Here is a 72,089-nt window from a genome sequence, read left to right on the forward strand (position 1 = left end):
TAACAAAATGGAGGCAGATTTGAATGCCAGTTTGCGCTTAGTTGTGGAGGATTATTCTCCACCGGACTCACCGACAGTAACATCACATGCAGCATTTTTTATTGAGGAGCCTGATGATGAGGACGAGGACGAGTAGCTACATTTTCCGGAAGAAATCACCCCGTATTTATACGAACCTCTGCCTGCCGCAAACCAAGAGAGGGACCAAGATGACGCGGCTGATGGTCAAGTTCACCCGCGAGAGCATCTCGATGTGTCAATTTGGAAACAATTATTTTCAAAATCTAGTAATTTACCTTAACTTTCATAACAATAACCAGCATTCATCTGCTTTAGTTATTAAAAATGGTCTATTCTTATTTGTTTACAATATTGTTGAATGATAGTTTTTCCACATACTGTCCTTCAGGTTTTCCTGTGGCTTCTGCAAGAATATGGCCACTGGTCCAGAAAAACTTTGTTGTAGGGAGGCTAGGCAGGTTTGTTACAGAAGTGGAGGATCACATACAGTACTCTATGTACTATTTATTTGTGTGTACATGTGTGTGTGTGTGTGTGTGTGTGTGTGTGTGTGTGTGTGTGTGTGTGTGTATATATATATATATATATATGTGTGTGTGTGTATGTATATATATACACACACACACACACACACACACACACACACACACACACACACACACACACACACACACACATATATATACATATACATATACACACACGATACAATAGCAATATATATATATATATATATATATATATATATATATATATATATATATATATATATATATATATATATATATATATACACACACACACATAGTGAGGATAGATTCAACTTGCTACAAATCAGAAAGAGGAAAACCCCAAAACATTATAATTGATGTTATATTATATATTTATCACTGCAACAAACCTTTTTCATTACCGTTTTAAAGGTTATGGACAAATGTTCTGAAGCTCACCCCCAACCTGAATGCATGACTCAACACCCTGGGTTCGAAGCAGTCTGTCTCAATCCATGGGTTCTGCAAGTTGAGTATGCATCAATGCTCCAGTACTATGGCGATTATGACCAAGACGAATTTACAGAGGAGGAGTAAGTAATATATTGAATTATATTGAATACCTGAGCTACTAATATTATTCTGCACAAGTCATGTCAGTAATGTACACTTTACATCTCAATTTGTTTATCGTAACTGGTTTACAAGTTTACTACTATTCCACTTTCAGACGATACCGTCACACTGCCTACAGGACATTTGTGAGGTGGTGCTGGGGCCAGAGGTGTCAAGTAACGAAGTACAAATACTTCGTTACCTTACTTAAGTAGAAATTTTGAGTATCTATACTTTACTGGAGTAATTATTTTTCAGCCTACTTTTTACTTCTACTCCTTACATTTTCAAGCAATTATCTGTACTTTCTACTCCTTACATTTTAAAAATAGCCTCGTTACTCCTATTCCATTTCGGCATGTTTTCATTCCGGCTTGTCATAAAATAAAATAAACTATCCAGATAAATCGCGCCATCCGGACAGAGTGAATTTGATTGTGGTTGGATGAGAAGGATAAACACAAACCATTCCGACACCCTATTGGGTTGTAGGCTATCAATCACGCCTGCACCTGCACAAATCACACACCATGTTGCCAGATAGGGCGGGTTCTCGCCGACGAGCACGTACTTTCAGCCAATCAGCGATCAGCAGGCAGACGTGCTCAGCCCATAGGGCTCAGCCTCATTCATGACTTTAGCCGGGTTTTTAGCGCGATGACTCGTAGCTGTATATTCCAGTGAATCAGTGATCGCTATGCCAGTGGTATAAATACACAGTAAGTTGTATCTACAGTAAAGAGTGGGAGAGTGACTCAACTCTCAAACGTGAATTACACCTGTGACTCGAAGACTCTTTATAAATATAACCGTGACTCATGTCCATCATCATACACACACTTAGGACATCTGCAACTAGCAACCCCGACAGATGCTGAAAGATGTTCAAATCAACGACTAATCCGTTTTGACTGTGCTAAATGTGCATGTGCCATGTACTTCACGAAAGACATACTGTAGTTTTGTCAAAGCAAAGTGCAACACAAGGGTAAGCGCATTGTTGTTATGTATTTGTTGACGGATTATTGTACAGTATAAATGAATTACGCATTTTGACATTGGTGTGTGCATTAACGTGTGAAATGCCTGTTTATTACATAGCTTTTTCCAATCTCTATATTGGGCACTTTTTGCGCGTAAATTGGCTTCTTACTGTTGACATTGAAAATCTTGTGTTTTTCTAAGGGATTGCGGTTTTGACAGTTTCTACCTGGACATATAGTCATATTTGAACCGTTTTACTTTTTTTTTTTTTTAATCATCAATGTTATGCTTTAAGGAGATAAAATGGTAACTTACTTATCAACATTGATTGGTATGGCAATAAAATAATATCACATTATTTTGGCAGTTAAAGTTTTGGTTTTTTTTCTTGGAGTGACTAGTTGCCTATAAGTATTGTAAGAGGTGCAAACTTGTTATCAATAACCAGGCATGTTATCAATAACCATTTTTAAAAAAATATATAAATGTACATTTGGTGAGGTTTTTGGGCTGGAAATTGTTGACCCAATCTGGCCACACTGATCACACATTCAAAAAATGGTTATTGATAACATGCCTCTGAATTTTGACTTTTTGCACCTTTACAATATTTATAGGCAACTAGTCATCAAATCTTCCACTCCATGAAACACGTTAATGCTCAGTAGTACACAATATGGTTCTTTAATGTATTTGCATTGTCCTAAAATGCGTTCATTTTCAATGGGAATATATGCGGCTGAAACGCGTTGCCAAGTGCATCTAAAAGTGTTCAACATTAACTTTTTAATATAACATTATAGTCATTATGGCCTTCAGAAAAATGTTTTTTTGAGGAGGTGGGGTATGCACTGTGGCGCGGCCTAATCTTTTGTCCTTAAAGGGATACTTCACCCAAAAATGAAAATTCTGTCATCATTTACTCACCCTCAAGTTGTTCCAAACCTGTATGAGTTTTTGTTCTGAAGATATTTTGAAGAATGTTTGTAACCAAGCAGATAGAGCAACCATTGACTGCCATAGTAGGGGGAAAATGCTATGGCAGTCAATGGTTGCATATAATCTGCTTGTTACAAAAATTCTTCAATCTTCAGAACAAAGAAACTCATACAGGTTTGGAACAATTTGAGTAAATTATGACAGAATTTTCATTTTTGGGTGAACTATCCCTTAAATGGCATTTTTTCCCCTTACATTACTTTTACTTTTATACTTTAAGTAGTTTTGAAACCAGTTACTTTTACACTTTTACTTGAGTAAAAAGCTTGAGTTGATACTTCAACTTCTACAGAAGTCTTTTTAAACCCCAGTATCTATACTTCTACCTGAGTAATGAATGCGAATACTTTTGACACCTCTGGCTGGGGCTACCTGGGGAAGAGTGTCCGTGTTGTTATCCCTTCATGTATTGTAGAGAAAATAAGAAATACATTTCCTTCTGAACATTACCAAGGATTCCAACTGCCTCGGTTACATGCATCATAGTGTTTCAGTTGTTTGTAATAAATGATGTCAAGACTTGATTTGTACCATTTCATTCTCATTTTACTCTTTTTGCAAAACTATACACCTCATGCAGGATTATTAGGCACGTTATTTCTGATCGTATTTTTTCCCCCAGCACATTTTACCAATTCCAAAACATAATCTTAACAAGTACTATTCATTTTGTATTTAATCATTTATAAATTATATATAATTGTTCATGAAGGCTGGAAAGAAAAACACCTTGTATACAGGTGTGCAGAATTATTAGGCATATTAGAGATTTAACTCGGACTGAAAGGTCAAAAAATATAAAATGCCCATGCGAAGGATACAATACTAATGCAATACTAGATCTTACTGTTGAGGCATGACCATTGGACAGTGAAATTGGGCATGTATCTTCATGTATTTTACAACACTTCAGCTTGTGATTCTTATAAACAATGTCTAGTGTTGCATTAGTATTGTATCCTTCTCATGTGCATTTCATATTTGACCTTTCAGTCCAAGTTAAATCTCTTTTGGCTAATTTTATCTGTAAAAAAAAAAAAAAAACATACTTTCATGCATACTTGCCCTCTTTCACAGACTCTCACATTCTGTTTCTCTCTCATACATTAAATGTTCACTTGAAACAACCAAAGGATGCTGTGCAAAGCGGGACCAACGTCTTGCTGCAGCTTCCTGCAGGTCGGGCCTTTCAAAGGCAGCACACAGATTGTCAGGGACCTTCAGTTCACTCATGTGTTCCTGGTATGGGCCAGGGTTGTGAACAACATCTTCAAAAAGTATCTTCAGCAGAGTGTCCACATAGTCTAAAATTATAAGATTATGTTTGATGTAACAGAGCAAAAATGATTTTACAATAACATCCTGGTAAAACGAGCAGCAAAATAAGAGTATGGATGGACAATATCAAAAGTGTTGAAAAAGTAAGTGGTCAATGCCCAGCCATCTTTAATTAAGAGAATTGAAACACTGGGTCATTAGATGTGAATTTGTGCAGATTATCATTTTAAAGTGTAACAACATATACATTTTTGATTCAGTTGTCCAACTTACTGTATGTAGGTGCTGTTTTCCTGCTGGAAATGCTGTATTCGCCCTTCTTGAACTTTGGCCATCTCACTTGAACCACCACGTCACCACTCTCGTTGTGTGCTGGTTCCCGATCTGCATTCTCATTGTAGTGAAGAGCAGCAAGGAGTAATCTACAGGTTACAAAAAGGGGATATATTTTAGAGAAAGTTTAAGATGCAATATCAACAACTTTACATACGGATTAGCCTGTTAGACAGAATGCAAAGAGAATGCCATTACTGAAAAATTGCATTCTCTGTTCATTCTGTCTCACAATCTTGAAGCCATTTTTTTTATTGCAAGAAAAGACTTTTAAACTAAAATGGAAGACCAGTTGTCTTACCTGCTCAACATTCCTAAGAATGGAAATACCACATTCTTTGGTGCAAATTTCAGGATCAGGCTATGAAAGCCTTCAATTGAAGATGTCTGGTGGTGAGGGCTCAATTTTGCAATGTCCTTCAAGAGACGACCTTGCAGCATGAGGTCACAAAATTTCTCACAAGCTTTAGTGCCTGAATGAGATGGGGGTGGTAAAAAAATGAATGAAATACACAGATAATTTTGCTCATAATATCAAAAATACACAAGTAGAATATAACTTTGCCTTTACTCCTCCGTTTCGGCTTTGGCGTAGAGAATGTAGCTTGTACACCGATGCTGGTCATAGTTTTGGCGGGACACTGGTTTCCAACATCTTGTGTAAGTGGCTATCAAACGAATAAAACACACAGAGGCGTTTCAGAACATCCAACTAAAACGTTACACGATTCTTTCTAGTTAGGAAGTTAATTCGTTTTACTAACCTTCACATTCATTGACGTTCCGACTGTGTACACCGATGGGACAGCAGTGTCTGTCAAATGCAGTATTTGGACTAAACCCATTTTATATCGCATCAAATTCTTAAAACATTCTTCTGTGAAATGCCGTGCACACAGACGCGAATTCGTCGTTATTCCTGCTTCCTCGAAATGCAGGAATTCGAGCCAGCGGGCACGCAGAGTAGGTTGTTTAGGGAAAGGAAAGAGGACCTGAGGAGCGCAACCAAAAATGCATCTAACCACCATATTGCCAATTGCTAATTGCTGCGATCAGCATGACAGGTGTCTGAGAGGCAGCGCAGAAACGCCCTGCGCGATAACCCCGCCCTTGCGCCATAGCACATGGCCGGGAGAGAAGCGAAGTCGTTTCCAGGGGGGAGGGGAGGTTAATGTATTTGATTAAAGATTATAAGGGTAAATTAATTTTTTTAAATTAATGAACTGCACAGATAAATCATTTGTAGTAAACACTACAATATTACATATAAAAATACGAACTGTAAAATTTGATTTCATGCCGTCTTGAATGTTATTGAGCATACGTTACTGTTTGAGTAGGCAATGCCCCTTTTCTATTACAGTTTTAACTTATTAAATAATGAAAAATGTCATGCACTCAACATTTTGATTTGCAAAATTGTAAGGGGTTTAGAACACAGTTGGAGTCATTTTATTGATTATTATACTTATATTATACATGCAAGGGGTTAAAAACATTTTGACCGGTATCTATACAGTCAAATGGGAAATACTGTACACAGTCAAAATGGGAAACATGTTACACATTTATTAGTATATTTTTTTTTAATAAAAACGGTGTATAGTTGTAGCCTGTATCCATGAAGTAAACTACTGTTTTTGTGTCCATTCATTGACATTAAGCATGATCAAATGCTATGTTTTAAAATGTTGATCATTGTACATCATGATATGCATATTATATGATCATATGACAAAATCCATGTGAATACAGCTTATATTTGACAATCTCAGTGAAATACAGCGCCATCGGAGATCCTGATAGATGGCGCTAATGCTGTGTGAGAGAGTACAAGCTGCCAATACAGAAGAAGAGCCGGTGAGGCGAGCAGTTCACGGTATTTCTCATATTTACACACCATCACACACACACTTTATACAGTTTGATGAAGCGACAGCCTCATTTCTGTATTGTTCTCAACTTGAGCGTCTTTTCTGCCGTCTTCCTCCAGAAATACTAATTTAGTGCAGCAGTGAGAGGAACATGTTGAGTTCATTCCGACCTGAGCGAGTGTGTGTGTGTTTGTTTGTGTACGTGTTTGTGTGATTTTTTTTCGATGTTTTCGAGTGAGAACTGTTACTCAATGTCAAGTCAAAAGTCAAAGTTTGAGATCTGTGAGGGGAATGGATGGAAATCCATCTCAAGTGTTGCTGCTCACGTTTTATTTCTCCTCTTTTCACATCTTTGACTGATCAGACATCTTACATTACATTGTTAAAATATACTAAAACAGATAGCGTACTGCTAAATACACTATATTGAGCCTATAATGAGCCACGTGAGACATTTAAAATCTAGATGTAAATGTATATAGATAAATATAATAAAGTTTGATACAGAAAACATTACATATTTGTGCTGCTCCTTTATTTTTTAAAGGTTTGTTTTTAAAATCATCCATTTGGATCTAATTTCATTACTGCAGTGAATGTACTTATTATAAAATCAAACTAGATTCATATGGGCATATTATCCTGCTGTAGTTATTTATCTGAGCGTCATTGGTGTTTGTTTTTGTATTATTGGTGTTTTATCCATGTCGTATTGTGAGATATTACAGTATTGTCTTTCAGTAGAGCAGTTTAATAGTATTTTGTCATATATCCTGGTGTTTGTAAGAGCAAACAGTCAGAATAAAGTGAGATGATCTGCTGATGATCCTGAATGTCTTGTTGAATGAGTGTTGATAGTCTGAGGCTCATCAATATTAACAGAGCTGCTGAAAAGACTTTATTTCATCTCAATAGTTCCTGTTTTCACCTCATTTGTTATGATGTCTTCGGATCACCTGTAAAATGGCACTTAAAGCTCTTTTCATTGCTGTCAACAGATAACTGCATTTTTTCTTTTTTGCTTTCAATTTTTCTTACCATTATATATTTGGAATTTAAATTAAGTTATTAATTATTTTCTGTATTTCTGCCTATTGTATTATATTGTATTGTTTTTATTGAACTGAATTATGAACTGAATTGAGAGTAATCTATGAGAATATTACCAAATAAATGATACCATTATATCTGGCTCAGGGCTAGGGATGGGCGATACCAATCATTTTCTTTTCGTTCTGATACCAAGTACTTTCAAGACCAGTATCGATACTTTAAATATTTTAATTTGAATGATTTTATAATGCATTTTGAAAGCCATCGTAATTAATATTAAATAAACAGCAATAGACATTACTCCTTTTTTTGTTACATTTATTTAAAAGGACTGAACATTATTAATCAAATAAACATTTAACAATTTATATAACAAAAATATAATGTCACACAAATTGTAAATTTGTTTCAATGATTGTAAAATAATGTTTCTACATTTTTTTTCCCCAAAAAGGTTTTTGTGATGGAACAAGAGCATGATGAAAATGTTCCTCTTGAACCGGTTTCTGATCAACTCTCTTGCTTTTGAAAAAAGAAAAAGTGTGATTTGCACTGAAATCATCTAAAATATAATATATAAGGCTGTGTTACAGGCATAAAGAATTTATGTTAGTAAATCTTTCCCAGGTTAAACTATAATTTATTTAATAAACTAATTTTAAAAGTAAATTATCAAAAATTAGCCCAATATAAAAAGATATAGGCTAATGAAAAAATTTAAAATCCTACTGTTTAAATTAAAATGTCCAGTAAGTTATTATAATAAGTATATTCTTCATGAAATACTGTATTTAATCTTCATATCAGAAACAATCTGTATTGTATAGGTCTAAAGCATATATAAATAAACGTGACTAGACTATTTTAATCAAATAATTACATTTATGTAATCATCACTTGGTACCTATCATGAGGGTCGTGACTGTTTTACCTTCTCTGCTCGGCTCAGCTGTACTACTTCATGCTCTTTAGGGTGTTTAACTTTTAGATGCTTTGTCATGTTTGTGGTATTGCCACAATGGCGACTTGTTTGTTGAAAGATGTCACATGAAGCTTCATCGTTGTTAACTGGAGTGCAATAAGTCAAGTCATGACCGCAGCAATGCACTCGATTCTGTGCTGAGTGTGCTGAGAGAATGTGGCGCTTACCTCTGTGCCACTGACATGAATACATGATAAGCACAGACACAGCGGAAGAAGAAATAGTTCCCATTGACGTTCATATTTAAGTAAGTTTATATACTATACGGCCTACTACTATTATAAACATATTCTAAAATCACTTGTTTAAAATAAATCCCAGGTAGAATCGATATTTCAATGTGAGAATCGATACTTTCGATACAATGACAGTATCGGAAGTATCGATACTCTAGGATCGATCCGCCCATCCCTACTCAGGGCAGGGTGACTGGAATGAAATATGTACCTGCTTATGCATCCCTGTTTCAGGCCGGGATGGAAATGCTCAAATATGGTGAAGCCTTTGTCTCATGGCATTGATTATGTATGTATATGTTAGAGGCTGGACTCTTGAGTTACTTTTGCAAAAGCGCTCGTCTTTGTTAGATAATAATTTTTCTTGGATATTACAATTTTTTTCTCTCATCAAAACCTCAAGACTTCAAGAGTGCAAACTAACGTTTCAAAATATTTGAATGGAGTAGAATAATGTTATGGTTATGAGTTGAATGAGTAAGGCAGACATGCTCAGATGTGTCATTTAGTAAAAAAAACTAACTCGACTGAAATATTTTTGAATTTTGACAGATTAGCTTTTCCCATGGCAATCACATCATCAGTGAAGCTCCTCCCACATCAGTTGATCAATAAATGCTGGAATATTCCCATTAGGCTACAAGTGTGACGAGCACCAAAGCATCAGGAAGAGCTGAAATCTGCAAAGCCTGAGGACAGTGAGAACAGAACCTGCAGAATGAAACACACTAAAGATCCTGAAGAACAAAGAGGTTGGTGTTTATTCTTCATTCATTCATGATGCTGAAGGACATTCATGTTAGAAAGATTCAAACACAAGCACATCTAGAGAAGCAGTTTAACTATCAAATGGGTACAAAAGTTTCATTTTTGGTTTTTTACGAATGTTCAGTAAATGGAGGCTTGAGAAAAGTTACAAAGACTGTGAACTGAATTGTGGAGTTAGATTGTTAAACTGTTTTTCACCAATTCTGTGTTCAGAATTTTTTAGGCGCCTCAACACTATATATAACTACAGCCGCTGTATTAGCATCAGTAGTTCACCCGCTCACTCGCGAGTTACTGTTATTACCGTTAGTTACTACACCCTACATTTTGCTAGCTAAACAGCTTGGTCTCCTTATTTAAAGGGTTAGTTCACCCAATGAAAATTAAGCCGTCTGCCGGAAACTTGTTATTTTAGTTTGTAAAGTTTTAAATTAGTGCTGGGCGGTATGACCAAAAATGTTTATCACAGTATTTTCCAAAATTATAACGGTTTCGTGGTATATGACGGTATAGGTTGGTAACCTTGAGCATTTAAAAAATCTAACCCTGTATAACAACAAACTGACAAAACGAGGGAGAAACGCGGAAGAACATTTAAAAGGTCGAAGGATATTTGCAATGCATTTAAGAGCACTACAGTCTCTGAACAAATGACACACTGTCAGTTTAACACAGAAAGAATAAAGCAGTTACATTTTTTCCCATAAGTGGTTAACGTAGGGAATAATAGTGAATGAGGCTTTAGGGGGTGATTGGACTTACCATGGGCTGTGATGCGATCTCAGCTGTGCTCTCACTACAGTGCAACAGTGAAACGTGACTCCTCTCAAACACTGACACGCTGCGCCGTGCTCCGAATCTGGGATTCACTGATCATCCTCTATTACATTTGAGAGACGGCATCTTTCCCGCGTGTGGGCGTGGTTTCAGCACAGACAGCGGACACGTCCCCAGCATTTGAGAGCAGGGTATACTGCTTATTTTTTTAAATATTTTGATAACTTATTTATTACTTAAATTTGTCTGGGTGGTTAATAATTATCTGTGGTGTGACAAACTCAGAACACATATTTTAATATTGCTTTACAGGGACTTTAATGAAAAACACGACAAAAAAAAACAGTAAACTAACAAACTCGCTTAAATATGGGCTTTTACATTTCGCTTTGAAACTGAATCTTTTGCTGTCGTCTTGTCAGTCAGCTCCTGACTCTCGTGATGAATGAGATCTGACTCCTGCTGCTGGTCATTGAGCAGACATGTTCAGTTTTTAATTGTAGTGTCTGTTAAAAAAATTTCCTTCATTTCAGACCTGATGGAAGAGAACGAGGAGAGTGAAGAACTGAGTGAAGTGGAGGAGGAACATCATGTCAAACCTGGAGAAAAACCTTTGAGTCGCTCAAAAACTAAAAATACATTTTTAAAGAAAAGAAGAGCCAAGAAATCCACAACCTGCACTCAGTGTGGAAAGAGTTTCACAAACAAACAATGTCTTCAGCGTCACATGAGAGTTCACACTGGAGAGAAGCCGTACTCATGTGATCAGTGCGGAAAGAGTTTCACAAACAAGCAATGTCTTCGGCGTCACATGAGAGTTCACACTGGAGAGAAGCCGTACTCATGTGATCAGTGCGGAAAGAGTTTCACAAGGAAACAACGTCTAGAGATTCACATGAGGATCCACACTGGAGAGAAGCTGTTGACATGTGATCATTGCAGGAAGAGTTTCACAAACAAACGTAATCTTGAGATTCACAGGATAGTTCATACTGGAGAGAAGCCGTTCACATGTGATCAGTGCGGGAAGAGCTTCACACAAAGACCAAATCTTTGGCGACACATGAGGATCCACACTGGAGAGAAACCACACACATGTGATCAGTGTGAGAAGAGTTTTGCACAATCAGCACACCTTAAAGTTCACATGAGGATCCACACGGGAGAGAAGCTGTTCACATGTGATCAGTGCGGCAAAACATTTCTTAGGTCATCAAACCTGAAGACACACCTGATAGTTCATACGAAAGAGAAGCCACATTCATGTTCTGTGTGTGGAAAGAGTTTTTCGCTGCTGTATAGTCTACAACTACATCAGAAAATACACACTGGTGTGAGAGAGTACATGTGCTTTGAGTGTGGGAAGACTTTTACTTTAGCAAACAGTTTAAAACTCCACCAGAGAATTCACACTGGAGAAAAACCTTACAAGTGTTCATACTGTGACAAGAGATTCAATCAGTCGTCATATCTGAAAACACATGAGAGCATCCACACTGGAGAAAAACCTTACAAGTGTTCACACTGTGACAAGAGATTCAATCAGTCGTCATATCTAAAAACACACGAGAGGATCCACACTGGAGAGAAGCCGCACACGTGTGATCAGTGCGGAAAGAGTTTCTCTACTAAAAGTTACCTGAAGATACACATGAAGATCCATGCAGTGGAGAAACCACATCACCACAATCCATGCGGGGAGAGTTTCGCTCAGTTGTCTCCTTTATTCACTCGTACAAAGAACAATCACGGTCTGAAATCACAGTGAGTAGTTAATCTTTATTTGTTGAGAAACAGTCTTTTCTTTGTAAGTTAGTTTCTTATCAGTCACGATGAACGACAGGAGATTTTGTTGGTTGATCTCTTTTAATGTCTGCTGGAAATTAAACTTGTTTGTTTTGGGCAGAACTATCAGAAAGCCTCTGGAAGGAGAGGACGGAGAGAACGCCAGTGATCCAGAACCTGCAAAATGAAACCTCATGAGACTGAAGAACAAAGGGGTTGGTGTTTATTCTTCATTCTTTATTCATTAATCATGAGACTGAACAACATGCTGATGCTGACAAGATTTACATTGTTTCAGGTCAAGAATTAAAGTACATAGAACCCAAATATTTTTTTTTTCTTCTAGAACTGTATTTTGGACCAGCTGCAGTTTATTTATTAAGCGAGCAGGGCAACCACCCAGTAGAGCATTACAATAATCTAGCCTTGAGGTCATGAACGCATGAACTAATTGTTCAGCATTTTGCATTGAGAGCATGTGCCGTAATTTAGATATATTTTTAAGATGGTAGAATGCAGTTTTACAGATGCTAGAAAAGTGGCTTTCAAATGAGAGATTGTTATCAAAGGGCACACCCAAGTTCCTCACTGACCACGAGGACTTGACAGAGCAGCCATCAAGTGTTTGACAGTATTCTAGGTAGGCACGAAACGATTACCGATTTCACCATAAACCATGATAAAATTTTGCGACGGTTAGTAATATAGTTTAAAATTAAATTATCATTAAAACCGTGTGTGATTTTCAAGATTTTGAAAACTCGCAGTAAATCTTGGCCAGTCAGTGCCACGCCCGTTTCACACGTACTCCGTTTGCAGTGCGTATGCGGTGCATATTTTTTTCCGTACCCATGTTAACGGATTACCGCTTTCACACTGCACGCGGATGCTGTCCGTCAGTCCGTTCCAGGTGCGGTGCGTCTGCAGCAGTCTGGCGATCGTTTCCGTAACGAGTCTATTTTTTGCTATGCTGCACTGCAGAATTAAAGTGACAGAACATTGTTCGCTTTAAAATAAACATGTACTGACGCGAAAATCTAGTAATTTTACCACAGATGCATATAATTTAAAATATACTCTGTTTCAAAGTCAACACATGGCTTTTTTTTCTCGGGTAAAGCAAGGAAACGACCCCTTACCTGGCAATTAGGTTAAAAAAATTGAAATAATGGAGAGCACATACGTTCCTGGAGGGGGAAAAACAAAGGTCTTTATGACCTGCTTTTAAAAAGGTTTAAAAACGAAAGAAAAGACAAGAGTCGGCTGTTTTTGTATATAGCCTATTGTAAGTTTCTAATTTAAAATGTTTATAGGCTATACGTTATATTTAAATGTTTTGCCACTTGTGTGAGATAAATCTAGGCTATAAATATAAATAATTAATTGAATAAAACGTTGTTTAAATGTACTACTACGTTAAAACGTGACATCTATGAAAGTGTAAACAAAGAGAATTGCAATTCTGACAAGCCATGTTCAGTAACAACTTTTGGATTTGAAAAAAAAAAAATGAATAAATGCTGTGTTTGTGGTATAGGCTACAACCGCGGATCAGTTGCGCGCTGCAAACGCAGCATATATGAAAGCACAACAGCACGTGCTGCTCCTGCGGGCGTCAGTCTGACGCAGGGGCAGTGCGCAACGCTGTTTTTGAATGAGAAGAAATGGCAGAAGGCAGTGACAGCGCCGGCGGGAGATTGTTCAGCCTTATAAAAGGACCACATCTGAGGTGTGGTCATATTTTGGCTTTTACAAAAGTCCTGAGGGAAACTTAATCGAAGATGGTCATCCTGTCTGAAGATCATGCCGCAGTAATAGGGGGAAACACTTCAAAACTACGAACACAAGGCAAGTGGATTTTGACCTCAATACCAAAACTACGTCTGGGAAATAATAACGTGAAGCGAGCGAACAAATTCAGACAAGACTAGGGTGACATTTAAGGGATAAAAATCAGGGCTTGACATTAACAGCCGCCATTTGTGGGTGTAACATTATTTCAGCTGCACACTAGCCACTTTGGCGGTTGAACTTATTATCAGTGTTGTGCCAGTTCACAGCTTTTCTGAACTAGTTCAAGTTCAGTTCATACATGCTCAAAGTGAACAGTTCACGTTCAAAGTTCACAATTTTAATTCTGAACTAGTTCAAAGTTCAGTTCATTTTACTTTTTTCGTGAGATATTCAAATAAATACTTTTTTTCACACTACGAGCTAGAAATCACTATACGTTCCTTGAAGCTGCTCATTGTAGACATTTGCTCATGACACTGCAATTGTGGGTTTCTTACCAGGTGATGAAACTTGCAGCAGTACAGACAAGGTAGACCAGTTCTATACTTAGTGCAATGAAATCTACCAGCATTTAATTAAAAAAAGAAAATATAATATGAAATATGTATATATTATTTGATATATATGATATTATATATACATATGTGTGTGTATGAAATGAGCAAAACTCTTGAATGAAGGTAATGAAGGCAAAACTCAAAGGCACAAAAAACTTCCACTAGCCATTTTTTTTAAAATTGCAGCGCTTTCTCTCACTCTCGTCTTTGGTCTGTCTCTCTCTCTCTCTCTCTCTCTCTCTCTCTCGCTCCTCTAGCCCTCCGCGCTCTCGTCGTTGCCTGCTACGCGGCGTTGCTATGCCTACCCCGCTCTGCTGCAATTCATCACGGTTAACGTTGTGCGGAAGCCAGTATGCTATTCAACTATTCTCAGCCGGACACTACGTTGCCCGCAATGCATTGCGCACACAATGTCAAAACCATTTCTGTCTGGTGATACATGATTTAAGCGGCACCAGCGAGAATACAGGAGGGAGGAACTTTCTCTCGTTGCGTTTCAAAAGAGAAAACAGATGTCACTCAGTTTTCAATGGAAAACAAATTCCAACGTTCATTTACAGTGATGTCTGCCGTTCATGACACATAATGTGAACTAATTCACGTTCAAGTTCTTTATTAAAAAATGTGTTGCGTTCAGTTCAACGTTCACGAAAAAATGAGCGTGTTCAATGAACGCGTTCTTTTGAACTCGTTCACGCACAACACTGCTTATTATAGTCTTCTCAAAAGCCATCCGTTATAATCGCGTTGCGCATTATAACCACTCACACGTGTTTCTATTGAGTTTATGAATGCAATGTCTAATAATCAGAGGCGTTCAGATTAGCCAGAGTTTTTCACGTTTTTCAAACTTCAATAGCATTTGAAGAGAATGACAGTCATAAAACTGACTATAAAGTGTTCATCTAGGTGTCAGGTATGATGCACACCTTTTGATATTTAATAAAATAAACTGGCAAATCATATGGAAATATGGATATGCATTATTTCACTAGGATACTGTTTGGGCTCTTACACAAAATATGCTAGATTTAAATGTATCATATCTGAAAGAACACTGTAAATATATTCCCAAGCAATATTCTCATCAGAGATAATATTAGAGATTTAATTTACACCAAATTATTATTAGTTATGCGTTGCTATTGACGACGGCCATTATAAGGAAGTAAATCCCACAGAATAGAATCTAGCTAAAAAAAGTGCATAGAGCAAAGTGCATATAAAATATAAAACTTGTTGAAATGTTTTAAGTGTGTGCATCTGTTCTTTTTGAACACTTTCATCTCATTTGAAGAAAACCGTGATAATATTGATAACCGTGATAATTTGGGTCACTATAATCGTGATGTGAAATTTCCATAGCGTTTCATCCCTAATTCTAGGTTACTACTTGTGGAGCTTTTTTGTCCAATAATTAAAAATTCTGCTTTTTTTGAATTAAGTTGCAGGAAATTATTAGTCATCCAATTTTTTATATCAGCTATGCATTACGTTAATCTTGTGAATTTGTAAATTTCGTCAATCTTGTGAATTTGTAAATTTCGTCAGAGTGTGAAGAAATATAGAGCTGAGTATCGTCAGCATAACAATGAAAACTAACGCCATGCTTCCTAATGATATGTCCCAGTGGTAGCATGTACAGGGTGAAAAGCAATGGTCCTAGCGCTGAGCCCTGCGGTACTCCATACTGAACTTTTGATTCGGTCTGACATCTCTTCGTTTACTGCTACAAACTGATAACGGTCAGATAAGTATGATTTAAACCATGCCAATGCAATTCCAGTAATGCCAACATAATTTTCGAGTCTATTCAAAAGAATGGTGTGGGCAATAGTGTTGAATGGCGTGCTTAGATCGAGTAACACTCAGGGCAGTCGCGGATAAGACATTTCCCTTGTGGTTATTATGGGTGGCACAATAGCGTGATATGCGGTATTACCTCCATTTTTTTTTTTTTTTTAACAAACCTAATTTATCCTGATTTTACTGCATTTTCCCATTTAAAAAATAAAAGAAATCAAAGAATTCTAAAGTATCACATGAAAACAACGTGAGGGCCTATGTGAAAATACAGATCATTTTGGGTATGGTCGTTGACGTGGAGGTTGTCCGTCACTTCAGTAGGTCTCCAAGAGTCTTTTTCTTTTCTGCAGGTGGCTCCACCACTTGCCCTTCGTCTCCAACCACTCCCACCATCTCTTCGTTGAGTGCGGCTGTCGTCTCTAACCACTCCCACCATCTCTTCGTTGAGTGCGGCTGTCGTCTCTGTGTCATTGATTTGATCGACCCTATATCGATCTACTAATTAGCCTACCAAAATACAACCCCAAATCAGAAAAAGTTGGGACAGTATGGAAAACGCAAAAAAAAAGAAAAAAAAAGAAGTGATTTCTAAATTGACTTTGACTTGTATTTCATTGCAGACAATATGAACATGTTTTGTCTGGTCAACTTCATGTCATTTGTAAATATGCATCCTTTCCTGTCATTCAGACCTGCAACACATTTAAAAAAAAGTTGGGACAGTAAAGCATTTACCACTTTGTAATGTTGCCATTCCTTTTCACAACACTTAAAAGACGTTTAGGGACTGAAGACACCAAGTGATGAAGTGTTTCAGGTGTAATTTTGTCCAATTCTTCCTGCAAACAAGTCTTAAGGTGGGCAACAGTACGGGGTCTTCGTTGTCGCATTTTGCGCTTCAAAATCCGCCACACATTCTCTATTGGAGACAGGTCGGGACTGCAGGCAGGCCAGTCAAGTACCGGTACCCTCTTTCTCCACAGCCAGGACTTTGTAATGTGTGCAGAATGTGGTTTTGCATTGTCTTGTTGAAATATGCATGGACGTCCCTGGAAAAGATGTCTTCTTGAAGGCAGCATATTATGCTCCTAAATCTCTATGTACTTTTCAGCATTAATGGTGCCTTCACAGAAGTGCAAGTTACCTTTGCCAAGGGCACTGACTGACAGACCCTGGCTTTTGGACTTGTTGCTGGTAACAGTCTGGATGATCCTCCTTCTTCTTTGGTCCGGAGCACACGGCGTCCATTCCTCCCAAAAAATACCTCAAATACTGATTCATCTGACCACAGTACACGTTTCCACTGTGTGATGGTCCATCCCAGATGCCTCCGAGCCCAGAGAAGTCGACGGCGCTTCTGGACACTGTTAACATAGGGCTTCCTTTTGGCACAGTACAGTTTTAACTGGCATTTGTGGATGTAACTACGTATTGTGGTACTTGACAAAGGTTTGCCAAAGTAGTCCTGAGCCAATGTGGTGATATCGCTTATAGATGAATGACGATTCTTGATGCAGTGCCGCCTGAGGGATCGGAGATCACGGTTGTTCAGCTTAGGCTTGCGCCCTTGTCCTTTACGCACTGAAATTCCTCCAGATTCCTTGAATCTTTTAATTATGTTATGCACTGTTGAATGTGAAATATCCAAATCTCTTCCTATCTTTCTTTGAGGAACATTGTTTTTAAACATTTCAATAATTTTCTCTCGTATTTGTTGGCAAACTGGCGATCCTCGGCCCATCTTTGCTCCTAAAGGATTAGACCTTTCTTGGATGCTGCTTTTGTACCAAATCATAAATCACAATCACCTGTTGACATCACCTGTTTCAAATCAATCATCATTATTTAACCATTTTACCTCATTACTAGCCCTAAATTGCTCCTGTCCCAACTTTTTTTGAAATGTGTTGCAGGTCTGAATGACAGGAAAGGATGCATATTTACAAATGACATGAAGTTGACCAGACAAAACATGAGATATTTTGTGTTCATATTGTCTGCAATGAAATACAAGTCAAAGTAAATTTAGAAATCACTTTTTTTTTTTTTTTTTTCATTTTCCATACTGTCCCAACTTTTTCTGATTTGGGGTTGTAAATTATAGGCTATACATTTTTAATTAGGCTATTTATTAGTTTCAATATATTTTTACTAAACTAAAATTACATTTAAATTATCCCGACTGCAAAATAATTCATATTCTTTAAATGTGCACAGACAGATATGGACATTTAAATTGAGCTGAAATTAGCCTAAATATGTTTTTTCTTCAATGTATCTTACCTTTTGAAATAATTTGTTTCAAAATGTTTATTTTAAACGTAAAATATATTTAATCCAGCAACAGACAAGTATGTGACAGTTTATTGTTTAATTTAACTGGCGATGTGACATTAGGTTTTGGGACGAGCGCCTGCCATTGTTTCAGTAAGCCTGTTCAGAATAAATGAAACACCGGATACAAACCGTTTGCGGGAAAATGACAGTCGTAACACTCTTGTATCATTATTAATTTATATAACATTAAATGCACAGTGACGAATTGTAAAACAAGAAGGCCACAGCCACAAAAAAAACCTGAACACTGTGGTTGCCGCGGTTTCTGTGGTTGCTTTCCTTCCTCTGCGGTTGCTTTCCTTCCTCTGCGGTTGGCTTGTCAATAGCGCGGTATTACAATATTGCGGTTATATTACGACAGCCCTAGTAACACTAATAGAGATACAACCATGATCGGATGATAAGAGTAAATCATTTGTAATGAGAGCAGTCTCAGTACTATGGTACGGTCTAAATCCTGACTGTAAATCCTCACAGATACCATTTCTTTCTAAAAGGAGCATAATTGTGAGGACACTGCCTTTTCTAGTATTTTGACAGGAAAGGTAGATTCGGTTTTTAGGTAATAGGCTTAAAAACAGCCTAGAGTTTCATAGTGATTTATAACACAAATCATCTTCATAACATTAAAACAGATCATAATCGTGTACAGCAGTTGTCGAGCAGATTTGATGGGATTCAAATGACTATTGAACTCTCCTGTGATCTTGACTTTGAGCTTCACTTTTCTCTTCACATTTGTTTCTCGTTTTGAAATCTCACATGATTTTGTTTCTTTTAGACTTGATGGACGTGAACAAGAAATGAAAAACAGAAGCCAAAAAAATCTGTCACTGCCCTCAAATAATGATTCACATGTGAATCAAGGCTGAAGATTCACATGAGGATCCACAGCGGTGAGAGACCTTACACACAGGATCAATGCGGGAAGAGTTTCATCCTCCGTTCTGAAAACACATCTGCCTTCATTCTGAAGAAGACACACAGGAAAAAAACTTTCAAGGCATCGTTCAGGAGCTGGAGACCATAACACTTTTAACAGAGACATGTGTGATATTCAAATGAGAATTGTTTTCAGCCACCATATTTATCATTGATCATTCGTATGATGGGATTGGCGGCATATGTTGCCTTCGTGTCTCACTCTGCTATGTTTTTGTTTATGCTCGTAAAACTGAATCCAGTCACATTTTAGTGTGTATTTGTGGTTCAAGTACGACAAAAGTCCTAAGGTCTTGGCCCACTCCATCAGTTTATACAGTGAAGACCATGCAGTGTGATTTTACATTTGATTAATGTATTCAGCTTCTTTTAGGCTATTTACCTGAATACTACTGTTAGTTTAGTTTTTTTTCTTTAGTCTACATGCTAACAGTATGAACACTGTGCTAAGATCACAATACTGTACAGATTATTATTATCATGTATCAGGGAACAGCAAAGCTGGTATTGGTCATCTAGGAGTAGCCTATTGATACTTACCAATATCAGAAACTAATAAATATGACCATCAGGCATAAGTCACACTCGTTAATATCTGTTAGCGGTTTCACATCCCGACTGATTTGATAGTTAGCAAATGTTTAAAAACACGATTTGCGGTGCTTAATTCTTTAAAGGTCCCATGTCGTGGATGTTTTAAATGATTTTTTAATGTTTCCTGAGGTTTACTTATATTGTTTTTACATCATAAAATGTCATAATTTAGAAATAAAAGGCATTTTTCTCTATACTGATATTAGACCTCTGGCTTCAATGCTCTGTTTCAAGGGGCATGTCTGCTGTGAGACTTCAGTGAAAACGCATCTTTGCATTTGAAATGAGTATTAGATTATATAGCGGAGGGGGCGTAGTTTAGCGAGGTCTGCAAGCGCTGCCAGAGAGAGACAGAGACTCGGAGAGCTGCAGAAATATTGCTGAGAAAGTTATATTGTACTGAGTTGTTGAGAGCGCTGTGAGCGCGAGTTTATTTTGTTTTGATCTGAGAGTTCTGAATAAACACGAGTCCCAGCCACGCGACCTGTCTTCTTCCTCCTTCTTCTACCAGCTGTAACATGTGGAACCCCTCTAAACCCACTAAACTATGTTTTTTTTTTTTTTTTACTATTACAGCTGTCAGTGATGCGCGGCTTGGTCCAAAATGAAAAATGTGCAAAAATGTGGCCTGCGGTCACCCGCGGTTACGAGTCATCCAAAAATATTTTTAATGATATTCGGGTCGCGGTCGGTCGGGTCGTCAATAAATCCTTATTTACCTTTTGAATGTTGAGCGTTATTAACTTTTGAATAAATGCTGACGCGGGACAAAATGCCCGAATTCCCAACTCGTTGAACTGAGCAATGCCATTGTACCATTTTAATAGGCTACTTTTAAATGCATATAGCTCAGTAAAGTCATTTTTATGTATTTTCTGAGAGGGGGCGGGATTTTTGTTGGGAAAGTCGGGGGAGAGATGCACACTTCGATTAGACTGGATAAACACATGCAGCATCTTAATTGTTAAGAAAATGAAACAAAATATATAAATCAAGCCTTTATTACTTAACACTTGGCTATATCATACAGCATTCAGAAAAAGAACAGTTTGCACTCCTAAGGGCTTTCACACTGTACTGGCCTCACTAAACGTATGTGTATTTAGCTATCCAGTGCGTATAAACAGCCTGGTGAGGTGAACAAAGAAAAGAGATGATGCTTTATCCCGAGGTCCTTTTTCTCCTCTCCTTTATTTTACACACAGCAGAGCAAAAAACAAGCTGTAAAACTGTAAACACAAATAAAAGTACCTATTAACTCAAATTGCCTTCTTCAATCATTTCCAAAACCAAATGCAACACATACATCGTTTTCTACTAAGCATGAGCTGCCATTACACGGGACACAGAGGAATCTACACTTAAATTTTCTTACTACACACCTTGAGAAAACGACTAATATAAAACGCCTTCTATTACACACCGTGTTACTCACCAGCATTGCCCCCGAGGGGAAACACATCTGAATGTAGTTTGAAGAAACTTGACAACAGAATTTACACAGCACTGAGTACAACTCGCTATGGAAAAGACGTGAAAACTCACTGAACGCTAATCTCGTTCCAAACGAGAATACAACAGGAAATAGAAACTGTACACCAAACCTGCCATTACCACAAGTGTCCGGTAGAGGGCGTTAACGTACTGCAAATAATTAAAGAAACACAAAATGCATGAATGGATGCTCATTAAGACCAACACACTCCCTGCCTGGTATCTTAAGGATACCACATCTGTTACCTTTTAAATGCACACACTTTACTTAAACACAAGTAACGTCCTGTTTAGGGGAGAAAAGTAAGACAAGTTCAGTTACAGGTCTTTTAAACACTTTAGGAGTGCCGTGACGAATCACTCTGATATCTACAGTCCTGACAACATTATCTCTGCTGGGAAAAGTTTTGATGACCACTGCCATTGGCCAGTGGTTCCTTGGCACTGCATTGTCTTTCATCAAGATGAAGTCTCCTTCTCGCAAGTTAGGCTTTTTGTCCTGCCACTTGGCACGACTTTGCAGGGTGCTCAGGTATTCACGTTGCCATTTGTGCCAAAATGTCTCTGCAAGATGTTGTACCAGCTTCCATTGGTGACGGATGATCTCTGCCTTGCCAAAGTCAGGCGGAGGCGATGATGGGGCTCCTGTCTTTTGTGTCAGAAGCATGGAGGGGGTAAGTATGAGAGGGTTCTCGGGGTCAGTTGACACGGGCAGCAGGGGTCTCGCATTCATAATTGCACACACCTCTGCCATGAGTGTGACGAGGACCTCGTGTGTCAATGAAGAGAAGCGTTGCTGCAGGAACATGGAGTCTAGGATGCGACGGGCCACTCCGATAAGTCGCTCCCAGGCACCTCCCATATGGGAGGCGTGCGGGGGGTTGAAAATCCATGTGCATTGTTGGTCTTGTAGGTAACGTTGCATGTCTGCGTCATCTTCCAGATTCAATTCTTTTGCAGCACCAGTAAAGTTAGTGCCTCTGTCAGACCTAATCTGTGTGGCAGGGCCTCTGATGGAGAAAAATCTCCGTAGAGCATTTATGAAACTAGATGCACTCAGTGTCTCTATCACTTCAATGTGTACAGCACGCACACACAGACAGGTGAACATTACCGCCCACCTTTTGCTGTTTGCTTGTCCTCCTCTCGTCCGACGGCTGATTACCTGAGACATATCCAGCTGCAGCCCCGCAGCCCACCAGTTTCAGAACACCACCCACAGAACGGAAGTGAGAGGCAACGAGATAAGCATGGCAGAAAGCACGGTGAGTCGTCTCAAATGTTTTTGCCATCGTATGGTTAATAATTATTTAATTAAGTTAAACATTTATATGCTAGATATTTATTTTGTGATTGTCTTTATCATCTTACTGAAGCTTGAATTTGTTGTCAAGCTTTAACAGGTTTTCTGTGGGTGGTTTATTTTCGGATCGCGTATTGTATTGTATGTGCTTTGCGGTAGAAGTTAGTTTGAAGACATTAATTATCCATGAATATAAACCGTTTCTTCCACTTTCCTTTGTTATATACTTTGTTTGTGACTTAATGTTACCTTATAGTTGAGCTTTTTTTAATCCCATTTGTCAACGTTGAGATAATTGTGTGGTGATTTCATCTCTTGTAGAGACACATTACGATTCAGAGAGGTAACGCATTACCTGAGCTGCAGCAGTGCAACAAGTGTTGCAGCAATTACCATTGCCCTTTTTGCTCAGTCAGTGTGTTTAAGCCAGCCAGACTGATAAAATTACAAAGTCACATTGAAAGCCACGTCAACAAGGCAGTTGTCTATGGAGGTATGTATGGTATGTATGTATGTCTGTCTGTCTGTCTGTCTGTCTGTCTGTCTGTCTGTCTGTCTGTCTGTCTGTCTGTCTATCTATCTATCTAAATATTATTATAATAATTTATTTTTTTAGGCTTCACTATATACAGATGTGGACTTGGCTGTAGAACAGCAATGCATCACCACTGCCCATACTGTACTACAACAGTCTTAAGAATAAGAGATTTTGAAATTCATGTAAAGATTTGCACACAAAGACAACTTCCAACTTTGGCCACAACACCATCTACATCGACTGCAGCACTGACAACAGCACTGACAACACCATCTACATCCACTGCAGCACTGACAACACCATCTACATCCACTGCAGCACTGACAACACCATCTACATCCACTGCAGCACTGACAACACCATCTACATCCACTGCAGCACTGACAAACCCATCTACATCCACTGCAGCACTGACAACAGCACTAACAACACCATCTACATCCACTGCAGTGCTGACCACACCAGCAGTCTCCTCAGAAAGGGTTTGTGTGCGGCCTGTGATCAAAAAAAGATGCCCAATTTGCAACATCCTCATTAATAAAAAAAACTTAAAAAAACACATTGACCGCAAACACACAGAACAGCCAATACAGGATATTAATGCCACATTCCATCTTGCAAGCCAGTGCATTGACAGAACAAATGGCATATTTACAGTCCTTAAAGTTTCCAAGGGTCACAGTGTTCCTCTTCATATTCAGCTCAAGACATGGGGAGAACACCATAAGGTCATCTGTGAATCACATGAATGTCAAGTCAATATGGAAGTTGCACAGAGGAGTGCCCTGTCATCATACCAGTGCAAACACATCCGCTCCGTAACTTACTGCACATCCACTGCTGAACCAGTGTCCCTGGAAGAGGATATTTTAACCGAGATGGTGAAAGCAAAGTGGTTTAGTAATGAAAAGAAGATGATATGCCTTGACACGGCAGCAGCATGCCAACAGCAATTGCGTCCCACTTTCTGTGCAAACTTCGATTGGCACCCCTGAAACAAAGAAGTTCATTTCAGTTTTTGAACCCAGTGTCTCCTATTACAGCCAGTTAGAACGTGTAATGGTTGTGTATGACTCAAAATTAAACACATGGCATTGTCCCTGTGCCAAATTGCGGCGTTCATGTGTGCACAAATATTTTGCAAAATGGCACCTTTTTCAGACACAACGTGAGCTGTTTCGAACAGTCTTCAGCAGAGAAGAATCACCACACAATGCGCCACATCCACAGTCTGAGGAGAAGGATTTAAGAGAAGACAGTCCTGTTTATCCTCCAAAAGATCTGGGGCTAAATAATATGGTATGTTACATTCTTCAGCCCAAGAAGATACCCGTTGATCTACCAGATGATGTGCGTGTACCATCACCCGACAAAGATTACCCAAGAAACCTTTGTCCAGATGAAAGTGTCTGTCAGAGTTGTCCAGGTGTTGTCCCCCTCAGTGATCCCATCCTAATAACAAAAAAGGCTAAAATACTCACAAACTGGTCCATTATTGAAGGAATGATTTGGTGACATCTAATTGAATGTGATATCCAGCTAAATTATCCTCTGATGTAGTACTTGTTTAAATTTTAGATGTTGCCACCTACTGTAAGCAGTGCCCACTTTGTGGAATGTTCTACCGCTACCAGGAGTGGAAAGACCACCTACATAACTTCAATGACCACATCATCCTTGCCATACCCTTATGCCTAACCTTGAGAAGCCTTCTCCAGGTAACTTTTAACTTAACACTGATGTTTGAATTTATTTATGTTACTTAAAACAGATTTTGTTTATTCCAGGTCCATACTGCTGTAAGCAGAGCAGTGGAGTTTTTACAAGATTTGACCCGTTTGAAGTTTCCACCAGCAGACACGGTGCTACATGCCTATTTACACTTTGAGGCCCTGACAGATCATGAGTACAAGTATTCATGTGTTACCTGTTGTGATAATCCCCCAGTGGTGGTAATGGATCTACACAAAAAGGGTGTTTTCCAGTTTTCTAGTATGTTTATTGTAAATACGTTCACTTCCAAGTTTATTGTATTTATTTTCATGTTATTGCCATATAGTGAAATACACCTTTTTGTTTTCTTCCAGCAAATGACATAGAGGAACCTCCAGAAAACTTTCAAGGGCACGTCAATCTGGAAACATTCTGGCAGGCATTGTCCAGGGAGATGATATGCCGTTGCAAGTATGTGCAAAATTAGTTTATGCACTATATTGCAAAGAAATTAAAAGATTCACAACTTATGTTTTTAATTCTGTTGTTGTAGGTGGTGCTCAAAATCCATTTGCAGTTAAACCTACGTATCATTTCTGGGGTCCTTGGATTGGCAGGAACACGCGTTGTTCAGACAGTGTGCTAAACACAGAATATGAAAAACGTCATTCTTCAAAGTCTGCCTCAGAGACTGCAGAAATTACAGTGACAGAGGAGAGGCTGAAGGAAGAACTTCAAAAGCAAAAGGTTTGTTTGTAAAACTTTTAGTTGGGTTAAGTACTACTTTTTTCCTTCAATATACACTATATTCAATAATATTTTTGTAGGTCAATGTTATTCGGAAACTATGCAAAGAATGTGGTTTGGACTCCACTGGGTCTCGGAGTGACCTCCTCCTGAAATGAAATCAAGGCAAACCTATGATAAAATCTTTGAAAAAATCTGGGGTGCCTCTGGTGAGATTAATTTCTAATACTGTTTTGCTTGGTATTACAATTATAACCTTTGATATTACTGCCAATACATGAATGTTTAAAAGTTTTTTTTTATTTTTTAAATCTTGATTGTCTTTTTTTGTTTTCTATTAGGAGGCTGGGGAGTCATCATGTGCCCATGTGGCATAGTTTACAGTTTAAAATGCAATCTTCGAGCAGAAAGCCCTCGAGATTTTGCTGACCTTCTGTTCTCATGGAAGCATCTGCCGAACATCATTATTTATGACTTTGCTTGTGGTTTAGCAACACATGCCAATCTAAGGGCACCTGAAAGCATTCCTATTCGTCCATATGAAGGACGCTTGGCTGAACCCACTGAGGAAAATATTAACCTAGCCAAATCTGGAAATCTGAAAGTGTCCTTGCATTGGCTGGAGGAAAAAAAGAGTGAGCGATCCTCAAGGACACCCACTGACAGGGTCTTCTGATCATTATGTATTATCTGACCGTTTTCATGAGGGCAATTCCAAAGACAGAAGAGATGTTCTGAGGAAAATCACTATAGTGCCTCAACTAGCTGGCAAAATAAATAGCCAGGTTGCCGAGCAACTGTTCTCAAAGATGAGGAAAAATAACTACTTTTTGAACATGTCTCAGCCATCAACACATCTGTTTCAAATGAGGACCATAATACACCATTATAACGAAAACAAGAACAACAAAGTGAGGACTAGATTAATGAAGACCTTTGGATCCAATTTGGTGACAAATATGCATGGACAGGCTGTGTTGGGTAAATTAAAATATCTTTATATTAAACACTTTTTGTTTTTAAAGTAGTTAAAATGCTTAAGCCACCAACCAGAGTGTGTGTTTAAAGGAAATCTGAGGTTTGGGTCTAGCTCTTGTTGGCTGTTTTTATTGTTATAGAAAATTCCGACATCCCCACTGAGGAGCCAGTCACAGACATTGACATTGAGATGGAGGACACAACCCCAACATCCATTGTGGTCCCTACCAGTAGTAAGTGTTTATATATCCTGTATTACGTCTTAATATATCCTGTTGCAATTTATTGTATGTAATTATCCATTTTTACTATTACAGTAGAAAATGAAGTGGTGTGTAACATCAAACACCTGTCTGCCAGTAGAGTGTGTTGGGATTGTCTGCCCAGTCATAAGCAATCAGCAATGGTATGTGAATGACAGTTTTATTTGATGTTGTAATGGCAATCACAAATCAAACCAAATCCTTTTTTTATATATTTCTTCTCGATTTATTCTCTTTTTCTTTAAGCTTGAATGGGCTTTGGGGACAGGTGACAAGGATGAGACAATTGCTAAAGTTGGAAACTTGGTTCTCGAAAGGAAAGATTTCCGGACTCTAGGTCTAAATGAGCTGTTGGAGGCAACAGTGAGTTGACTTACAATAACATACAATAACAAGAAGAAATGTCTGTGAAAGTTTACAGTTTTCTTTTAAAAAAAATTGCAGATTGCAAACAGCTGTCTCGAGGTAATTGCATTGGTGGCTAAGGAACAAGTAAGTTTTTCTAAAGCTGCAAATAGACATAGTTGTCTAGCTTGTGTACAGTCTTTGTCACGATTCATGAATGCATTGCTTTCTTTTTGTCTCGTGTCTCTGTTATTTGTGTTTGTGTATGTGTTGCGTGGATCTGTTGGTGTGGCCGGAGCAATCATGCTCATTCACTTCATCATCGGCGCCAGCTGCAACTCATCATCATCTTGTTTAAATACTCACCGTTTTCTCCTCTCCTTTGTCAGATCGTTGTCGATGTTTTGTGCTGTCTGGTGTCTGATCCTGTGTTCCTGTTCCCGTGCTGTGATCGTGTGGTGTATGTTCCTGGGATTCCCGTTCGTGTTTGCCGTTTATCGTTCACGCTGGATATCACCGTCATCATCACCTTCACTTCACTCTGCACCAGCTCAGACTCACGGTGTTGATCATCTGGTCCCTGCGTTACCTGCTAGTGTTGTTGTTGTTTGTCTTGTTACGGCAGCGTCACATTAAAGAGTTTTTACCTGCACTTGCTTCCTCGATCTCTCTCATGACAGTCTTACATTGGTATGTTATGTTGTAGGGAATGGATGTGTGGACCGCTAACGCCTATGTTGTGGTGACCTGGCTACCTCCACATAATTTGGACCCCTCCTTGTCATTTCCAGTGAGTCCACAAAGTTACATAACATTCACAGCAGTGACCAATTTTATTTTAATCCAACTGAATGGATTTTTTTATATATTATCTATAGGATTGCATTGCATTGAAAGATTGCATTGTCTTCCCTGCTTGGAAGCCAGGCCACTGGATGCTGTGTGTAAGTTATTTGTAATCTGGTTATTTAATGTAACTTTGCAGTGAAAATTGCCTGCATTTGTCTTATCACAATTCAGAAATACCATTTCATGATTCATAACTACTAACATACTACTTTTTGCAGGTCATGAAGCCAAAAGATAGGCACATGTATTTCTTCGACTCAACCAATCCATATGAGTTGGGTGATGAGAAATATGTAAAAGTTTTCAGGTTGCAAACATAAATATAGTGAAAATGTTGAAGGTTCTCAGTTCAGGTTTGCTGTTCATGGTTCGCTGTTCAATGTTTCTGTTCAAGTTTTGCCATTCAGAGTGTGCCGTTCAAGATATTAAGAAGCTTGCTTAATGGTTACTTGCATGATGTTCTGATTTTGCATGCTTTGACAGTTTTTACAAGAGAGACCCAAATACTGTTAGCTGATGTGTTTGTGCATGGATTCAGAGCTTCAAACTGTATGTACCGCGCAATGCGCTTTATTTGCATATTAACAAATCTGTTTTTATTATGTGTATTTTTGTTGCAGTAAGATGACAGCCAAAATTGCTCCTGGCACATGGGTGCTAATGAAAAACAAGGTTGGTTATAAAGAAGTATACTAAAGTTGGGACAAGTGTCAACCCCTTAGAATTAATAATCTCATGCTTCTCTTTTTCTTTCTTTTTTTTCCCAAAGCATATCCCCCAACAGATTGATGGTGTGGACTGTGGAGTCTTCATGTTGATGGTGAGACAACTTATGTTTTGATATAAATAAACCAATGATTGGTGTGATTTTTAGTTGTTAAAGGATTTTATTTTTACATTTACTGAGAGAATTTTCTTAATTCTTGTTGTTTTCCAGTATGCTCTACATCTCGTCTTGGGAGCCCCCTTTGATTTTAAATCTGTAAGTAATTACCAGCTCAAGTATTTGACCTTTATGATGTTGTAGTAGTTAATATTTCAAGATCCCTCTGTTTTTGTCTTCCAGTGCGACTTCCCAAACATACGGAGATGGTGGACCCTTGTTCTTCTGGAGAACTTTGGGGTTTTCTCTGAAAGGTAGATACTGGACATTTCCTCCAGCCCACCATTACATTTGCACCTCTTCTGACCAATTTTAAATTAAACATGATATGTATATTACAGTGCAGAATCCCCACAAGATTCCCTTCAAAGTGGAGGACAAGCTACTGTAACCAGGTCTTAAAATCAAGTCTCGGCATAATAATCCCTTTCATAAAGTTAATCGAGTCTTGAGATAAATGTTATAAGCTAATTAATCAAAGTAGATTTTCTATGTATTAAGAGGAAAAAAACGTCATCTACAATAAGTGATCAAATGCATAAGAAGATAGAAAAAGAGCGATTTTCCCCTGGAAAAACTGTTCGCACTACAATTCCCATGCTCCTTTTTGTGAGGAGCTGACCAATCACTGAACTCCAAGCTTCAGGTGATCGAGCTCCGCCTTGACTTCCTGTTAGTTACTTCCTGACTGAAAGACCGCATGGCTGTTTCGTTGCCTAGTTGAATTCTGAAAAATTGCCATCCATAGGGTAAGAAACATAAATATCCCCTCCAACGGGATTTCATTCATTAAATGAGGATGTTAAACATATGATGACGGCTATGTTGTCATGTTTACACTTTATAGAGAGCGCGATCGGCGGACGGCTGCCGCTGATCAGACAGCCAATATAGAGAGACCCACTCATTGACTCAACGGTGAGTGAGGAAAAAACTCTGAGACCTGTTAGGTTACCTGTGAAGGAATTAATTATGCTGGAAATGGTAACAGTTGATAAGCTGCCGTTTAGAAAGGTTGTTAACGGCTGTAATAGCTGCTCAATGCTGTATCACAATATTAATGCTGCTAATGTGAGCCTAGCTATCCCGCTAGCTTTGGTGTTCAGTGCTATATGCGCTCTTATCCTTGCAAAAATGGATTTATTTCCTGTTGGGTTCGCAAAGGATGCTGTTTATATATTAATATGTTTACTATGTGTGTAAAAAGGAAAAAGTGTTAAAGTATATGTATGTGAATTTCTTGTCAGTGATTTAAGAGGTCAAATTTTTAGTGCACTCCCTCAATGTTACCGGTGCATAAAGGGATGATAAAGCACGCTTAGTCTTACTAGTACCTCCTAGATCTCTGTGAATGTTTTTGCATTATTTGTTTTGCACAAATTGCAGCTCTTATTTGTATTGAATTTATATTGTGAGTTGTTACTAACTTGAATAGCAATAACTATTAATACTTGAAATTGAGTTTGTTTAAAATGAATGAATATGGATGTAAAAGCGCTTTAGGATATATTTATAGTTCACTACTATAAACATTTGGATTTGATACATGATATATTATTATCGTGTGACTGAACCTTCTTGAGAACATGATTTGAACCAGTTGATATAAAGTGGAATGTTATTGATTGGTGATAATTCATGAGACAGAATATGAATGTAATGAGCTTTTGGATTTCCTCTGGCCAATCCATAGGTCAGGTTTTTTTGCCAGATTCATTCCAGCACATGGACCGGAAGTCATGCCAGACCTGGAGTTGAAGCCTTCCGGTTGAATTGGGATTGGACGTTCGTAGTCTGAAACCCCGAAGGATTCCCAGCATACGTTGGGTGGCGAGCCACGGACCCACGAGCATAAGTCTATGCGCAGTCTCACTTTCCCTCCTTCACGGATTGTGTGGTAGGATCCACGAGCATTGGCATACTGATACTGTTGCGACACTGATTCAACCAAAGAAAAAAAAGGGCCCCAACGAGCAATAAGACTGTTTTTGGAACTGGGTTTTTATTTCTTTTGTTTTAAGGGAAACTTATGCCGGCTTTATTATTTTTCTTATTTCTTTATGTGCATTCTCTGAACCAAATTGTTACACTGGTTGTTATTGTTCCTTTTTGTTAAACAAAGAATGATCGCAATAACACAAATTACTGGTTTCTGTCTTTATTGATGTCAAACCCCTGGCTCTTAAAGATTTAGCATCTTCTGTTACTGGTCCAGATACTATTGAAGATAACTGATTAACTAATTACCTGTTACTATATCGTGTAGAGGGTTACAGTTTTGGCGAGCCAGCCAGGAGCCAGTTGGTTGAATATCAATATTGAACACGTGTCCAATATGGACTTTGTACAGAAGTGTGGCGTTAAAATCCCAAACGCAGTCATTGTTAGTGGGCTAACACAAACAGGAGACCAAGATGAACAGGTTATTGACTTCCTTAAAGAATATGGGTCTATCAAAAGAACCGTTTTAGTTGATGAGGATGAATCTGAATTTTACCAAAACCTGATCGTTGAGTACACGCACGGCGCAGCTCTAGAAACACTAAGTGGAATACTGCCATACGAATTTGCCTTGCAAGATAATCCCTCTGTTGTTTACAGCATCAGAGCTTTGAGCAGTGCGTACCAAGCTAAAGTGAGTGGTAATATTACCAAAACTTACCTGTCCGAACTTAAGGCCTTAGCTGAACTTAGCGGTGCTGAGTATGGATGTGTGCTTAAGAGAGCGATGTCACAGATTAGTAAAGATATTGAAGCAATGAGCTCTGTATCAGAGGAAGTTCCCCTTACCCATGCTGAAACCCCCACTGAGACCCAGCAGACCTTTACCTCCACTGAACAGCACCCCCCTGTCTCATCCTCAAACACCGCTCACAGAAATTATGGCCTTCCTTCCCCTGGCACCATCCCAACCAACAGTGTGGGTACAACCCCTTCACTTTCAGCAAATGAAATGAATCCACCAGAAGTTCAAAAGGTTGTGGTTGAACACATTGTAAGGAGCGAAGCAATCAACCCTTGCTTTCAGCCCCAATTAAGGCTCCGCTCCTTCTCTGGAAAGACTCCCAGGCCCAATAATGAGACTGATTATGACACCTGGCGCTCCCATATTGAACTGCTGCTAAATGATCCTAACATACTTCCCCTTCAGATCACCAGGAAGATTGTAGAGAGCTTGCTTCCACCTGCAGCTGACGTGGTCAAAGGACTACGGCCCAATTCACCCCCTGTAGCTTTCCTGCAGCTACTTGATTCGGCTTTTGGCGTGGTTGAGGATGGGGAAGAACTTTTTGCACGTTTCTTAAACACGTTCCAGAATCCAGGGGAGAGTGCTTCCGCTTACCTTCATCGGCTGCAGGTAGCATTAAACCTTGTAGTAAAAAGGGGTGGGGTTGCACCAGGAGAAGTTGACAGACACCTTCTAAAGCAGTTCTGTAGAGGGTGTTGGGACAGTGTTCTGCTCTCTACTCTGCAGCTTGAACAGGCGAGAAGTCACCCGCCTTCATTTGCAGAGCTCCTGCTGATGTTGCGCACAGAGGAAGACAGGCAGCAAGCAAAAGCCAGCCGCATGAGGAAACATATAGGTGCCACAAAACGAGTCCAAGTTCAGTCTCAGAGTGCATGTGCGTGCGCAGACCCAAAGGAGAAACCACAGGTTTGTCCCAGTGCCATTGAAACCCTTGTGAAGCAGGTTGCCACCCTGCAGAGCCAACTGACCTCTTTCATGGCAGAGAAAAAGAAGGATAGAAAAGGTACCGCACAGAAACCCCAGAGCCGAACACCAGACAAACCAAATGCAAATATGCAAACCCAGATAAGAACAAAGCAGATGAACAAACCCCGGCCCTGGTACTGTTTTAAGTGTGGAGAGGATGGGCATATCTCCTCCACGTGTACCGAAGCTCCCAATCCTGCTTTGGTGGCTGAAAAACGGAAACAGTTAGAGAAGAGACTAAGTGAGTGGGAGATGCAAGCTAACCCCAGCTTACAGTTAAACGACTAACGGCTCCTGTGGTGGGACAGACAGGGGCTGAGGCAAATCAATGTCCCCCAGCTTTAACCCTCATAGTCAACTCGCAAGCATGCACCAGCATTGAACAATCAGACAATAGCCCCTCATTCAAGTTTCCTAAAGGACTCATCGGTACGAAAAGTACGGCTTTTGTGGATATAAAAGATCAGGAAGTTACCTGTTTGCTCGACACAGGCTCACAAGTAACGACTATTCCACAGTCATTTTACGAACGACATCTCTCAGGACAGGAGATCAAACCACTCCATAACCTCTTAGAGGTAGAAGGGGCAGCAGGACAGTCTGTCCCCTACTTGGGGTACATTGAATTAGCTGTAACTTTCCCGAAAGAGTTTGTTGGAGCACCAATTGAAGTGAACACACTTGCATTAGTGGTCCCAAATCTTAACACCATTACAGAACCCCTTGTGCTTATAGGCACCAACACCCTTGATGTCCTTTACAGCATCTGTTCTGAATCTGGGGTTAAACATCAGCCTATCCCACACGGCTATCGAGCAGTCCTTAAAGTACTCGAAGTTAGACACAACCAAACAACCCATCCTGAGCCCCAAGGTGTTGTGAAATTACTGGGGAAGAATGCTCAAATTGTTCCAGCTGGCCAAACCGTCGTGCTTGAGGGAGTTTCCCCTGTTAGTGGATTCCAGAATGAGAAATCTGTTCTGATCGAACACCCAAACTTACCCTCCTTGCCAGGTGGCTTGCTTGTAAAGGCCAGCCTGGTTGATCTTCCCCTCCGGCGACCCTATAAGTTACCAGTCATAATTTGTAATGAATCTGATCATGATGTTGTCATTCCCCCAAGAAGCACAATAGCCCAAATGCATACTTACCAGACCATCTTGTTAAAGCAGCACAATGCAGAGTCAGCTGAACCATCCGAAAAGACAGCGGAAGCAGAGCCCTCCCAAAAGTCCACTCTGAGCTTTAACTTCGGTGAGTCCCCTATCCCGCCTGTGTGGAAAGAACGCATCACAGAGAAATTAAATAACATGCATGACGTGTTTGCAAAACATGATGCAGATTTTGGCCGAACAGACAAAGTGACACATCATATAAAACTCTCGGACGACACTCCTTTCAAACAGCGCGCACGACCAATCCACCCTCAGGATATTGAGGCTGTTCGAAACCACATCCAGGAGCTCCTTGATGCAGGAGTCATCAGAGATTCAGAGTCTCCATTTTCATCACCAATCGTGGTTGTGAGAAAGAAAAATGGCCAAGTCCGCCTGTGCATAGACTATAGACGGTTGAACCTCCAGACCATAAAGGATGCGTATTCTCTCCCAAAGCTAGAGGACACATTCTGTGCGCTCAATGGCTCTCAGTGGTTTTCTGTCCTCGATTTAAAATCGGGCTTCTACCAGATAGAGGTTGAAGAGGCAGATAAGCCAAAAACAGCTTTCGTGTGCCCACTCGGCTTCTGGGAGTTCAACCGGATGCCTCAAGGAGTGACTAACGCACCTAGTACGTTCCAAAGGTTAATGGAGAAATGCATGGGGGACATGCACTTGAAAGAAGTGTTGGTTTTTCTTGATGACCTAATCATATTCTCCAAGACCCTTGAAGAACACGAAGAGAGGTTGACGAAGGTGCTATCCCGTCTCAAAGAATTTGGCCTCAAACTCTCCCCAGAAAAGTGTGTCTTCTTTCAGACATCAGTCCGATACCTTGGTCATGTGGTGTCTAGAAATGGAGTACAAACTGACCCAGAAAAAACTGCTGCTCTCAAGACTTGGCCCGTCCCTGAGAGCCTGCGAGAATTAAGATCTTTCCTCGGGTTCGCTGGGTACTATAGGAGGTTTGTTAAGGGTTATTCCAACATTGTGAAGCCCCTCCATGAGTTAACCTCTGGCTACCCACCTTCCCAAAAGAGAGCTAAAGTGACAAAAAGATCAGAATACAGAGACCCAAAAGAGCCCTTTGGGGAGCGATGGACCCCTGCTTGCCAACAAGCATTTGAGACTGTAATCGAAAAACTTACCACCGCCCCTGTGCTAGGTTTTGCAGATCCTCAGAAACCTTATGTACTGCACACTGACGCCAGCACCACTGGACTTGGTGCAGTTTTGTACCAGGAACAGGAGGGCCAGTTGAGAGCGATTGGATATGCGAGCAGAGGGTTATCACGGAGTGAAAGTCGCTACCCGGCGCATAAATTAGAATTCTTAGCGTTAAAGTGGTCAGTCACCGAAAAGTTTGCAGATTATCTATATGGTAATCAGTTCACTGTTGTAACTGACAGTAATCCGCTAACTTACATATTGACCTCAGCTAAACTGGATGCGACGAGCTACAGATGGCTGGCAGCACTGTCCACATTCTCGTTCAAGCTTCTCTACCGACCTGGGAAACAGAACGGTGATGCTGATGGTCTGTCACGCAGGCCACACGGAGCCTTGGAGGATGACCCAAAGTCACAGAAAGAGAGGGAACGCATTTTCCAGTTCACCAAAGACCATCTCTCCGACCCAGATAATGCCAATGTTGTTAATGAGGAGGTTATACAAGCAATCTGTGAAAGACAACTTGTTTACAGCACCCAGGTCGATGACAGTAACGCTGGAAACATTGTTTTAGTCGAATGCCTTGCCGTCTCTGCAGATGCAATGCCTCAATGCTATCAACAAGCAGACCAGTCTGGTGAACTTCCTGCCATCCCTCACCTGTCTGAAGCAGAACTGGTGGATAGACAAAGGGCCGACCAGTGTATAAAGCACGTCATTTCCCAAATTGAGACAGGTGACACACCACCCCCTACCTTGCGAAATGAACTTCCTGATCTCCCTTTCTTTTTAAGAGAATTAAGCCGCTTTGAACTTGTGAATAATGTCTTATACAGACGACGCCAAGAAGGTCCCAAAACAACGTACCAGCTTGTCCTCCCAGCTGAGCTTCGTGACGCAGTTTTGACTAGCCTCCATGACCATATGGGTCATATGGGAGTTGACCGCACATTGGACCTTATTCGGACCAGGTTCTATTGGCCAAGGATGGCTGTGGATGTGGAGAGGAAGGTGAGGACTTGTGGCAGGTGTGTGCGGAGGAAAGCACTTCCAGAGAGAGCTGCACCCCTAGTAAATATCAAGACCACAAGACCCCTTGAGCTTCTATGTATGGATTTCCTTTCCCTTGAACCTGACCGAAGTGGAACTAAAGACATCCTTGTGATTACGGATCACTTCACGAAATTTGCTGTGGCTATTCCCACTTCCAACCAAAAGGCCCGTACAGTGGCAAAGTGTTTGTGGGAAGACTTTATGGTGCACTATGGAATGCCAGAGAAGCTACACAGTGACCAGGGACCAGATTTTGAATCCCGCACGATAAAGGAACTCTGTCGAGTAGCCGGCATTCAAAAGGTGAGGACAACACCCTACCATCCCAGGGGCAACCCTGTGGAGAGATTTAATCGCACCCTACTCAATATGCTTGGCACCCTCCAGAACCAAGAAAAGTCCCATTGGCGTGATTTTGTCAGACCCCTTGTCCACGCCTATAACTGTACTAAAAACGATGTGACGGGGTTCACACCTTATGAGCTGATGTTTGGGCGCCAGCCCCGCCTACCAGTCGATCTGGCATTTGGACTACCGCTGCCTGGCAAGCAACACACATCACACTCCGAATATGTGCAGAATCTTAAATCACGGCTTGAGGAGAGCTACAAGTTAGCCATGAGTAATGCTGCAAAGACTGCACACAAGAACAAAACACGGTTCGACAGACGAGTGATCGCCTCAGACTTGGAGCCTGGAGACCGAGTGCTAGTCCGGAACGTCCGCATCCGGGGGAAGCATAAGATCTCAGACAAGTGGGAGTCTACCGTCCACGTAGTAGTGAACAGGGCAGGTACCCTACCTGTCTATACTGTCAAGCCCGAGGTCAGTAATGATCCATTAAGAACTCTGCACAGGGACTTACTCCTCCCATGTGGATTTCTACCTATGGAGGAAAGCAGCAAGTCTGCCAAACAACCTGCGAAGCGCAGAATAGCAACTCGTGCAAATCCTGTTCTGGATGCTGACCTTTCAGAGGAGGAAGAGGATGAATCCATCCCAGCCCATTGGTTCAGTGAGGTCTCAAATGTGTTCATCCCCACGGTCCATGAAGGTCTAGTACAGCCCAGGGAATCCCTGTCTAATGAAAAACATAGACAGTATACCGTATCTCCAGGTCCCTGTTCTGTCAAGAGCCCAGTAAATGCCCAGACCGTGGATTGCTCCCCTGAACTGTCTAGTCCATCGGATATGTCTACCGATGCCCCAGTCAGTCCCCTGAGGTCCCGTAGATCTACCAACTATTGCAGTAATACAGAACACTTACTTACTGAAAGCATCGCCCCAATCGACCAAGTATCTGAAACAAACCCTATTAAAAGTAACCTACCTGATACCCACTTACCTGAAGTGCATCCTGTGGAGAAAGAGACCATACTTGACACTGTCAATGACATCTGTAATGGACAGCAGTCTGTGTCTCCTGACATGTCAGAGCATGAGGAGGAAGTAGACAGAGTAAAGACTGAGGAAAGAGGGAAAACGGAAATGGATGGAACCGAATCCAGAGAGGAAGCAGAGAGAATGGCAGTCACAGATGCTCCTGTCAGGAAATCTGGAAGGGAACGTCAACCGTCAAGGCGACTGGATTATCCTGAACTCGGAAACCCATTGGTCACAGTTGTTAAATCATTTCTCCATGGGTTGACCACTGTGTTATCCGATGTCTTGAATGAAGATCAAGTAGTCTCTGCACCTTTCCTCCCAAACTCTCCTCAGATAAAGCACATTTGAGCTCTTCCATGTACAGGGACGTACATGAATTCAGGAGGGGAGAGTGTAACCAGGTCTTAAAATCAAGTCTCGGCATAATAATCCCTTTCATAAAGTTAATCGAGTCTTGAGATAAATGTTATAAGCTAATTAATCAAAGTAGATTTTCTATGTATTAAGAGGAAAAAAACGTCATCTACAATAAGTGATCAAATGCATAAGAAGATAGAAAAAGAGCGATTTTCCCCTGGAAAAACTGTTCGCACTACAATTCCCATGCTCCTTTTTGTGAGGAGCTGACCAATCACTGAACTCCAAGCTTCAGGTGATCGAGCTCCGCCTTGACTTCCTGTTAGTTACTTCCTGACTGAAAGACCGCATGGCTGTTTCGTTGCCTAGTTGAATTCTGAAAAATTGCCATCCATAGGGTAAGAAACATAAATATCCCCTCCAACGGGATTTCATTCATTAAATGAGGATGTTAAACATATGATGACGGCTATGTTGTCATGTTTACACTTTATAGAGAGCGCGATCGGCGGACGGCTGCCGCTGATCAGACAGCCAATATAGAGAGACCCACTCATTGACTCAACGGTGAGTGAGGAAAAAACTCTGAGACCTGTTAGGTTACCTGTGAAGGAATTAATTATGCTGGAAATGGTAACAGTTGATAAGCTGCCGTTTAGAAAGGTTGTTAACGGCTGTAATAGCTGCTCAATGCTGTATCACAATATTAATGCTGCTAATGTGAGCCTAGCTATCCCGCTAGCTTTGGTGTTCAGTGCTATATGCGCTCTTATCCTTGCAAAAATGGATTTATTTCCTGTTGGGTTCGCAAAGGATGCTGTTTATATATTAATATGTTTACTATGTGTGTAAAAAGGAAAAAGTGTTAAAGTATATGTATGTGAATTTCTTGTCAGTGATTTAAGAGGTCAAATTTTTAGTGCACTCCCTCAATGTTACCGGTGCATAAAGGGATGATAAAGCACGCTTAGTCTTACTAGTACCTCCTAGATCTCTGTGAATGTTTTTGCATTATTTGTTTTGCACAAATTGCAGCTCTTATTTGTATTGAATTTATATTGTGAGTTGTTACTAACTTGAATAGCAATAACTATTAATACTTGAAATTGAGTTTGTTTAAAATGAATGAATATGGATGTAAAAGCGCTTTAGGATATATTTATAGTTCACTACTATAAACATTTGGATTTGATACATGATATATTATTATCGTGTGACTGAACCTTCTTGAGAACATGATTTGAACCAGTTGATATAAAGTGGAATGTTATTGATTGGTGATAATTCATGAGACAGAATATGAATGTAATGAGCTTTTGGATTTCCTCTGGCCAATCCATAGGTCAGGTTTTTTTGCCAGATTCATTCCAGCACATGGACCGGAAGTCATGCCAGACCTGGAGTTGAAGCCTTCCGGTTGAATTGGGATTGGACGTTCGTAGTCTGAAACCCCGAAGGATTCCCAGCATACGTTGGGTGGCGAGCCACGGACCCACGAGCATAAGTCTATGCGCAGTCTCACTTTCCCTCCTTCACGGATTGTGTGGTAGGATCCACGAGCATTGGCATACTGATACTGTTGCGACACTGATTCAACCAAAGAAAAAAAAGGGCCCCAACGAGCAATAAGACTGTTTTTGGAACTGGGTTTTTATTTCTTTTGTTTTAAGGGAAACTTATGCCGGCTTTATTATTTTTCTTATTTCTTTATGTGCATTCTCTGAACCAAATTGTTACACTGGTTGTTATTGTTCCTTTTTGTTAAACAAAGAATGATCGCAATAACACAAATTACTGGTTTCTGTCTTTATTGATGTCAAACCCCTGGCTCTTAAAGATTTAGCATCTTCTGTTACTGGTCCAGATACTATTGAAGATAACTGATTAACTAATTACCTGTTACTATATCGTGTAGAGGGTTACACTACGCTTTGCAGCAGTGAGGTATGTCTCAAATATAAACACACACGTATATGAGCGATTATATATCTTTACATATAATACATTTATAAGAAATATTAGTTACATTTTACTTTAATATTCTGTAATTGAAGGAGCTTCCAGTAATCCAGAACATGAAAGAAGCTGTGAAATGGCTCAATTCCTCCAAACATCTACTGAAGGGTCCAGTGGAAGAGCCTCTTTTCCTTTCACTGCCTGAAGAGGACAAGGAAAAGGCCCTCAACAACCTAAAGGAACAATCTGAGGACTCCACACAGCCCTTCACATTTCATTTTTTGTTCAGGGATGACATGGAGTTATTTTTGCAGGAATGCAGTGACAAAAGGGGCTTAAGACTGAATGCTTCATTTGACTCATTTTAATTTGGATTTATTCAGCTTTTTTTTTTTTTAATTATGCTCCTGTTTTTTCCCCCTTTCTTTTTTTTTGTTTTATTGAGAATTTTTTATTGAAAAATGTCAATTGTTATTTTAAAAAATGCATGCTGCTTTTGGATTTGCAGTAAACGTTTATTTTGAGTTTTGCAAATAAAGTGTATTTCATATAAAATGCCCTTAAGTTTCAAGTCTCATGTTTTTACATCATGAACAGGAAATAACTCACATAATGGCAATAGTATCACAAGATTAAAATTATAAAATGTGTTTATTGTACTCGACCTTAATGTATCATTATAACTTATATAAAATAAGACGTTTCTTGTGTAATAAAAGCCAGCTACGCTCCAAAACCGTAGATGGCGCTACTTTTTTTTAAGAACGTAAGCTCCGCCCCTCACTTCCGTTCTGTGGGTGGTGTTCTGAAAGTGGTGGGCTGCGGGGCTGCAGCTGGATACTATTGGATTACCTCCCATGGGCCAAACACGTCCAAGCCGACGTACGTGAACGGTGGGGCAACTTGTAGCCTGTCTGAAGGCAGATCTGCCATCAGCTGATGCTCTTTTTTTCCACGCAGTCTCCTGCAGGTGACACATTGGGACAGAGTGCCTCTAATACATCTCTTTCCGCCCACCAGCCACAGTCCAGCGTCCCTGATGGCCCCCTCCGTGAAGTGTCTGCCCTGGTGTTTTACTTGCTCGTGATAGTGGCGCACAAGGAGAGTCGTTAGGTGGTGCTGAACTGGGATGATGAGGGGATTGGTGCGGTTTATCTCAAGGCCAGACTGAGTGATGCGTTCTCCCACTCTGAGAAGTCCAAAGCTGTCAACTACTGGGCACAGCTTTGCAATGGTGCTCTGTTTTGAAATGCCTGACTTACTCTGAATATTACTGAATTCACTAGGATATCTTTCCAGCTGCATGTTCTTGATCAGTAGTTTCTTTGCTTTTTCCAGGTTCTCCGGCGTGATTGCTTTCTTACAGGTATGCCACCCTCTGCATGTGTTGTCTTTGTCCGTTTGTCTGAAACACTGGGCTATGTGAATCAGGACCGCAAGTGCTCTTAACACAGTAGTCCACTTTGAGAAGCGCTCGAAGCGTTCAGTTCCAAAGCTGGGCTGTGTGATTTCAGTGACTAGCGTTGTGACCTGAGGTCTGATCTCAGAGTCTAATTCTGGGTCAACTAGATCAAACAGTGACTGATGATCAGCTGGAGGCTTACCAGACAAGAAGGCGGGTCCGGTCAGCCAGTTTGTGTCTCTCAATGATGCAGCAGTAACGGATCTGGAGCCATGGTCGGCCGGGTTGAGCTCTGAGGGGACATACTTCCACTGTTGAGGTGACGTTGCTTGTCTGATGCGTTGGACCCTGTTGCTTACATAAACATAAAATCTTCTCTGCTCATTATTAATATAACCTAACACAACTTTGCTGTCAGAAAAGAAAGTGACAGAGTTCATGTGCGAGTCCATGCTACTCACAACAGTCTCAGCTATCTCAACCGCAAGGACTGCAGCACAGAGTTCGAGTCTGGGGATTGTAGTCTCCTTCACTGGTGCCAGCTTTGCTTTGCCAAGCACAAATCCGACTTCGGAGCGTCCATTTTTATCGGTCACCTTCAAGTAGGCAACCGCTGCTCACGCGCGTGCGCTCTCTCTCTCTCATGCGCGGTAATGTGGGTTTGGAATGGAATGATTCGTAACATTTTTATAATTGTAACGAGTAACGATACAGCACATAAAAAAAATATCGGAGTAAAAGTATTAAACTCATCGAAAATATGTACTGAAGTAAAAGTGGAGAAAAAAATAATACTCTTGTAAAGTACAGATACTGACTTTTAGTACTTAAGTACAGAAGTGAAGTAGTTCTACTTCGTTACTATACATCTCTGGTCCTGAAGGCATTGAAGGGAGGACTTCCATCTCACCCACTCCACTTGGAGGTGTCCAGGTAATGGAGTGTCCCACTCACCGTTTTCTATGGTCAGCTTTCTCAGCAACAATCTCCCTTGTATAGTGACAGGTGAGAGAAAGCCGAGCGGATCAAAGATGCTGTTTATGGTTGAGAGCACGCCTCTGCGTGTGAAAGGTTTGTCGTCTCGCTGTACTTGAAAGGTGAATGTGTCTGTGACTATGTTCCAGCTGATACCCAGGCTCCGCTGCACAGGGACGTTATCCGTGGCAAATTCCAGGTCTTTAATGTTGTTTGCAAGGTCTTCAGGGGGGAATTCAGCCATGACAGCTGCACTGTTTGATCTAATCTTGTGCAACCGGAGGCTGTTGTGAAAGAGCATCTCTTGTGCCCTCTTCACCAAGTTGATGGCCTCGGTCTCTGTTGCAAACGACTTCAGAGCATCGTCGACATAAAAGTCTCTCTCTGTGAACGCTCTGACATCAGAGCCGAATTCAGATTCTGCTTCTTTCGCTGCCCTCCTGAGGCAGTAGATTGCTACAGCAGGAGACGGTGTGTTGCCAAACACATGCACACGCATTCTGTACTCTACAATTTCACTGTCCCATTTGTTGTCGCGGAACCATAGAAACCTCAGGTAGTCTCTGTGCTCCTCCTTGACTACAAAACAGTAAAACATGTGTTGAATATCTGCAGTCACAGCAATTTTCTCTTTTCTAAACCTGATGAGGACACCTAACAGGTCATTGTTCTGATCTGAGCCTTTGAGCAAGACACTGTTCAGTGAAATTCCTTCATACTGAGCACTTGAATCGAACACTATTCGAATCTGTTCGGGTTTCTTGGGATGGTAGATGCCGAAGGATGGCAAATACCAACTTTCTTGTCCTTCTTGGAGGACGGGGACATTCTCTGCATGTTGACTGTCAATCATCTTTTGCATGAACTGCATGTAATGTTCTTTCATGTCAGGTTTCTTCTCTAGTGTGCGGCAGACTGACTTGAGTCTTTTCATGGCATAGTTTCTGTTGTTTGGCAGACGTTCTCTCGGGGTCCGAAAAGGTAGGGGTGCGACCCAGTTTTGAGTGCTATCTTGATATACCTCAGTATCCATGATCCTCAGGAAGTTGAGATCATCGATGGACGGAGCAGGTTGGTGATCTTTGTCGGTGCAGTGGAAGACAGAAGACTTCAGGTGATCCCCGTGCAACAGAGCAGCAGTGTGAACAGCGGTTTGCTGAGAAGGAGGATCGTGGAGGACTGAGTGGCTGTTTGGAGGGTCTTTCACACGCAGGTGGCTAGAGCAGGGTGTGAGGTAGCTGGGGCGGCCATCTCCCAAGATACATGTTTTGAGAGAAGTGACTGAGGAGGGGCGGTGTGCTGTGCCGAGGCACACATCGCCGATCACCACCCAGCCTAGGTCTAGCTTTTGAGCGAATGGGGCATTGTCGGGCCGTTGGTCTGTTTTCTGATCTTGTGTATACTCAAAATGTCTCTCCCTAGCAACAGCAGTATCTGGGCACTGGGGTCTAATTGAGGAATCTCACTGGCTAAGCATCTCAGGTGAGGGTGATGTAAAACCGCACTGGGAGTTGGGATTTCAGACCTGTTGTTCGGGAGTTCATTGCATTCAATGAGGACGGGAAGAGGGACGCAGGTCTTTTTGTCCAGTGACTCCAGCATGTAGCCACAAGCTCTCCTTCCAGAAGTCTCTATACTGCCCGCACACTTCTTGAGCGTGTACGAAGATGGAGTGCTATTGTCGCTGAATATCTCAAAGAATTCTGTACGTGCAAGAGATTTATTACTTTGCTCATCAATGATAGCATACACTCTAGTTGTTGCTTCTCTCTGGCCTTGTGGATAGACACTAACTAAGCATATTTTGGAGCAACCTCTAGCACTCATACCCTCTCCGCATACCTCAGTGCACTTGGAGGAGACAGTCTCTGGAGGCTGCTGTTTCTCACTGCCCTCCCTGCCGTTCTCTGACGTAGATAGGGGTGGCTTTGCTTTCCATGGTGATGGACCTGGATGGAGGGCTTCGACGTGTTTAATGCTCTGACATTCTGCACATGTTATGGTTTTGTCACAGTTCTTTGCAATATGGGTGGTTGAAGCACAACACCGGTAGCAGATGGAATTGTCTTTGAGATATTGTTTACGGTCAGCTAGCAGTTTGTCTCTAAAGCTCCTACATGCTCCTAATGAATGGGGCTTTTTGTGGATTGGGCACTGCTTGGTGAGATCTAGAGAGCCAGCTTCGGGCTCACCTTTCTGGCTGGACTCGACGACTTGAGTCTTGTGGACCGCAACAGACTGGTTGACTCTACTGTGGATGTTTTTGGGTTTGTCTCTATTTGTGGCAGGCAGAAGTGGCATGGTGACTCTGAAACTGGGTTCATTTCTTCGTTTCTATGCGGGAGCTTTTCTACGATTGGGGCTACTCCCCTAGCAGTGTCAAGGTAAGCTAGTCCTGGAAGGAATCCATCCTGCTTTGCTGCATACAGTTCCTGTAACAGGTCGGCTAAGTCACGTAGCTTCGCTGGCTCTTTGTTGGAGATTCTCGGGAAGCTTTCCTGTCTGGCAAATAGCGCCCCTTCAATAGCTTCGGGGGTGCCATAGCACTCTTCAATGCGCTGCCAGATAGCTCGGAGGCCACCCTGGGGGTCTCTGATGTAGGCTGCTCTGAGCCTGCGTGCTTGTTCGGACGACTCTTTGCCGAGCCATTTAATCAGAAGGTCAGTCTCTTCTGCTACTGACAAGCCTATATTGTCTATGACATTGCAGAATGAAGCTTTCCACGCCCAGTAATTCTCTGCCTTATCGTCGAACTTCATCAGCCCTGTGGAGACGATCTGGTTTCTTGTGATGAACTTCGCCAGGTCAGCAGTCGGGGAGCTGTGTCCATCTTGAGCAGACGTGTGACGAAGGGAGGTAGGGCGTGGAGCAGGACTGGGTAGCCCATGGTCTTTTCCTCTCTGCCATGCTTGGTTGCTGGCTTGGTGTGGGCTGTAATACAGACTAGCAGGTAACATGGATGGCTGTAGTGGTACCTGTGACGGCGGTGGCAGCCGTCTTGGAGCTGGTGTTGGTCTCAGGCACTCAGCTGGTGGGTGTGACGGTAGCTTTGCAAGCGATGTTGCTGGATGCTGTACTGGAGGTCTTATGGCTGGCTGCGTGGGAGGACGTGCAGGTGGAAGCGGATGGCTGTGCAGGCTGGGCGGAGTATTATAGCATTCTTGTTTTACATCTCTTTGCGGGGGCACGTTGTTTGCAGTGAAAAACCTTTGGTTCAGTTCTGACTCCGGTTCCCAGAGGCTGTTGTCATCATCTAATTCTGCTTGAAGAACTGCTGCTTCAGCTATTGCAGCTTCCAATTCTTTTCTACACCGCAATGCCTCCAATTCAGCTTCTGCTTTTGCAGTTCGTAGTTCTGCTTCAGCTTTCTGAAGTTTCAGTGCCATTTCCTTTTCAGAATAGGCAGCTTTGGTTCTTGCTGCTTGAGCTTTGGCTTTAGCAGTTGCTAGCACAGTGCTCCTTCTTGAGCTGCATGTTGATCCGTGTTGAGATCGTGCACAAACAGAGCTTGATGCAAATGGCTCTGATCTCACCTCCCATTCACCAGCTTCTGCATTAGTCACACCAGTGGGAAGTTGCATTTCGGTCGGAGAATCCATGTCTTATGGAGCAGGGGAATCTGGGCAAGTCCCATGCAGGCTTGTTTCTCTAGCAGTTGAAGTTCTGTCTTCTTCTCGACAGGCGAGGGTGTGCCGTTTTACTGTACTGGCCTCACTAAACGTATGCGTATTTAGCTATCCAGTGCGTATAAACAGCCAGGTGAGGTGAACAAATTAAAGAGATGATGCTTTATCCCGAGGTCCTTTTTCTCCTCTCCTTTATTTTACACACAGCAGTGCAAAAAACAAGCTGTAAAACTGTAAACACAAATAAAAGTACCTATTAACTCAAATTGCCTTCTTCAATCATTTCCAAAACCAAATGCAACACACATCGTTTTCTACTAAGCATGAGCTGCCATTACACGGGACACAGAGGAATCTACACTTTAATTTTCTTACTACACACCTTAAGAAAACGACTAATATAAAACGCCTTATATTACACACAGTGTTACTCACCGGCATTGCCCCCGAGGGGAAACACAACTGAATGTAGTTTGAAGAAACTTGACAACAGAATTTACACAGCACTGAGTACAACTCGCTATGGAAAAGACGTGAAAACTCACTGAACGCTAATCTCGTTCCAAACGAGAATACAACAGGAAATAGAAACTGTACACCAAACCTGCCGTTACCACAAGTGTCCGGTAGAGGGCGTTAACGTACTGCAAATAATTAAAGAAACACAAAATGCATGAATGGATGCTCATTAAGACCAACACACACACTTTTCCAAAAGTGGGCCTTCTCTCAGTTGACCTGCTGATGAATTCTTCAAGCAGGGTCGAAACATAAACATCACGTTCATCAATAATATGCATCTAGACAGCTGAAATGGAAAATTATGGGCCGCCTCAAGAACTGCCTGCTCTCGCCGCTGCACCTCTGAGCGCACCACGTCAGGCCTGAAACATTTTCTCAATGGCCCAATGACGCTACGATGAGCATTTACTACTTTTAAAAACTGCGGGCGGGTACAATATTTTCTTCTTTTTTTTTGCGGTCCGAGTTGCGGGCGGGTTAGTTGAAAACGTTGGTCGGGTGCGGGTTGTTTATACATTGACCCGCGCATCACTGACAGCTGTCGAGATGAACGAATCGTCAAAGTGTTGATTATAGCATTATTTTTCGATCTTTTCCCATCACATGAACGGCTGCAGTGATGAGCATTGAGTACACAGACAGTCTGTTGATCACATGAATGCAGTGATCTTGTCATTGTAACGCATTTTCTCTTACAAAATGCTTTCACCACAACTAACAGCAAACACGACATCGACATGAATACAGTAAGAGCTTTGAGCAGCATAACAGCGTCATTCATTATAACGGCAGTTTGGGCAAGTGTGCAGATACACTCGCGACATGTGATTGACAGCTAAAAAGAGAGTGTTCTTTGATCGCTAATCTAGCGTCTAATCAAAATGTAAATAACAGATTTGTTTCATGCTACTAACAGAAACCATGTGAAGTTTATCGCTTTAGTCACTGGCTTGATTCACTGATGCTTTACGCTTAGGGCATCAAGACGGCCAGCGGTGGGACTGACAGTATTAAACGATCTAGAAAGAAAGTCTGTGTGAACTTGAATGATTAGCTACACATCAGAAATCACTGATCAGGCATTAATGAACACTGTTACTCACTGTTTGTGACAGCGGTGCTGTCGAATCATATTGTAAAAGTCTGTTTGTAAAGCCTGTGCTGACATCGCGACTCATGGGCCCTGTCCCAAATGGCACCCTAAACCCTCACGGTCTTCCTCGGAGTCTGCACTTTCACGACGTAATGCCGCTTTGACTGCCGGGAAGTAGTCCGCTGCGTACCTCGCAGAAGTGCGCATCGATTATCGACCTCAAAGGGGGCGCTCGCGAGCACCCTTCTGAGACCTAAAATGACAAATAGGACGCACGCAGCGGCCATTTTAAGTCCACAAGACCGAAAGTGCACATGAAGTGTGCCATTTGGGACAAGGCCATAAACTGAATCCATTTTCTCCAAATTCTCTGGGTCGGGCAAAGCAGAGGAAGGGGAGGTAACCTTTTCTCGTATGACGACATACAGGCAAGATTCCAGATCGGCTCGTCTGAGCTCTCATTTTCAAGGCAGAGCAGGACACCCAGAATTCGGTTTACACCTATCAAAATTTCTAGCCACTTGGGGACCATATACAGGCTAGGGGAACTCATATTAATGTTAAAAAACCTCATAAAATGAAAATTTCATGCCATGCGACCTTTAATCCTTTATTCATTAATTCTGTGTTATGAGTTTATTTTGTGCCGATTCACTGATAGTCTGAGGATGTAAATGAGGTTATGAGTATGTATTTGAGTGAACTTGAATGTACAGTACATGGCATGAATAAAATATTTACATTACCAGCACATAATTCAAAACTGTTTGGAAAAAGTGTGAGATTGTATTAATTTGTGTTAATGTACATACTTAGTATTCATCAATGTTGAAATTGATTCACGTAAAAACAACGGCAAAGAAGCATCGCATGTGGATGTTTATTCATTTAATATCACCCTTTACATGAGTATTACAGTGTTGAACACATCATATCAGTGGGATGATAATCCTCAGGTCTAAAGCACTACACACACACCACCTCTTGGCCTGATGGACAAGTGTGGACTGATGGACTTATAGTGTTTGAGTGTATTAATATGTGTGATCCACATCTGCTCATGGAGACTTTATTGACACAGTGCATTGAGTGTGTATGAAACACAGAGCATGTTGATTGAGACATCTACTATGGAGGACCAAATTACTCAAAATTAAATAATTCAATAAATAATGAATTCAATAAAACAACGATTAAATGTACCGGTTTATTCTGAAATAATTAAATAAATGTATCTATTTCTTTTGTCAAATTACATGAAAACACAACATTTATTGTTTAATATATTTCACAATTACCTCTTCCACACACACTATTATATTTAAAAATAATAGTGTTTTTCATAATAATAATGACGCCTATTTGATGAATCATGCATTTCCAAAGCACGATTTTCCCAAAGATTTTTTTCATAATAATAGAGGACATTTCACAAATGCCAATCAACAGGCAGTGGGCGGTGCTTGGTGCTGATTGGTTTGAAGTTGAAGAGTCGTAAGGAATGCCGTTTCTGGGTCCAAGCCTCAACTCGTTTAACTTGAAAATGCCATGGAAGGCCGTTTATGAGCGATATTTATTCATATTAAACTAGGGATGCACCGATATGAACATTTTGGCCGATACCGATAACCGATAATTCTTAATATTTGAAAGCCGATAACCGATATATTGGCCGATAAATCTAAATACAAATTTTAATAAACTCTGAGAGCCTGATTACAAAAACAAAAGGCTCACCATTAAAAGCCATGTCCCAAACACTTCAACATAAATCAAACCTATACACTACAGTAGCCTATTTGAACCAGTGTGAGATTCCTTACCTTTTCAAATTAATTTTACACTCCTATGGCCAATTTTTTTTTTTAACACTTTACAATAAGGTTTAATTTTTGTTAGTATTAGTTAACCAACAATGAATGAACAATACTTCAACCGGATTTATTAATTTTAGTTCATGTTAATCTCAACATATTCAGACCCAAAGTTGTGTCTTTTAACATTAGGTATGAACTGTGAATGGACTGTTACAAAACACAAACATTTTATTACTAAAAGAAACAAAGGTTATTGCTCTCTGTTTGTTCATGATAGTTAATGCATTAATAAAATGAGACCTTATTTGTAAAATGTTATCAAAAATTATATTGTCTAAAAAATAAAAATAATATACCTAAATAATGCAAACAAGTAATTGAACAGCATTACTTAGGCTGCATAATAAAGAATCAGAATGCAAGTGCACGAAATAACCTCCGCACAGACGATAAAGAAATGGTTTTAATCAAACCATATTGTTGATGGAAATGATACGAGAACATTAAAAGTGCTAATTATAAAAAATAATGCTTCTGTGTTTTTGAAAAAAAAAAATATGTTTAATATTACAGTAATAGTAAACATCTGTAATATTAGTCTAGTCTATTAGGAATAATGTTGCTGTTTGAGAGCGCGCTGAAGCTGGAGAGAATGAACGAACAACCATAAACTGAAGCGCTTAGAAGTTTAATTAACAACTAAACGCATCATATATGAGAACAATCAGATATTTATACAAAATAAATATAATATTACAACTTATATTAGCACAAAATCACGCATAGGTGAAGGGTTATAACTCCTGTGGATGCTCTTCCCCTGTTTGAGACACAATCAGAACTCGTTACGTATTTCTGAAGGAGGGACTTCATAGAATAAAGGAAGTCTTCAGTCGTTTGTAGGACAGTGAAAACAGCGGTGTACAGATAAGTAAATTGTGTTAAAAATACAGTTTTTTTTACACGCGAAACATGAACACATGTTATATTGCACACTGTAAACACAATCAAAGCTTCAAAAAAACACGAAGAACGGGACCTTTAAAGGGACAGTAGTTGTGTGCGTTATAAATGGTGAAGAAACATCAAAAGAGGATGGCTTTTTTTAGCTTAAACAAAGATGCATTGTATTAATTATAGTGTTTATATTTACTTTATAAAGTGAAGACATTTGCTTTTTAAAAATATGTATCTAAATACTGTTAGTTACCTGAAAAACATAAAAACAGCTTATTTCAATTGTAACCTTTGTTCCATTTTATTTATCTATGCTTATAATTTTTCATTATTTTATCTGAAGATTCACTCCCATAAAAATCACTTGAATTATTCTAGAATGATTATTTTCAAAGAGCTATTGAAATCATCTGCTGAAATTTGTTTTTCTGCAATATACTATTGCAATATAAAAACCTAATATTGTAATTTTTTTTCAGTATTGTGCAGCCCTATTTTCTTTGTTTGTCCAGTGCATTATTTGTAATTTTTTGTCTAATGACAAATTATTTTCTTAAGATCAGTGCTAAACATGTTTGGAGTGAAATCAGATTGTGTAAGGGAAATCAGATTGTGTAAGTGTATGTATTAATTAGTGTAGCATCATGGACTAATTTATGTTTGTTTGCTTTTTATGTAAAATGGGGAATGAATGGAGCAGTGTTGAGGTAAGTTGAATTTCAAGGAGCATATCAGATGTGGTTGGATGTTTGATTGTAGTTCAATAAAATAAATATTGATAATTATTGAAATTATGTATTAATTATTATAATAGAATAATTCATTTATATGATAATTATTTTTGTGTGTAATTGCTTTTCAATGCTCTGTGAACTGAATTTTGTCTATTTTCCTGTGTTTCAGAAGATTTTCAGAACTGATCTAAGGTAAATCTAGTTAAAACATGCACATCACATGTTAATGCAGAGGTAGAGTTATGCCCGTTTCACACATACTCCGTTTGCAGTGCGTATGCGGTGTGTATTTTTTTCCGTACCCATGTTAACGGATTACAGTTTTCACACTGCACACGGATGCTGTCCGTCAGTCCGTTCCAGATGCGGTGTGTCTGCAGCAGTCTGGCGATCGTTTCCGTAACGAGTCTATTTTTTGCTGTGCTGCACTGCGGAATTAAAGTGACAGCACATTGTTCGCTTTAAAATAAACATGTATTGACGCGAAAATCTAGTAATTTTACCACAGATGCATATAATTTAAAATATACTCTGTTTCAAAGTCAACACATTACTTTTTTTTCTTGGTTAAAGCAAGGAAACGACACCTTACATGGCATTTAGGTAAAAAATTGAAATAATGGAGAGCACGTACGTTCCTGGAGGTGGAAAAACAAAGGTCTTTATGACCTGCTTTTAAAAGGGTTTAAAAACGAAAGAAAAGACGAGAGTCGGCTGTTTTTGTATAGCCTATTGTAAGTTTCTAATTTAAAATGTTTATAGGCTATAAGTTAAATTTAAATGTTTTGCCACTTGTGTGAGCTAAATCTAAAGTAGCCTATATAAATATAAAGTAATTAGTTGAATAAAACGTTGTTTAAATGTACTACGTTAAAACATATCTATGAAAGTGTAAACAAAGAGAATTGCAATTGTGACAAGCCATGTTCAGTAACAACTTTTGGATTTTAAATAAAAAAAATAATGAATAAATGCTGTGTTTGTGGTATACAGCCGCGGATCAGTCGCGTGCTGCTCCTGCACCGCACACGCACTGCAGACGGAGTATGTGTGAAACGGGTGTTATGCTCACAGGACAGTGCAGTTCATAAAAGAGAATCTGAATGTTAGATATTTGCAAGTGTTAAAGTTACAGCATCCTAATAGTAAACATGCTGCTGATTGTCCTTAAATGGATAGTTTACCCAAAAAAGAAAATTCTGTCATTATTTACTCTAATGTTGTTCCAAACCTGTATTGATTTCTCTTGTGAGGAACCCATGAGAAGATATTTTGAAGAATGTGGGTAACTAAACAGTTGCTGGTCTCTATTGACTTACATAGTAGGAAAAAATAGACAGATTATAATAAAAAATAGAAGCAAAGTAATGCAAACAATCCTATTAATGTTAATGAAAAATGTAGTGTTGAATTTTTATATTTGTTCAATTTCTTGAATGCTACTGTTAAATACACCTACTGCAGCTGAAAAATAAAGGAATGTTTATTTATGTAATATGTATCTTTGTTCTTATTTTTTATTAAAGATAAAATAGTGAGAGATTTTTCATGTTTAAAATAGGGAAATTAGTTAGGCTGTTCTTATTTTTTATTAAAGATAAAACAGTGACAGGTTTTTCATGTTTAAAATAGGGAAATTAGTTAGGCTGTTCTTATTTTTTATTAAAGATAAAATAGTGACAGGTTTTTCATGTTTAAAATAGGGAAATTAGTTAGGCTGTAAGTTATTAATGTATATTTTTGAAAGTAATCAAATTTGTAATATGTTCAGGAGACTGTTAGTTTAAAAAAAGTATGTCCAAACGTGAAATTAGTGTCATTTTTAAAAGTATGTGTCAAATAGGGGAATGCAGTATCATGGACTAATTTATGTTTGTTTTCTTTTTATGTGAAATGGGGAATGAATGGAGCAGTATCGAGGTAAGTAACATATCACATGAAATATACTGTTCAGTTAATAGTAAATCAGTCAGATTGAGTTAATGTTACAGTGTTTCCCCTACCATTGTTTTGGGGGGGGCGCCCCGCCCTCCCAAAACGACCCCCCGCCCCCCCTGAATGAATGAATGACAAAAAATATTTGTCATTACAGTCGACAATAAGAATTGCCCGATGGTCCAGTGGCAGCGTGAAAGACACTCGGGCCAGAGCTGCATCTTCACGGAAGTTGATCATTTGCGCATTTTTAAGCCTTGGCAATTTAAATATTCAAGCGCTCATAGACGAGAGTGTCTCTCAGTTTGATACTCGCGAAGGGCAGCAACACAACACACACACACACACACACGGCCACGCGTCTCACAGCGCGCGAATATTCACACAAAATTATATCAAAATGACTGTCTTGTTGAGTATCATCGTAAACATACTTGATTAGGTCTTTTAAATGAACGTAAACATGAAATTTGCCAGTCACCGCAAGCATTTATGGTCATTTTCACAAGTTTTAATGGCCCACAGAATATCTAAACATTTAATATATCAAAAGAAAGAACAGACCCACTGTTTTATTCCAGCTTCATATATTATTTTTTATATATAATTTTTTAACACTTGAATGTTGCAAGTTTCATGAAAATGCAACATTTTGAGCATAAAGCTGAAAAAATCACGTTTTTCTAAAAGACTAACGTTACGTCCGAATGATGAACAAAACACAGATGTTGTAGATCGAGTCCATCAACACCCCAAAGCTTGACAGTCCTAGAACTCGTCCTGGGTTGACATTTCATTCAATAACATTAGGCAGTTGTGATTTATATGCTGTTTAATGGTGATGATTGCCTTATTTTACATGTACATCTGCTTACACATGATATCACGAGTTGCTGCTTCTTCGGCTGTGTTGTGTGTTTTGATCAGGAGATTCTGTTCTCGTGCAGGAAATTCGTTACAGCGCCCCTTACTGTATAACAGTGAACATACGGAAAGCCGGAAAATTTCGTCATTGGCTATATAAATATTGAGATAACAAAAGACAAAAAAAAAAATCACTCACTGCTCTTGACTGAATAACTTTTAATAAGAGTTAATCTATATTTATATTCAGTGACATAATTTCATGCAGACTATGCAGTGATATTTTACATTTGATTACTATTTTTGTACCTGACAATCTAGTTTAGACCTACATGAAAATAACTGTTTATTTATTTTTTATAAGTTTGTTCTGCTGTATTTATTTGTGCTTTTGCTCGTAATTTGATTATTTGTTCTTATTTTATTACTGACTGTCTTTAACAATATTAAACAATTATATGAGTTAGGATATTAGTTTTTAGAGTCATAACCTTATTTATTAAGCTTACATGGCTCAAAAACAATACTAGGCCTATTTTATTTTATTTATCAGTTTTTTTTGTGGTGGGACCAGTGAAAATTCTGGCAGGGCAAGTACAAATTTGAACCCCTGAAAAAAATCCTTAGCATTGAGCCCTGAAATATATTCCCCAAAACAAAACAAAAAACACGGATTTGCGTGTAATAACTTTAGTGGTAAAAATGTAAAAATGCAATGGAGGAGGTGACAAACCTAAACGGGCAAAAAAAAATTTTTTTTTCTTAAAAGCAACAAAATCCGGAGAAACAACTCAAGCAAAGCCAACCTCTTTAGTGTTGTAAATAGTTGTGTGATGTATAAATAAATGTTGTTTATATTTATTTACCAAATTAATTTATCGTCTATGGCAACACTACGTATCCGTAACACTCCCGCTCCGCAACACTAGTAGTTTCGGGAGCGCCCCCCCCCCCCTCCCCAAAGCTGTAAACCTAGGGGAAACACTGTGTTATATTTGTTCAATATATAACTGTGCGATTTCTATTTTTTCATTGCATAGTTGAAGACCGAATATGTAAGATTTTTAGATTAAACTTTCCAAAAATCACTAGAACTTGACATTTGTATTTAAATTATCCCAAATCTTTCCAGCAATGTTTAAATCCAGAGAAATCAGCTATTTTATTCAGTGACGCAATGACTTATTGGTAGGGATGCACCGATATGAACATTTTGGCTGATACTGATAACTGATAATTCTTTATATTTGAAAGCCGATAACCGATATATTGGTTGATAAATCTAAATACAAATTTTAATAAACTTTGAGAGCCTGATTACAAAAACAAAAGGCTCACCATTAAAAGCCATGCCCCAAACACTTCCACATAAATCAAACCTATACAGTACAGTAGCCTATTTGAACCAGTGTAAGATTCCTTACCTTTACAAATTAATTTTACACTCCTATGGCCAACTTACTTTATAAAAAAAATGGTAACACTTTACAATAAGGTTTAATTTTTTTTAGCATTAGTTAACCAACAATTAATTAACAATACTTAAACAGGATTTATTCATTTTAGTTCATGTTAATCTCAACATTTTCAGATCCAAAGAACAAACATTTTATTACTAACATTAACAAAGGTTATTGTTCTCTGTTTGTTCGTGTTAGTTAATGCATTAACAAATTAGATCTTATTTGTAAAATGTTACCAAAAATTCTATTGCCTAAAAAATAAAAATAATATACCTAAATAATGCAAACAAGTTATTGAACAGCATTGCTTAGGCTGCATAATAAAGAATCAGAATGCAAGTGCATGAAATAGCCTCCGCACAGACATTAAGGAAATGGTTTTAATCAAACCACATTGTTGATGGAAATGATACGAGAACAATAAAAGTGCTAGTTATTAAAAATAATGCTTCTGTGTTTTTGAAAAAATATATGTTTAATATTACAGTAATAGTAAACATCTTTAATATTAGTCTAGTCTATTGGGAATAATGTTGCTGTTTGAGAGCGCGCGCTGAAGCTGGAGAGAATGAACGAACAACCGTAAACTGAAGCGCTGAGAAGGTTAATTAACAACTAAACGCATCATATATGAGAACAATCAGATATTTATACAAAATAAATATAATATTACAACTTATATTTGCACAAAATCACGCATAGGTGAAGGCCTATAACTCCTGTGGATGCTCTTCCCTTAGCTGTTTGAGAGCGTGCAGAAGGTGAAACTGAAGATGATTACCGGTACAATGAAGCACTGCGGGTTATTGACTTATGAAACGCATCCTATATGACATTAATCAGATGTTTATATTACAAAAACTACTATTACGACTTACATATGCTTAAATTGACGCAAATGCACAAGCGAACTTGACTGTGCTGGTCAGAATGCGTTGTGGACACTTCCCACAACAGCTGAAACACAACTAAACCCAGATAATTCACAACGTTTTATAACAAAACTATTCTCATTACAGTGTTATGTATAGGACAGTCCCAGTAGTTATTAATGCTGTGCATTTCTGTTTGAAATGCGCGTGCTGAAGCTAAAGACTGGTACAATGAAGTGCTTTACTGCATCGTTAATTAACTCAACCAAACGCATCCTATATGAGATTATATACACAGAATAATAAATATAATATTACAACTTACAATGGCACAAAAGGCTGTGAATGCACAAGCGAACTTGACTGTGCTTGTCATGAAGGTGTAACTCCGTGGGCGCGCACTGAAGCTAAAGACCGGTACAATGAAGTGCTTTACTGCATCGTTTATTAACTCAACCAAACGCATCCTATATGATATTACATACACAGAATAATAATAAATATAATATTACAACTTACAATGGCACAAAAGGCTGTGAATGCACAAGCGAACTTGACTGTGCTCGTCATGAAGGTGTAACTCGTGGGCGCGCTCTTCCCTCAACAAACGCGCTGAAACACAATGCTCTTTTACAGCCTATTCTATTCTCATTATCATTTTATGTAGATTATAGAAGACTTGCGCTGCACATGTTGCACATAACTGTATTTTCCTTTTCGAAGTGATTCCAAACATATTTAGAGCAATTCAAACCCATCATGGTGGACAGCGCGTCCGTCTCAGCTGAAGGAAATAATACATTATCTATCGGCTTGACTATATCGGTCAAATTTTCTTATTGGACCGATAACATCAAAAATAATCATTTATCGGCCGATAACGATTTGTTGCCGATATATCGTGCATCCCTATATTAAACATCAAACATTTAAAAAAGTTCAACATTTTAAATATTTACAGTCTACACAACAGTCTCTGTGCTCACAGCGTCACAGACATTAATATTTTAACGATTTATAAAAGATGAATCACTGTCTGGCCATCTGGAATTTTGGCGTCATTCGTAAATGCAGCATATTATTATGAAAAATGGCTTTTTGAAAAAGCACATTTAATAATGAAAAAAAATCCATTTTTAAACATAATAGTGTGTGTGGAAGAGGTAATTGTGAAATATATTAAACAATAAATGTTGTGTTTTCATGTAATTTTACAAAAGAAATAGATACATTTATTTAATTATTTCAGAATAAACTGGTACATTTAATTGTAGTTTTATTGAATTCATTATTTATTTAATTATTTCATTTTGAGTAATTTGGTCCTCCATAATCTACAGGTAGGACACAAATACAAATGATGGATTGTGGATTAATCAAATTTTTCCATTGTCATTTCCAGCTTGGAAAAGCGTTGTCAGTCCAGAACATACATGAGTCAGTATTGAAATGCATAAATGTCTGCAGGTTTTATTCTGATATTAAAAATGTGGATGTATAAAATCCATTTGAGTCTAAAAATACATGAACATAGGTATAGAATGTCTAAAAAATATGATTATTCTAGAATCAGTAAATTTGTTTTCATTAAAACTTTACATTTTATAGCCATAAACTAATAACTGACGATAAACATGATAAAGTAGACATAAAACATAAGAAAGAAAGCTTTAGTTTGAGGGTTGAATCTTAACTGCTCGTCTCTCTACTCTCTAAAACTACATATATCTGCATAAATCTCCAGACCACAGCGCCTCTGTTTTCACAGACACAAATTCAAGGCCTTTGAAAACGATCATTTAAGTTTGTTATGCTATTTATGACTTTTTATGGCCTTAAATTTGAACAAAATTTTTAAGGACTCACAGAAACCCTGTTATTTGCTTGTCATTCATTTTATTTTTTCGTGTGTTTTCTATATTCTGTATATACAAGCAGTAAAAAATAAAGTTGGGTACTGTGTGTTGATGTAGAGTAATTCAAAAAAATCTCAATATGAACTGTACTATTAGCTTGCCATTGTGTTATTAAATGTATTTCAATAATACATTCAACTCTTTATTAATATATTTTTCGATGTAAATTTCTATGCTCTTCTGTGATTTTAGACTCAGCAGTGAACGGGACTTTTATTATGGTGTGGTTGTGTGACGTCATAAGGCTGCGCCGCGCTCCTGCGTCTGTTGTGGTTCTGCTGAAGAAAGGTTTGTGTTTTAAGCGTTTAAAGTGTTTATAGTGACGCAGAATGAATTATTTATTATCACTGCATTGTTTTATCTAACATTTATCAGCGTTGTGTGAGTAAAGTAACAGAATAAACTCATGAGTAACAGAAGTAGCGGCTCATTTCGCTCTTTATCGTGAATCAGTTCAAACATGAGTTCAGTCTCTGGCGAGTGACGAGAGAACCGGAGCTTTAGACTCTCCGAGTCAATTGAACCGATTGATTCACAACAAATGATTCGAAGCGCTATATTTCTATCTCTATCTCGATTTCTACAAAACATCAAATAGCTAAACTGCCTAATATACCAAGGGTCTGTATAATTTACATTCTTTTATTGATTTGTAGTGTTAGTTTTGAGTGTGTTTAGTCTAATCAGGTCATAGGTCCATTAACTGTCGCTCTGACTGATGAATTGAGATATCATTTTGGCAGAAATATAATTCATGACAATACACTATTCATTAACAGAAATATGACACTTAAATTTAGTTCAGTAATACTCAAAAGCTGACCATCAGAACTCAACACCTGACCAACTAATAATATATTAGACTCAAAACCAAAGTTTTTCTTTGGTGTATGATATGAATATTACTTCAGAGAGAAGTTATGTTTAAAAACAAAACACTGCGTCAAAATGACTTGCCTGTGAAAATTAGATAATCAAAGAGGTGAAGAAAACTGCATCTAAGGAAGAATAGATACCACCAATTTGTTTAAATGAAAGTTTAGGGAAAATATTCAACATAGCAATTATTTTTTAATAATAATTTAAAAAAAAAGTTAAGTCTCCAAACATTTGTTTTTAGATAAGCCGTGACCAATGGATTAGATCTCTTTTTGTTTATATCTCTTCTCCTCCATCTAAATTAGTTTGAACATATTTTTAGGGGTTTTCTCAGTGGGTATTTTGTAACAAATAAAACCAAAGAAGAGTCATTTAACATTGTTCTCAGAATATATCCTGAGAAACACACTTTAGATATGAGATGTCTAAGTGTTAAAATGAACCGAAATCTAGTCTTAAATCTGTTTTACTTCATTCAAATGAATATGACTTTTCTAAAACAAAAATATATATTATTGATTGTTTTTGTTATTAGGCAAGTTTTATATTCATCTAACTAAACGGAGTAACTCAAAACCCAATTTTGGTGATTTTCAAACAGCCTTTAAAGTTTATTTAGAAGAATCTGTAAAGTTTTTTAAAAGTCAAAAAGGCCAAAGAACTGTATTTCTGGTAAATTAATTTAGCATTTGTTTGTGATGTGCATTTTATTATAAATTTAAAAAAATATATATTTTATTTAAATTATTGTCGTTTCAATTTATATTTGCTAAATGTTTAGAGATTAACTGATACTAAATTTCTCAGCCGATACCGATACAGATAGTTTTATTTTTTTTCTTGTGGAAAAAAAAAACCCTCTCCCAAATAATGTCGCAAACTATACAGAGCACACTCTAATTCGACACACAACACTATTGGTTGAAATTAACAACAAAGGTATTGTATTAAACTGCTATTTATTTGAGATATAATAAGCTAATTACACCCAAATAAAAAAACGGAAATGTTTGCATGCAACTCAAATGCACATATAAGGTATTTTTCAAAAGCACTTGTCTGTTTTAAAGCAATAAATTACACATTTATTCAATTATATACATATATAATTAACAGTAAGTCAGCTCCTCTCTAGTGTTTCTTATCGTTAACATCGGATGACTTTCCTGAGGTATTGCAGTGTTAAATGACTTCTTTCTGTTGAAACACTGATTGAGTGATTACACGAGTGATGATAGGGATTTCGGTAAGTTGTACTGTATCTTTCAACATACCTTTTCATATTCATGCATGCTTTTTGAGATATAACTTGTATTTAAGTGTTAGAGAGGACTCGCGCTCCGCTTGAACTGAGGCACTACAGCGATCTGCCACGCCACATGTAAGAGCATCAAAACAAGGTTTATTCTTTGAATTTCGTGATAAACTGGACAGAGTTTGAAAGATGACACTGTTTCTGTTTAGAAGTATCAAAGCAAAGTGCTAATTGCGATTATTGGATGAGAGGTGCTACAGATCATGTTTAGTTTAGGGAAAAACTGCAGACCTGCAACCCTGTCTTGAGCTACGGGTGATTCAAAGGGTCAAATTGAGCCGGCTTTTATGTTGCTATTTTTAACTGTCTATGCGTTATTGTCACGTTTTCTTGCCCTAAAGATAATTGTCCTAAAGATAAGGTGTCGGACACGTTGTTCCAGACCCATCGGCTGTTTTAAACAATCAGCAAATGGCCGATAGTGAAAATAATAGCTTTTATTGGCCACTACCAATCATTGACCGATACATCGGTAGTTAAATCTAGTGAAATTCTGTAATTTTTAAAGTTGAATAAAAATTTTAAAAAACTATCCCTCTGACTGACTGTATTACTAGTGCGATTAACCGGATTTATTTTTCTTTCTGTAAATTATTCTCATCTTAAACAGGACAAACACACAGAAACTCCTGGTGAAGTGACTGAGATCCACGTGACACTGTTATAATCATGGCGTTTATTAAAGAGGAGAGAGAAGACGTGAAGATTGTGTTTATTAAAGAGGAGAGTGAAGACATAAAGATTGAAGAAACATTCAGAGTGAAACATGAAGAAACTGAGGAACAAACAGAGAAAGAGGAGAGTGAAGACGTGAAGATTGAAGAAACATTGAGAGTGAAACATGAAGAAACTGAGGAACAAACAGAGAAAGAGGAGAGTGAAGACGTGAAGATTGAAGAAACATTGAGAGTGAAACATGAAGAAACTGAGGAACACACAGGTTGGTTTCATTCTCAAAGCTGAACTCAAGCTGTCATTTGATCTTTATTCAGATGTCCAGCTCTACAGAAATAAAGGATATTTTTCCCTTTAATATTTTCTATTTTAAGGGTAATTTTACATCTGAGTTATGCACATTTATCATCTGCAATGCAAAGGTGTAAGCACTAGGTGGCTGTATAGCCTTACATATAAATATAAACAGTTGCGGCTGAGTGAAAACACAAGATAAAGTTCCTTACTTGTATTAGGTTATTCATTTGGATATCTGTCACCGGTACTACTGACCCGCTCTGAGCTAGATTCTAACCGGAGTGTGAGGCTGGCACTAACAAGGACGCTAAAGACCACATCCTTATGACACTAGTGTGTGTGTGTGTGTGTGTGTGTGTATATATATATATGTATCAGTGGTGAGCTGTGACTTTTTAACCCAGGTATGCTGAGTGACGTGTCATGTCAAAAATGCCCCTGTACGTTGGATGAGTTTAAAATAAGTGTGTTTGCCGTTGCTCTAGTCAGTGTGTTAGCTGATCAGTTGCTTACTCTCATGACGCATAGTTTGCAAAATGTGCTGTATTTTTGTAATTCCGCTAATTGGGACTAATGTTGCATAAAATAAATGCTTCACCTTTAAACGGGACAGCGCATCGGCTGAGGACACATCTAAATCAGAGACGACAAATAAGAAACACCATGACCGGTGTCAATTTAAATGTCAGAAGTGCTTTAAGAATTTTGATTAAGAACTAAAAATAAGTATAATGTAATAAATATTAGTAGCCTATTATAGGCGAATCAGAGATATTGGAAACTGCTCTTTTATTGAGAATTTGGGGCCAGCGGCGGAACAGAAATCAAGCAAGAACTCAGGATTCTCCCCCGGCCCTCCTCCGGGGGAAGGAGTGGAGCTGCTTCTCCTGGAGAGCAGTTTCCTCCATCTCTGGGTGGCCCATCGCTGGGGGCTGGACGTCCTTCCCAGGCCGACGCTGGGCAAAGCTCTCAACCGCGTCGCCGAACAACCCGGCCGTGGAGATAAGGGAGTCCAGGAACCGATATTTATCAGTCTCCCTCATGTCGGCCAGGTTGAGTCAGAGATGCCGCTCCTGGACCACGAGCGTGGACATCGCCTGACCAAGGGAACGGGCGGTGACTTTCGTCGCCCATAGGGCGAGGTCCGGAGCTCCCGGAGGAGCTCTGGGTCAGGCCTACCCTCGTGCATGTCCATGAGTGCTTGGGCTTGATGCACCTGAAGCAGGGACATGGCATGCAAGGCAGACGCGGCCTGTCCACAAGACCTGTAAGCCATCGCGGTCAGACCGGAAGAGAACTTACAGGCCCTGGACGGGAGGCGCGGGTCACCACGCCAGTTGGAAGCGGTCGCCGGACACAGCTGCATCGCAACAGCCCGCTCAACTGGTGGGATCCCCACGTAACCCTTGGCCTGCCCACCTTCGAGGGTAGTGAGGAGGGAGGAGCCACTAGGTCAGTTCCGAGCACTGAACGGCGTCGACCACGACCTAGTAAGCTCCTCATGAGAACCAGCGCAGAAACCAATCGTCCAATCTAGAAGGCTCGGGACGTGGTGGAGGGTTCCACTCAAGCCCGACCTTTTCGGCGGCCCAGGAAAGCATAGCCGTCAACTCCGGCTCCCCAGAGGGAGGCAGTACAGCCGAATCTTCATCCCCAGAGGACTGGAACTCCCCTTCCGATGCAGCAATCGACATCTGGTCTTCCGCTGGAGCCCCGAAAATCACTGCTGGATGCCCATAGGAGGGGCCAGCGGGTTCTCCCGGAAACTCTACCGGTTGCGGCGCTTGTGAGGGTTCAGGGGCCCGCGGAGGTTCGCTCGACGGGTTTGCCCTGAACGTGATCCTCAGGTGACCCCGGCCATCGGTCGAAGTAGGTCTATTCTGCGGTGCAGGAATAGCACTAGATCGAGGTATGGGTAGGGGGACTCCGCCTTCCCGAACGTAGGCGAGTCTCGACCTAAGCGCTGAGATAGTCATGTTCCCGCAGTGGGAACATGAACTATCCGCAAACGCTGCTTCAGCGTGCTGAACGCCCAAACACGTGATGCAGCGATTGTGACCGTCAGCAGGCGATAGGGAACGACCGCATCCAGAAACGCACGGGTGGAATGACATCTTGAAAAAGACGCAGTGTCACACCCGTGTACTCTTTTGTGAGGAAACGCTCTTAGTGCTGAAGCACCCAGGGACAACCGCGGCAGAACACAGGGAAAAGGTGCAGCCTGTGTCTGCAATCACTGTAACGGAACGCCCTCACCGAACCAACTCAGAAATTTTCTGTGGTGCTGTGAGAACAGCAGTTTTTGCTGCATGCAGCGGTGAGCACGCGGTCTCGCAGTTTCGTGCCGTCTCGCCAACACAAGCGTCCCCACGTCCTCCTTTCTCTCTCTGCTGAAGCGAAATTCTCTCTCTTGAAGAATTGCGTCTGTTTTCTCAGAATTAACGGCAGTTCGGCTCCAAAGTGAATGACAACTGCGTGTTGCTCTCGCTTCCATTTTATACCCGCAGTGCGGGGCGGAGCGCGATATGCAAAGATTTTTTCTTTTGTTCTTACTGAGAATCACATTATTTACATTATTAAATTTTTTATTTGCAGGGTATAAGGTGGAATAACATTCATAGCATAATACTCACTACTCTTGAGTACTTTTACAAGGGCTACTTTTTACTCCTACTTTGAGTAGTATTTAGGACAGGTACTTTTACTGTACTTGAACTAAATTTTTTGACAAGTAACAGTACTTTTACTTGAGTATACTTTTTCAGTACTCTTCCCACCACTGAGTAATGGTGGAAATCTTTTGGCACATCACGATCCGATTCCAAAATAATTCTTGAACTTTTTCCATATTAATTAATCTTATTAATTCATCAAAAACTTAAAATATTTTTTTATTGTTATATATGTAATTATAAGTGCTTTTTAAAATAACCACATTATAACAGTTTAATTATAACAATTACATGTTATTCATTTTAAATATATATTAGGTGCAAAACATAAACGCTAGTAAATCATTAAGAGGAACAAAAACATTAAAAGCAATGAACAAAGAGTGCTTTCAGTATTTAAGAGTATCTGAACTGTGAGGGATTTTTCTCTTTATCTGCTTTACTGTTGCCTGATTATTAATGATGACATCAAAGACAGCGGGAGATCTGCACTCACACTAATGCACAGATCTCTTTTAATATATAAGATGTGGTTTGCCCTGTCTGTTTAATTCATTAAGACATTACTGACAGTCTTTACATTAATTTTGCATCATAAAAGCATTTTGAGATGCGCACAGACCAATTTGACTCTTCACAAAGCATTTGAAATGGAAAGCCTTCTGTCAGTGAGTTTCTTATTTCTTAGCCTTCATAGAGGATTTGTAAGGAAAATACCGGCAGACGAGAACACGTGACAGAGTAAGCGTGACATCAAGCAAAGTGCACGTTTCTTACAGCATATCTGTCACAAGCACGCCAGGCTTCACCCTCTCTCAGTCACAGCGCACACCTTCACCAGAGTACTGATCACACACACCTGCATCTCATCATCACCGCAATCACTGCCTGCACTTAAGCACCACGCCCACATTCAGTCACTGTCCGGTCTTGTTCACATCAAGCTCATGCTACTGCTTACCTCAAGGACTCATCTGCTATACTTACTTGCTCCCAATGCATCTCCTCGTCTCCAGTGTGTCTCCTCGTCTCCTGTCTCAATCGCTTCATTGTCTTGTTCTCCTTCGCCATCTGCAATCAACAGTACAGTATTACCCAATTATTATCTACCATAATCTGAACTCTCACATCCGACACTCACCTGATCCGCTCCCTACCTGGTTTTATCAAAAAAACGCTGTTTACTTCCATCAACTGTTCTCAGTGTTCCTCTGTTTGTAACAGAAGACTGCACAGCACCAGGATGAGCACTCCGGATCCCTTCCAAGAGCTCGTTGACGCTCTTCGGCGAGCTCTCACCACCACCCCACCTGCACCTTCACCAGCGAGCACTTCGGGGAACAACACCGCTTCTTCGCCTCTGGAGTACGCCAGTCCCATGGCCAAACCGGCGCCCTTCTCTGGTTCGGTGGAGGATTGCAACGGTCCCTCCTACAATGTTCACTGGTCCTGGAGATGCAGCCGCACCTTTACCCTCATGATCGCGCTAAAATAGCGTTCATTATCTCTCAACCATCTGGTAAAGCGCTTCGCTGAGCAGTGACTCTCTGGTCCCGAAATAATCCTATAACCCAGTCTCCCGCCAGTTTCACCTCCCATTTCAAGGGTGTGTTTGGGAAACCCTCCTGAGACTCAGCGATAGGTGAGCAGGTTTACCATCTAAAACAAGGATCATTGTCTGTAAATAAATATGCCCTCCAGTTTAGAACCCTCGCTGCTGCTAGTGGCTGGAACGAGCAATCCCTGCTTACAACCTACCCGCAGGGTCTGGATCCTCGGGTGCGGCTGCATATAAGGACACCATCGAGCTCGAGCACTTCATCCAACTCTCCATCCACTTCGCCACTCGTATGCAGACGTGTATCAAAGAACAGCAGGGTCAGCCGTTGTTTCCTCCAACCCTCCGCCGTCCAGAGTTTGTCAGCCCTCGAGAACCAGCCCACAAACCCATGCAACTGGAGAATGCATGACTGTCAGCGGCGGAGCGGCAGAGGCGGCTGACCCAAGGGGGTAATCCAGCCCCCGGAAAGCGTACCTTCCACAGGGGCAGCCATTGCTAACCAAGCCATCACCTGCTGTTAGCATCCCATAGACTCCAATTCATTTTGGCCTCTCTTTGACAGTGAATATCTATACATCTGAGGCGTTTAAAGACTCCATTTGTCCATTGTTTATTTCTAAACAAACACGACAATGTATAAAATGCTCCATTACTTTGTATCTTACACTATTGCCCTGTAGAAGTCATTTTTGTAAAACATAGGCTAACGATTGCGTCATAACCACGCGACTCTGTCACGCTGTACCGTATAGACCCGAGGAGAAGCTCGTAGGCAATCTTTTACTGTCTATGAGGCAATCGGGGGAAGTGGAGGCATAAACGCCGATAGAGATGTCACAAATCCTGCTTCATTCATCAAAAGTTGCTCCTGCTCACTCTCTCTGTCTCTACAAGATTCGGTGATTCAGATTTCACTTTGCACAACTACTAGAAGACATACAACTGTGAGACAGGTTGCTCACGTCACATCTACGTCGTCAAGCTCAGTCTGAGGCTGCGCAGTACGCTCAGCCATCAGGAAGTGAGTGCTTCTAACTGACTTCAATTTTCTGCATTGAAGTCTATGGGGTCGCTGTGTCCATTTCTTTTACTCTCTGTGGGCTGACCCAGAGTCTGTGTCTGTACTGTGGTTCTCCTGGGCATTTCATCACCCAATGCCCCATTCGCCCTCCACGTCCCATGGTGAGTGCTATTATCTCTTCACTACGGAAAATGCAACCACTCACCACTACTGTAAACCTTACTGCTGCCGGTGTATCTCTTTGAGTTACTGCACTCCTCGACTCTGGGTCAGCCGTCAATTTCATCTAAGGCACACTCTGCCGCCAGCTCAAGCTCCAGACATCAGCCACCCCGACAGTTTACCAAATCCACTCGATAACCAGAAAACCACTCAGTCGAAGACGGGTATTCTCCTCCATGGGTCCTATCAGCATTCAAGTGGGTGTCCTCCACATCGAAGATCTGCATCTGTTGGTTCGGGAGGAATCCACCGTTATCATCTTAGGGCGCCCGTGGTTGGAGCAGCACAATCCTGTGATCTCCTGGAAGGCGGGAGAAGTCCTGAAGTGGGGCGACGGTTGCTTCCCGAGCTGTTTCTCTGCACTTCCAGTTCATCGTTCTCCTGGTTTCCAAGATCTCCCTGTCTGTGCTTCGAGAGCACCGTATAGAAATGTTCGGTGGACGTCCCTTCCTGTTACACCCCCTTCAGCGACGTTTTCTGCCCCAGACATGCTTCCAAGCTGCCCCCACACCGGCCATGGGACTGTGCCATTGATCTGCTGCCGGGTGAGCCAGTACCCTGAGGAAAGATATATCCTCTCTCACTTCCGGAGGAGAAGGCCATGGAGGAGTACATCAAGGAGGCACTGAAGCAAGGCTATGTCCGTCCATCCACTTCCCCTGCTGCTTCAAGCTTTTTCTTCGTGGCAAAGAAGGATGGAGGCTTGAGGCCCTGCATTGACTACCATGCACTAAACAATATCACTGTCACTGTCCAGCTGCCCTGGAACATCTCCGTGGTGCCACTGTGTTCACGAAGTTGGACCTCCGCATCGCCTACAACCTCATCCGAATACGTGAGGGGGACGAGTGGAAGACCACCTTCGTCATGCCCACCGGCCACTACGAATACCTTGCGATGCCGTATGGACTAGGGGAGAGGTGGTGGTCCAGTGGGTTAAACCACTTAACTGATATGCAGAAGGTTGCTGGTTCTATCCCAGCGGTCACCACCAGTGTGTCCTTGAGCAAGGCACTTTACTCCATGTTGCTCCAGGGGGATTGTCCCTGTAATAAGTGCACTGTAAGTCGCTTTGGATAAAAGCGTCTGCCAAATGCATAAATGTAAATGTAAATGTAAATGACTAGCTAACGCCCCCTCCGTATTCCAGGATTTCATCCATGAGGTGCTCCGGGAGTTTCTCCATAAGTTCGTGCTGGTTTATATCGATGACATCCTGATCTACTCCCTGAGCATGGCCGAACATCGCCACCACGTTGCGAAGGTCCTTCAATGCCTGAGGAGCTTCCAACTATTCCTGAAAGTAGAGAAATGTTCATTCCACCAGCCCTCATTATCGACCGCAGTGGCATCCGGATGGATGAGGGGAAGGTGGAAGCCATCCGGTCCTGGCCCATTCCCTCTACAGTAAAAGAGCTCCAAAGGTTCCTCGGCTTCGCTACTTTCTACCGTCGCTTCATCCAGGGTTAGAGTTCCATCTCCAGTCCACTCACCAGCCTCCTCCGTAATAAACCCAACTCTCTGTCCTGGACACCAGTTGCCACAGAAGCCTTCAAGACGCTCAAGACTGCCTTCACTACCGCTCCCCTCCTCGTCCATTCCGACCCGGAGCTCCCTTTCGTCGTGGAGGTGGACGCCTCAACAACGGGAGTGGGAGCGGTCTTGTCTCAGCAGCAGGAGAATCCCATTCCCATCCATCAATGCGACGCCTTCTCCCGCAAGCTCAACCCGGCGGAAGTCAACTATGACATCGGCAATCGGGAACTCCTTGCCATCAAGCTGGCTCTAGAAGAGTGGAGGCACTGGTTGGAGGGCGCTAAGCATCCCTTTCTAGTTCTCACCGATCACAAGAACCTGGGTTATCTCCGTGAAGCCAGACATCTGAATCCTCGCCAGACTAGGTGGGGCTCTACTCTTCACCAGGTTCCACTTCACCATATCCTACCGGCCTGGTTCCAAGAACGTGAAAGTGGATGCTCTCTCCCGCATGCAGGGGTGCAAGGAATGCGCCATGTCAAAGAGTCCTCGTCACCTACATGCTGGTTAACTTCATCCTCTGCCCGTTCCTAACCGCCCCTGGTCATACCTAGGAGTGGATTTTATCACCGACCTCCCTGTCTCAAACAACTGTACCTGCATCCTTGTGGTAGTGGACAAATTATCTAAGTCCTGCCGCCTGCTTCCCTTATGAGGTTTACCCACCGCCATGAAGACAGCTGAACTAACCACATCTTCCGTTATTATGGCATCCCAGAAGACATTGTGTCAGACAGAGGACCTCAGTTCATCTCTAGGGTATGGAAGGCCTTCTTTTCCCTCCTAGGTGTGACCGTCAGCCTCTCTCCAAGATACCATCCACAGTCAAACGGGCAGACGGAACGCAAAATCCAGGAGATTGGCCGCTTCCTCCGTACCTTCTGTCATGGCCACCAGGTCTCCTGGAACCAGTTCATCGGATGGGCCGAGTACGCACAGAATTCCCTACGTCAACCATCCAACGGCCTCACTCTATTCCAGTGCCCGTTCCCGCGGTCGACCACTTGTTCCGGGAGGGTGAGAGGGTCTGAGAGTCTGCACATCACCAACTTCAACAGGCTCTCCGCAGACGCAGGATGACAGAAGGTTTGGCTGTCAACCTGGGACATCAGACTGCGTCTGCAATGCAAGAAGTTGAGTTCCAGATTCATTGGCCCCTTCCCCATCATCCAGCAGATCAACCCTGTCACCTACAAGCTCCAACTTCCACCACAGTATCGGATTCACCCCACTTTCCATGTGTCTCTCCTCAAGCCTCACCACCGCTCTGTTTCTGTTTCCCCAGAGCCTGGCGCTACCCCGGAGCCCCGGAGTTTATCTAAAACATATGCAGCACCATGGCGCACCTGCAGTTCAAATCTAAGCTCAGAATTGATCCAGAATCATTGGAGAGAATCTTTTCTGCCACCTTTATTGTAGCCTATAGTATGACCAACACAATATTCGTTAGATTTAAAAATAAATATATATATATATATATATATATATATATATATATATATATATATATATATATATATATATATATATATATATATATGTGTGTGTGTGCAACGTGCCAACTTGATGCTTCTTCTGCAGACTTTACTCTCACGTGTCAAGTGACCAGACTTTAATCTCAGCCTTTGCGATTAGGAAATCGTGTCTTATCATATCGCAATATTATTGCAAATGTAATTAATCGTTCAGCCCTAACATGAATGGACGAATATATTACTATTGTACATTATTAGAGCATTTAGAGTAATACATAAATAAATAAATTAATAATATACCATTTGTTAAAACACAAACTCAAAGGTCTTCATTCCAAGCCGGCAAAATAAAAACCCTTATTAAATCTTCCTTGAAATTATTACATAAATTGCACAGTAAAGCATACTTATTTTTATTATTATAAATAATTTATAATAATATTTATAATAAAACAATTTTTATTTCTAAATTGTTAGGTTATCAAAAAAACTGATACCGTGAAACCGTCAAAATCTTGCAAAAAACGTTTTTGGTCAAACTGCCAGCACTACTCCATCCTTGATCAAACACACCTGCAAAATTCAACCCAACCTCCAAATTTAGCCCTAAGTCTTCAGGACTGTTTGAAAATTAAAGGCAGGCGTCTTTCATTTAAAACGTAACTCTGCAAGACAGTGGCCCTCCAGGACCAAAACTGCCCACCCCTGATCCCTAGAATAGGATAGGATATATAACATACTGTTGTCTAAAAAATGTCTAAATTGTTTTATGTATGCTTTTGCCGTAGATCTCATGGCATTGAAAGAGGCAAGTCATGAACTTAATGAAAGGGAAGAAGAGAAAGACCATTTTGATAAACATCATGACTTCACGACTGGAGAAAGATCGACACAGACTAAACAGAGTTCCTCACAAAAAAGAGCTCAAAAGACAGGAACTAAAAGTGGTTTCACCTGCCAACAGTGTGGAACGAGTTTTAGATATAAAGGAAACCTTAATGTCCACATGAGAATTCACACTGGAGAGAAGCCTTACACCTGCCAACAGTGTGGAAAGAGTTTCAGAAATAAAGGAAACCTTAATGTCCACATAAGAGTTCACACTGGAGAGAAGCCTTACACTTGCCAACAGTGTGGAAAGCGTTTCAGAGATAAAGGAAACCTTGACAGTCACACGAGAGTTCACACCGGAGAGAAGCCTTTCACCTGCCAACAGTGTGGAAGGAGTTTCAGAGATAAAGGAAACCTTGACAGTCACATGAGAGTTCACACTGGAGAGAAGCCTGTCACCTGCCAACAGTGTGGAAAGAGTTTCAGAGATAAAGGAAACCTTGACAGTCACATGAGAGTTCACACTGGAGAGAAGCCTTTCACCTGCCAACAGTGTGGAAAGAGTTTAAGAAATAAAAGAAACCTTGACTGTCACATGAGAATTCATACTGGAGAGAAGCCTTACACCTGCCAACAGTGTGGAAAGAGTTTCAGAAATAAAGGAAACCTTGGCAGTCACATGAGAGTTCACACCGGAGAGAAGCCTTACACCTGCCAACAGTGTGGAAAGAGTTTCAGAGATAAAGGAGATCTTAACATCCACATGAGATTTCACACTGGAGAGAAGCCGTTCACATGTGATCAGTGTGGAAAGAGTTTTAACCGACAAGGAAGCCTTGTAGTCCACATGAGAGTTCACTCTGAAGAGAAGCCTTACATCTGCCAACAGTGTGGAAAGAGTTTCAGAAATAAAGGAAACCTTATAGTCCACATGAGAATTCACACTGGAGAGAGGCCTTACACGTGTGATCAGTGTGGACAGAGTTTTAACCAACAAGGAAGCCTTATAGTCCACATGAGAGTTCAATCTGGAGAGAAGCCTTACATCTGCCAACAGTGTGGAAAGAGTTTCAGAAATAAAGGAAACCTTAAAGTTCACATGAGAGTTCACACTGGAGAGAAGCCTTTCACCTGCACTCTGTGCAGGAATGGCTTCACACAGAACGTAAGCCTTAGTGAACACATGGATATTCACACCAGAGAGAAGGCATTTACATATGATCAGTGTTGAATGACCTTCAAATGTAAATGAATCCTTAAAGAAATGAATTACCAGAAAAACAGCTTATGTTTAAT

The 72,089-nt window shown here is 40.3% G+C and overlaps 2 protein-coding genes and 2 long non-coding RNA genes across 6 annotated transcripts; all 4 read left to right on the plus strand.

Annotated features, from left to right (window-relative positions):
* Positions 1-6,549: 6,549 nt before the first annotated feature.
* Positions 6,550-21,487, plus strand: LOC307138984 (uncharacterized protein). Of its 3 annotated transcripts, none has more exons than XM_079837741.1 (5): positions 6,550-6,600; positions 9,419-9,618; positions 10,945-12,175; positions 12,318-12,411; positions 19,472-21,487. In XM_079837741.1, the coding sequence occupies exons 2-4, from the start codon at positions 9,585-9,587 to the stop codon at positions 12,382-12,384; spliced, it is 1,332 nt and encodes a 443-aa protein (XP_079693867.1). In that variant the 5' UTR covers positions 6,550-6,600; positions 9,419-9,584; the 3' UTR covers positions 12,385-12,411; positions 19,472-21,487. The 3 variants fall into 3 exon arrangements, with proteins under 3 accessions (XP_079693867.1, XP_079693869.1, XP_079693868.1); XM_079837742.1 differs by having other exon boundaries at positions 6,565-6,600; positions 9,503-9,618; XM_079837743.1 differs by lacking the exon at positions 19,472-21,487 and having other exon boundaries at positions 6,561-6,600; positions 12,318-12,512.
* A 4,388-nt stretch (positions 21,488-25,875) lies between these two features.
* Positions 25,876-27,206, plus strand: LOC307124399. Its single transcript, XR_013816262.1, has 4 exons — positions 25,876-26,021; positions 26,102-26,230; positions 26,363-27,002; positions 27,140-27,206. It is a non-coding gene; the product is annotated as an uncharacterized lncRNA (long non-coding RNA).
* A 323-nt stretch (positions 27,207-27,529) lies between these two features.
* On the plus strand, positions 27,530-28,551 carry LOC307129226. The gene is made up of 4 exons (XR_013816861.1): positions 27,530-27,625; positions 27,707-27,754; positions 28,314-28,397; positions 28,486-28,551. It is a non-coding gene; the product is annotated as an uncharacterized lncRNA (long non-coding RNA).
* A 3,123-nt stretch (positions 28,552-31,674) lies between these two features.
* LOC307143467 (uncharacterized protein) lies at positions 31,675-39,968 on the plus strand (the record flags this gene model as incomplete). The annotated part of the gene is made up of 3 exons (XM_079845074.1): positions 31,675-33,258; positions 33,324-38,744; positions 39,520-39,968. 2 exons carry the CDS (start codon positions 31,675-31,677, stop codon positions 38,166-38,168), a joined length of 6,429 nt encoding a protein of 2,142 aa, XP_079701200.1. The 3' UTR covers positions 38,169-38,744; positions 39,520-39,968.
* Between the last annotated feature and the right edge of the window lie 32,121 nt (positions 39,969-72,089).

This window comes from Gobio gobio (genome assembly GCF_949357685.1).
Source record: "Gobio gobio genome assembly, chromosome: 1".
In the NCBI taxonomy this organism is placed as follows: domain Eukaryota; kingdom Metazoa; phylum Chordata; class Actinopteri; order Cypriniformes; family Gobionidae; genus Gobio; species Gobio gobio.

What these genes read in the sequence shown, in the direction of transcription:
- LOC307138984 (XM_079837741.1), top strand. Translation starts at nt 9,585, where the DNA reads ATGAAACACACTAAAGATCCTGAAGAACAAAGAG. An exon ending in AGATCCTGAAGAACAAAGAG is followed by an intron (nt 9,619 to 10,944) that starts GTTGGTGTTTAT and finishes CCTTCATTTCAG; the next exon opens with ACCTGATGGAAGAGAACGAG. An exon ending in AATCACGGTCTGAAATCACA is followed by an intron (nt 12,176 to 12,317) that starts GTGAGTAGTTAA and finishes TGTTTTGGGCAG; the next exon opens with AACTATCAGAAAGCCTCTGG.